We start from the raw sequence: 72,089 nt of genomic DNA, 5'->3' as shown, positions 1-72,089 counted from the left end.
TATATTTTCATTGTTATTTTGATGGTACTTTTAATGGGCTTATACTTTGTCCGCCTTAAGCCTCTCACACTGTCAAGAATGCTTTTTATGCTCTATTTTTCAGTCTAATTTTGCTGGATTTGCCTTATAACGGTTACATCCTTAACACTTTAGAAAATAAATTACTAGGGTACCTGCAACTCTTCGCTTGAAGCTAGAATAAACTCCCATTTTTACAGAGCAATGGAGAAAAATGATCTTCAATGCTAAATTAAGTTGAAATTGTATAACAAAGAAGCAAACTGAGAGCAAACTAAATTTATTGTGATAGGATGAAGGGTGGTGAATACTGCTTCTGCTCTATTGACAAGGACAAGATGTATGAAAATCATTTGCACAGTCACAGTGATGTAGAAGTTTGTGTTGAGACTATTCAGATTAAGTATGAGGACATACATACATGTTCTGAGCACCTATGATCCATGTTAAGTCTTGGTCTGAGCAAATTCGATTGAAAACAATGTAATTCAGTATTTGTTTGGTTTGGATGATAGAATGGGTGTTGCTGAGAAACAAGAGACTTTTAGAGTTAGAAGAGCAGGATCTAAAGTTTGGATGGCATGGATATTTATGTATAATAAAGTTAGAGTTAATGTAAACTTTAAAGAAGATTTTATTTGTGCCATATTGAGAATAAAGAACGGATATAAACCAAGGCTGTGCCTGAAATACTTCCATAGGTCACAGCACAAGAAGCATTTTACAGATGAGAAATAATAGGCAAAATCAAATGGTTAATGCACTAAGAATTAATGGAAAATCATCAAAGAGAATGTAAACTTAAATCAAGACAGCATCTAATGGCAGGATATAATTATCAATACTCTTCCCATTTACAGTTATCACAAAAATGTAAATGGATAAAAAGACTTATGGTTGGAGCAAAATAAAAGTCTTTGAAGTAAAATTGTATACTGATGGTGAAGACGTAATTGTTAAAATGTATAAAGTTTTGTTAAAATTTGAAATGGAGGAAGAACAAGCTAAAAACTATATAATAAAGTTGGCTTTTTGATTAGAATATAGAATGGATCAATGGGAAAATATGTGGTTAAAAATGTTGAAACTTACTTGATGTTATCATTTTAAAAATATTTTTTTAATAAAATGAAATATTGTTAATACCATGACACCAGGGAAAATCTCTAGAGAAGATACAAAGGCATTTCAAATGAATGTTGGAAATGTGAATAACATGAAGGGACATTTTATTATGCTTGGTGGAAATGTAAAAAAACTTAAAAAAATTTTCAGATATACACATAGATAGTCCTTGATTTATTACCATAATTGAGCCCAAATTTTTTGTTGGTATGTGAGACATTTGTTAAGTGAGTTTTGTCTCTTTTTACAAATTTTCTTGCCATGGTTGTTAAGTGAATTGCTGCAGTTGTTAAGTTAGTAACACAGTTGTTAAACTACTCTGGCTTCCCCATTGATTATTCTGGTCAGAAGGTTGGAAAAGGTGATCATATGACCCCAGGACACTGCAATCGTCATAAATATGAACCAGTTGCCAAGCATCTGAATTTTGATCATGTGACTCTGGAGATGTCACAATAGTCCCTAACATAATAGTCCCTGACAATAAGTGTGAAAAATTGTCATAAGTCAGTTTTTTCAGTGCTGTTGTAACTTTGAATGATCACTAAATGAACTGTTGTAAGCCAGAGTATATCTGTATGGATACAGAGGATTTTAAACTATAACATTCAAGTGAAGCCAGAAACCAGAACAGGTGATAGAAATAAGGGAATTCCGATGAAATCTTGGAGAGAGTGGTTTGATTAGAATTGTGCATATAATTGCTGAGTGGAGAGATCAGAAATGAAGTGAAACATCTTCAAACAAAAACAATCCAGAAAGTCCAGTTGCCCATCGAAAAAGTACTTTTGGGACAACCATGACTTGGATGATCAAGAATCTCCATAGACATTTGACATGACCATTTTTCACATTTGACTTATGACCATTTTTCACATTTGCATCCCCATGGTCACATGATCAAAATTTGGACAAACCAACTGATTCATATTTATGACGGCTGCAGTGTCCCAAGATCATATGATCACCATTTGCAACCTGCTGACAAGCAAAGTCAATGGGGAAGCCAGATTCACTTAACAACAGTGTTGGGTTGCAAATATTTTTACTACCGGTTTGGGTGCACTCCCACGCGTGCTCCTGTCTGCGTGCAACGCTCCTGCGCAGACCGAACCGGGAGCAACCCATCACTGCTTAACAACTCTATTACTACCTTAATAACTGTAGTGATTAACTTAACAACTGTGGCAAGAAAAGTTTTTAAATGGAGCAAAACTAACTTAACTGTCCTGCTTAACAACAGAAATTTGCGACTCAATCGAGGACTAATGGTATATTCATGTTTTCTGTTCTAGTTTTTTTCTCTTTTCTTCTGTTTCACATTTATTATACTATATCTTTCTTTGAATATATCTCTTATTTTATATGTAAAATGTTTTAATATGAGCTATTTTTTTAGTCAGTGGAATTTAAAAAAACATTTGGCTGTGTTCACACAATATGATAAACCTGGTTATTAAAACTTCACCATTTACAAAGTTGTAAATGCTGTGGCCAAACCAATAAACTGGCTTAATAAGATGGCCTGTTTTGCACATCAAGGGAAGTGGCTGGGTTTCAAGAACACTTGGAACCATTTTAATTTAGTCTGGCATGTTGTATAACATAGCCTTGTTATTGCAAAATCTCAATCCAACCCATTTATTAAGATCAAAGAAAACTAAGCCAAGGTTTTAATTATTATTTGTTAGGCAAATCACAATGGCTTTCTAAACTATAAACCATGGCTTTGCAAGTTGCAAAAGCTGTTCTTGTGTCACATCAAGCCAAAATCAAATAACTAGCCAGTTTGGTATGGTGCTTAAGGTGACTTTTGGCCAATCACCAGGAGACTTTGAATTCCAGTCCCATTTAGGTGTGCAAGTGGGCGGCTTTGGGCCTGGGTGATTTTGGGCCAATCCCCAGGAGATGGTGAATTCCAGTCCCATTTTAGGCATGAAAGCCAACTGGGTGATCTTGGGCCAGTCACTCTCTCACACACCTCACAGGATTGTTGTGGGAAAAATAGGAGGAGGAAGAAGTATTATGCATGTTCATCACCTTGAGTAATAAATGCAAGATAAGTCAAATAAACAAACAAAATTGTGGACTGCATGATCTATGATACTCTTTTAGCTTGCACAAGATTTCAAAACAATCCAACATTCCTGGTCTTCAAAAAATGGACAGGATCTCCTATGGAGCCTAAGAAATGACACAGCTTCCTATTGAGGCTGAAAAGTTTTTTAGGGAATTGATCCAGATCCTGCTGCTGAGAAAAAATGGCAGCCAGAGCCGGGAGCAGCTGTTGCCATTAAATAAATGAATGGCCATGTTGGACCTCTCCAGCCTGCTTTTTCCAAAGGGACTTTTTCAGGAGAAGTAAAACATCTTCAAAAGAAAAAAAAAAAAACAAGAAAGTCCATTTGCCTCCTGAAAAAGCACCTTTGGGACAACCATGACGTGGATGACTGAGAATATCTACAGACTTCCAGACTGCTTTGCACCTCAATCTATTCCTGCAGCTTGGAAGAGGTTGTGGAGAATGGATTTCAGAGTGCCAGAGCTTCTGCTGCTGCACCCATCCTGCCCAGAATGTGTTAACCAGAGTTAGACCAAGAATGGCATAAAAAGTGCTGCGGTGGCGCAGTGCAGTACTGCAGGCTACTTCTGTTGATCACTGACTGCCAGCAGTTTGACAGATCGAATCTCACCAGGCTCAAGGTTGACTCAGCCTTCCATCCTCCAGAGGTGGGTAAAATGAGGACCCAGATTGTTGGGGACAATAGGCTGACTCTGTAAACTGCCTAGAGAGGGCTGTAAAGCACTGTGAAGTGGTATATAAGTCTTAGTGCTATTGCTATTGCTGCTGCTATTCTTCTCTTGCATCGAGGCTTTTTGTCTCCCCTTCCTAGAGGAAGGAAGGCTGAATACAAATGAAAATACACTTAGCATACCCCACTTGCATAATTAGGGCACTGATTTGTGTATTATGCAAATCCCATTGCCAGGATGTTTATGTCTGGGTGTTGTGCAAAGGCCAGAAGGTTGGAGACAAGGGCATGGGTGGAAATGGCATTAGGGCAGGAGAGGCAGGTGTCAGAATCTGGCTGTCAGACCAGCGCACTATGGTCTTCAGGGTGTGTGCCTGTGTATACATACATAAATAAAATGGAAAAATGCATATCAGGCTTATATTAGGGGTAGTCCTCGAGTTACAACAGTTTAGTGACCGTTTGAAGTTACAACGGCACTGAAAAAGGTGTCTTACGTCCATTTTTCACAATTACAACCATTGTAGCATCTCCACAGTCACGTGACCAAAATTCAGATGCTTGACAACTGACTCATATTTATGACGGTTGCAGCATCCTGGGTTCATGTAATCCCCCTTTTTTGACCTTCTGACAAGCAAAGTCAAAACGGGGAAGACAGATTCGCCGTGTCACTAGCTTAATTACAGCAGTGATTCACTGAGGAACTGTGGCAAGAAAGGTCATAAAATGGGGCAAAATTCACTTAACAAATGTCTCGCTTAGCAACAGAAATTTGGGGCTCAATTGTGGTCGTAAGTTGAGTTGACTACAGAGGGGGTATTCAGATGGTTCGGATTGGTGTGCCCGAATCGGTAGTGGAAATCGGCTCTATGCTATCCTATTTAGGCACGTTTTCAAGCCACACGCATGCGTGCAACCCGCATGTGCGATCAAAGCACATGCGCGGAAGGCTGAGTGTACACATGGATGGGGTGCATGTAAGTGTAGTGAACACACTCACATTTGCGAACCGGTAGGGAAAGTAAGTGAATGCCACCCCTGGTTGACTACCTGTATTTGGCCATGTAGAGAAGTAGAACATTCGCATTTTACTAGACAGGAAAAGGGAGCTACTGGTTTGAGCAGACCCTGATTGTTCTTTGCTTGGCAGTCTGTTTTGAGACCCTTTCCGCATTTCTGCTGTATAAGCCAAAGCATCAGGCTAGGCTTGTTCAGTCATAAATAACAGCAATAGAGGAGAAATAAGAACTCGACACTGAGCCCTAGGGGGAAGGGGGAGGGGGACTGTCATAGGTCAGACAGAATTGGAAAAGGAACAAATCCTTTGGTGACTGCAAACAATGAAGAGGTAATTTGGATTGTTTTGTGTCCTTCCAATGGCAGCAGTGCAAGGCTGCTGGGATGTCCTCCTCATCCCCTTAAAGATATGTGGGGCGGGCTGGGGAACACACCATCAGAGAGAGGCTGGTGAAGTGGGAGGCTTGATTAGGGACTGGGAAAACTCCCCCATTCTCTCAATGGGCCTGGTTTATACTACCAAGATCCCTCCAGTGTTTACACACACTGGAAGTGTGAAGTCAACAGTGCTTGGAGCAAGGAAAGGAGCCGGATAAGTGAGGTGCTTTCACTCCATATGTTCCAGGCGGCTAATGACAGATTGTGTTTGGATTCATCCATCTGCGGTGCTTTTGCTGTTCTGGCTATTTGTATTGTGATGTGTGTGTGTGTGTGTGTGTGTGTGTGAGAGAGAGAGAGAGAGAGAGAGAGAGAGAGAGAGACAGAGAGAGAGACAGAGAGACAGAGACAGACAGAAACAGAAAGAGAGAAATAGAGAGAGGGAGAGAGAGGGAGAGAAACAGAAAGAGAGGGAGGGAGGGAGAGACAGAAAAACAGAAAGAGAGAGGGGGAGAGGGAGGGAGAGAGGGAGAGAGACAGACAGAAACACACACACACACAACACACACACAGAAATAGAGAGAGAGAAATAGAGAGAGGGAGAGAAACAGAAAGAGAGAGACAGAGGGAAGGAGGGAGGGAGAGAGAGAGGGAGAGAATTCGAGTGAATTGCTTCATATTCTAACGTGTGGTTGGAATCAGGATCTCTCCATTTTTGCTGCCACAGAAATAAGAGGGATAGATCCCTTTTTTTTCTTCCCAGAGATTGAATGGCTGTCTAGGAAGCAGCTATTGGCATTTTCTCTTCTGCTATCTCTAGTTACATCTGTTACATCCATTACATTCTCATCCCCCTGGCATAGAAGCCACGATGCCGTGCTTTAGGAAAGGAGAAAACCAGCCTGTGGGCATTAGGATTCTCAAAGAGAATGGAAAAAGAGTGATGTATAAGACTTTTCTCCCATCCACTGCCCTCCTGGTGTGTTGGATCAAGCACCGTCAACTGCTATATTGGGCAAGAATCCATTCCAGCCAATGGGTGGTTTTTGCCAGGTTCCAGAAATAGAAACCGGTTTCCGGTTAAATAAGTTGTAAGTTGCAGTCATGTGCCCATGGGATGTTGCAAGCAGTCATAAATGCAGACCAGTTGCTAAGAACCCAAAATGAACTTATAATGAACCATGGGGAGGAGTCACTGTGGTAATTTCAAATCCAGATCATAAGTATGTTTTGGGGAGGTTTGTTGTAACTTTGAATGGTCACTAAGCAATAGTCGTAAATCCAGGATTACCTGAAACTCTCTAGCCCGATCTCATTCTAAATATATGGACCTCAGGTTTCAACATTTCCTTCTCTTTGGAGCAGCCTGGGGAGCTGTCCCTTGGGTACGATCCAGATGATGAACCTAGGGAAGAAGGCTCTACAGGTAGTCCTTGACTTTAACCATTCATTTAGTGACCACTCCAAGTTACAATGGCGCTGGAAAAAAGTAACATATGACCGTTTTTCACACTTACGACCATTGCAGCATCCCCATGGTCACCTGATCAAAATTTGGATGCTTGGCAACTGGTTCGTATTTACGATGGTCCCAGTGATCATGTGGCAAAGCAAAGTCAATGGGGAAGCCAGATTCGCTTAACAGCCATGTTACTAACTTAACCACTGCTGTGATTCACTTAACAACAAATTCAGAAGGAGAGCCTTCTCTGTGGCTGCTCCGACCCTCTGGAACGAACTCCCTGTGGAGATTCGTACCCTCACCACCTTCCAGGCCTTCCGCATAGCCCTTAAAACCTGGCTGTTCTGACAGGCCTGGAGCTAAAGATTTGCTGCCCCTATCTCGAATGGTGCGATTGTTGTGCTTTTTAACTATGTATAGTTTTGTGTTCTTGTTAAACTGTTTGTATCCCCCCCTTCCCTTTTTGAGTTGTGAGCTGCCCTGAGTCCCCTTAGGGAAAAGGGCGGCATACAAATGAAATAAAACTCTAAACTCTAAACTCACTTCCCTGCGGCAGGGAAGGTCATAAAACAGGGCAAAACTCAGTCAACAACTGTCTTGCTTAGCAACTGAAATTTTGGGCTCAATTGTGGTCGCAAATCGAGGACTACTTAAAATTACTCTGTTCTTCTGACACACGGTTCTTGGGTGTGAATAGCCTTGTGGTTTGAGGAGGAAGGCATGCATGGGAAGAAGTGGCCACTAGCTAAGCTTTCTCCAGAGGCAGCTTGGTGGATTGGAGAAACTGTTGAGAGAGCTCAGCCTCTTGCTACCCCCATGTGCCATGCAGGAGCAAAATCCCCATTTGCTCACGCGGGACCAGGTTTAGTTTCAGAGGCAGGTGAGGCACTTAGGAAATAATAAGATGGAGGGATGGGAAGCTCTGTGGCAGAGAACTAGCAATTATTCTCTATGAACATGGCCTCAAAGCAGAAGTATAAGCTGTCCTGACCCAGCAGCTGACAGGCATTTCCAGATCTTTCTCTCTGCTGCTCTTTCCCTTCTTCCCACCCTGAACTCTCCTGATCTAACATCCCTCTTCCTCCTCCCCACAACTGATCCTCCTCACTTTGCCTTTGTCTCCTCAAAGGAAGGATCTCTCAGGCTGTCTAATCCGTTCTCTCCTTTCACATGGAACCTGCTGTCAAAGTTGACACTTGCTGAATATTTCAGAAGGCCCAACATGAATCTTTAAACACAACAAGTTGCTCCTCTGCTCTGATGAGACTTGTTGAGGGCCTATCCGTGCAGAGCAGGGAGCAGAGGAAGCCAAAGACTGATGGGGTTGAGACACTCCTGCTTGGAAAAGATGGAGATGCACTTATTTGCATGGGAAGAAGGTTGATCACTGCCCATTGGGCATCTTTCTCTCCTGAGTCCAAGGTAGGTCACAGGGTCTGCTGGATTGTGTGTGTGTGTGAGAACTCTCACTAACACTTCTGCTTCTAAGCGATGGCTTAATATGTTAATGAGGAGCGCTTCCTGCTCAATTTCTATCTGTTCATGGGTCTTTGAAAGCAACTGCCTTTCAAGGTCAAAGGAGAACATTGACCAATAAAGGAGAATTGACATGAGGGGTCCTTGGAGCTCCCTGAGCTTGGTTGTTTTCTTGAAGACATTTCATTACCCAAAAGTAGGTAACATCATAAGTGGGTAATGAAACGTCTGCTAGAAAACAACTAAGCTCAGAAAGTACCAAGAACATTGACTTTCTAACAAAGACCTCATCTAGAAAAAGAGCCACAAGGGATCATTTGCAGGCCTTCCATCCAGCAAAAGGTCTGAAAGGACTTGAGTGTTGGGCAGGAGGACTTAAAAATGAATCTCTCATTGCCTTTGCCCTATTTTTCCATCTGCAAAGTGAAATCCAGATCTTTAGGAGAGAGATTTTAGCGTGGGTGAAGGTTCGTTTTCCAGTCTTGTGGGTTGATTTCTGAATGTTTCATTACCAGGCTAGGTAATATCTTCAGTGGAGTTTAGGGGGCTGCCTTCTGTTTATAATGTTTCCAGTGGTCAGCATGCTTTATGATGATGTCAGGTCAGGTGAGAGTCCCATCAGGTCAGGGAGCTGTGATGGGTGAGGTATGGGTGTCTCAAGTGACGGTCTTGTGATGGGTCTTGTGATGGTTCAGGTGTGAGTCACCAGTGAGAGTCTTGTGATGGGGAGGTTATGGCAGGTGAGGATCATTGGGAGGTGAAGTGCTGGTTGGGGGGGGGGTGCTTGCATGGGTTGGTTGAGGGCCAGTGCTGTCTTTGGGTGGCTGTGCATTTGATTTGGATTCTGAGGGGTTCATAGGCTGATTGTAGGTCCATGTCTCTGGTGATGGAACTTCTTGTGGAGTGACAGGCTTCGATGAACTCACGAGCGTGGCAAGTGATAGCGTGGGTGATTATTTTTGTGTTGCTCCAATTGAACTGGTGCTGTTTGGTGTCAGTGTGGGTAGAGATTAAGAATTTGCGATCGAGGCATTTGCCTGCCAGCCAGTGTTCATGGATCCTGATTTTTAATTAATCATGATGTTTGTCCCACATAGAATTGGTTGCAATTGTTACAGTTGATTTTGTAAATTAGATTGTTTCTTTCATCCTTCTGTATCTTGTCTTTGGTTCTGGATAATTCCTGTTGGACTATGGCTGTGGGTTTGTGGGCTATTGCTAGTCCTAAAGACAGCAATCACAAGACCCACCACAAGATCCTGACCTGATGGGACCCTCACCTGATGTGGGCTCACCATCACTAGACCTACTGACCGCACAAGGCCCTTATCAACAAAAGAACACCGACACTGACATTCCCTAAACTCCACTGGAGATGTTACCTAGCCTGGTAATGAAATGTTTGGAAACCAACCCACAAGCTCAGAAAATGAACCTCAACCTATACCCGAGCATCAGATATTCACCACAATTGCAAACTTTTTACTGACTTACAGATGCAATGTAAAACCAACACCTAATGTCTTTTTTTGTGCCAGGTCATGGAATTTTTTGTTACTGAAAATATCCCCCTTGTTATTACTGTACAGTTAGTCCTCAACGTACAACCATTTGAAGTGAACACTGAAAAAGGTGACTTAACAATTGGTTTTCACATTTACACAGCAACCACATGATCAAAATTTGGGCACTTGGCTTCTGGCATGCTTTAATAACAGTTGCAGTGTCCTGGGGTCATGTGGTCACCATTTCTAACTTTCCCAACCTGCTCCTGATAAGCAAAGTCAATGGGAGAAGCGAGATTCACTTAATGACCATATGATTGACTTAACAACTGCAGTATAAAGGTCATAAAATTGGACACAATTCACTTAAAAACCATCTTGCTTAACAATGAAAATTCTGGCCAGTTGTGGTGGTAAGTTGAGGACTACTTTTATACGAAGGGGATTACAACATTTATATCACCCATTTAAGAAATAATTTGTTTAGGTTTTGAAAAATTAACGTTTAGAATCTTGTAGCCAGGTTTTATTGCTTTTTATTGCACACCATCATTTATAAAGTGCCTAAAGCCAACATATTTGAGAAGGCAGAAAGCAAATTGTTAAAATAAATAAGAATAATAATGGCACTTACAGAAAAAAAATTTTTTTGAAGGATTTAAAGAGGGCTGAGCTTTCCAAGACCTGTCCTCTGAGGTCATACACATGGCTGTGGCTGAGGCTTCATTACAGATAGTTCTCGACTTATGACCACAATTGAGCCCAACATTTCTGTTGCTAAGTGAGACAGTTAAGTGAGTTTTGCACCACTTTACAAACTTGCTTGCCACAATTATTAATCTGTCAATCACTGAGGTTGTTAAGTTAGTTAAATGAATCTGGCTTCCATATAGACTTCGCTTGTCAGAAGGTCACAAAAGGACACTGCCACCGTCATAAATATGTCAGTTGCCAGGCATCTGAATTTTGATTATTTGACCATGGGGATGCTGCAATAGTTGTAAGGGTGGAAAACAGTCATAAGTCACCTTTTTTAGTGCCATTGTAACTTTCAACTGTCACAGAATGTATTATTATAAGTTGAGGATTACATGTATTCTCCATAAATGCGTGTTTACAACTCCTAGCCATGGTAGCATGGCCTCAGCAGCTAGGATTTTTGGAAGTTGCAGTCCAGCACATCTGGAAAAAATCCAGCATGGTTGAAGGCAGGGGTTGGTTCCTACCAGTTTGGCCCAATTTGGATGAACCGGTAGTGGTTTGGCAGCCTGGAACCAGCAGCGACCCAGGCCTGCCATGTCCCTGAACTGGTTCTCTGAGTGATGCTTTAGGTGCCGCCATCTTGTTTTTATTTCTGCACATGCGCAGAACAATTTTTATTGCATGCCCATGAGCAAGCTGGCAGTAGTCACTGTCAAAACCCACCCCTGGTTGAAGAGTACTCTATAGCATTTTACCATGCCTGGCTGCATATATATAAACCATTTCTTCATCTCAACCCTTATGCCCCTCTTCTTCCTCCGGTCTCAGCATCTGATTAATCACATTTTCTGGTTGAATTGCACATTTACATTAATTTAATTTTTCATTTCTATGTAAATGAACTTTCTTCAAAGTTCCAGATTGCTGCAGTAGTGACACAGCAGCCTTCACTGTTCTCTTTTTTAAGTATTGAGAAGAGGAGGCTTATTACAGGGATATAAGAGGGTTACTCTTGAGTTACAAGAGTTCACTTAGTGGCCATTCAAAGTTACAATAGCACTGGAAAAAGTGATCTATGACCGTTTTCACTGTATGAACAGCATCCTCATGGTCATGTGATCAAAATTCATGTGATCAAAATTCATGTGATCAAAATTCATGTGATCAAAATTCATGTGATCAAAATTCAGATGCTTGGCAACTGATTTATATTTATGACAACTGCAGTATCCCATGGTCATGTGATCACCGTTTGCAACCTTCTGATAAGCAAAATCAATGGAGAAGCCAGATTCACTTACTAAACATGTAACTCATTTAACAACTGTAGTGAGTCACTTAACAACGGTGGTAAGAAAGGTTGTAAAATGAGGCAAAGCTCACTTAACCAATGTCTCACAGCAACCAAACTTTTGGGCTCAATTGTGGTTGTAAGTCAAGGACTATGTCTATTTACTTTCTTTGTTTATTGGATCCCCTTCCAATTAAGATAGCCAGCTTGTAAGTAATCCTGGCTGCTATGCCTTGAATCATTAGTGGTGATTGGGTTATTACTAATTTAAACAATTGGAAATTAAAAGCACAAAATCAGGCCCAAGTATTTGTATTTTCAATTGCTACTCTTTCTGAAATGCCACTTGGAAATTTGGGTTCCAAACCATCCTCTCGTGATTTAGCCACAAGCTCAGAACTTGTTATACTAGAAAACCTAACGATCATAAATTCTTTATTGCCTTCCTCACTTCTAATATACAAACCTGTTTATTTTTATTTGTTTTTGTTTTTGCTGTGCATTGTTATTTATGATTGCACTGATGCTTTTATCTCTGTGTGCGGCCCAGCGTGGATTGCCTAAGATGAAGTCATATAAACGGAATTGCTATATATAATTTTTTTCATTTTATCGAGGACAATAAAGAATAAAATCCTCCTTTGTAGGCCCTACTTTGATCTCTAACAGGCATATCCCTAATATGGCTCTTTTAAAACTGGTGAGCCTTTGTTCCTTAGTACAGGTAGTCCTCAAATTACAACAGTTTGTTTAGTGACCATTCAAAGTTATAATGAGACTGAAAAAAGTGATGTATGATCATTTTTTCACACTGAACAACTCTTGCACCATTCCCACAGTTGCATGATTAATATTCAGGCATTTGGCAACTTGTGTGTATTGATGACAATTGCACCTTCCTGGAATCATGTATCACCATTTGTGATTTTCCCAGTTGGTTTCTGACAAGCAAACTCAATGGAAGAAACCACTGAGATTCAGTTAATGACCCCATGATTCACTTAACAATCACAGTGATTCTCTTAATAGCTATGGCAAAAAAGTTTGTCTTGCTTAGCAACAGAAATGTTGGACTCGATTGTGGTCATAAGTTGATGATTACCTGTACCAGATGGGAAAGTCTAGTTTAACTTAACAGTATTTGACAGATGCTCATATCCTTGTACACCTGTCCATTTTGAGTTCTGTATTTTAACTTCTCTGTCATTTTGGGCAGTTTCTTTTTGCCTATAGCCTGCTTTGGGTCTCCAAAAACCAGTGGTGTATTAACCATTAACTATACTAAGCACGAGTTTAGGGCACCAGGCCCAAGGGGGCACCACAAAGTTGAGAAATGAAGTAAAACCCAATGAAGATTTGTGCAGGAGGGGTGGCACCAAGATTTGTCAGTGTTTAGGGCACCAGTGAGTCTTAATCCGCCACTGCCAAAAATTGAAGCAAATACCCAATATGAACGTCCAAACTTTGGGTGTAGAGAAAAAGGAAAAGAAAAAAACTTACTTGACAATGGCAGGTGGTGCAAACTTCAAGCAAACACATTTTTCATTTCACTCAAAGAAAGTCACAACTTTGCTGCTTTGTGCTGTAAGGCACCTGGATGAAGATGGATAACAAATTGAATTTAATCCATCTATCCTACGGTCTCCTCTGTTGCCATTTAGAGAAAAGATTCAGTGGCTTCTGTCTTGACCCCAGCCTTCCCCAGGTCCCTTGATACATTCATCTTCTTGATTTATGCTTTCTTCATTCACTCATCTTATCCTTGAGCCTTTTCCTACTTGTTAAGAAAAGCAAACAAAAGTGTGGGATTCAGAGTATCCCAGAGTTTTTATCTGCCTGTAACAAAGGGAGAAGTCAAGAGATACATTCTGGATTTTTGAGAAAGCTGTGACTTTCTCTTGTCCATAGTGTGGAGTTCTGCTTTGCAGGTTGGTAAGTTACAATTCGTGCTGCAGGTTATTTTGCCTAGTTCAGGCAAGACAGCAAGCAAGACTTAGTGTGAATCCAGGAGAAAGCAAGGAAATCAGTGAATGCGATAAAAACAGTACTAGAGCAGTAGGAACAGAAGGTAACCCCTCTCCGCCACATAACCCTAGCGGGCAAATCCCAGAATAATTTGAAGAGATCTGTAGCCCAGAATTGAATTGTAGGCTCCTTGGTGCTCTTTGAACTTGGTTGTTTTCTTGCAGATGTTTCATTACCGAACTAAATTCTATTTTTATATACTAGTACCCTATTTCCCTGAAAATAAAACCTCCCTGAATAATAAGCCCAATCGGGCTTTTGAGAGCATGCACTAAAATAAGCCCTCCCCACAAAATAAGCCCTCCCCAAAAATATTGCAACTCAGTAGCAGCCATGAGGTGACCACGCTCGCTGCCTCCTGCACCTCAAAAATAGTAAGACCTCCCTGAAAATAAAGCCAAGTGCTTATTTTGAGGGTCAAAAGAAAATAAGATCCTGTCCTATTTTCGGAGAAACACAGTAGCTTGTCCTGTCAAGGTTGGTGGGACAGTTCCCATTTGTAGCACTGAAGATGTTACCTAGTTGGGTAATGAAATGCCTTCAAGAAAACAAGCTCTCGGGTAGCTTCAAGGACCCCACAGTCTAGAATAATTTCACCATATAGATATATACATATGTCTACAAAACCATTAAATGCATTGCTAAATGTGGTGGGTTTTTTTTTTTTGCAATGTACCAGAAGGTTGGGAAGAAATTAAAGGGACTTGAGACTTGAGTCCAGTGTAGGGTATTGCTTCCAAATGGAACAAAATGGGACCAAGTTTGGTATGATAAGAGAAGCCAGCAGAAGAAAGATTGAGCTAAAATGTGTTGGATCTGGGTGATTCTAAAATAAAATGTTGATTTTGTTTTCTGAGTGAGTTCAGTCCCTGCCACCTAATCCTAGATCTTTGGGATGATCAAAGTCCTAATGAGAAAAACTTCACTCTTATCTCCCATGTAACTGGAAAAAGAATATTTGTGGGGATAAAGGCCTTTCTTTATGTTCTGCGTAGCCTAAGAAGTCTTCAACTTGGTTCCATGCAGCATGTTCACCTGGCTTGCACTAGCCATGCTATACATATATTTTGTATTTAGAAATCCCTTTGGATCATGGGAGATTAATGAAATTTACATTGCTGCCCAACTTATTCACTGCCTCTGGGCAGCTTACAGAAATAAAACCCCAAATATAAAACCCAATAAACCCCCACTCTCCTGACAATAATAATGAAACCACTTAATGGCTTCCCTATCACCCTGGGGACCATCGGCCAAACCAGACCTTTAGGACTTTTCAAAAGAGTATCAATCTTATCTCCATAGGGATTATGTTCCACAGAGAGGAAGCCACTATGGAGAAGACCATTTTTCTTGGTCCCATTAGATGGGCCTCTTTGCGAGATGGGACCGTAGCATACCCTGCCTTCCTGCTCGGGTAGGACAGGTAGATGTAACTGGGTAATTACAGTCCTTTAAATATTCTGGTCCCAGGTCATGTTGCTGATCATTCCTTTCTAGGCCCTCCCTCCTCCCACCTGGACACATGACTCCTGAGAGGGCAGACACAGCTAGCCCATGCTCACCTACACAGATGCAATGCAAGAGTATGTGTATACACTCACACACTGACAGAGTTTGTTACAAAATCAAATCCAGAAAGCACACACAGATAACTGATTCAGCAGGATTCATTTAAATAAGAAACTTCTTTATATATAAGAATATATATACAATGGCAACAGCAGAGAACAGTTTCATTTTTCAATTCAAAGTTCAACATTGCAGACAGACAAAGGTTCAGTTTCAATACCCAGCACAGCACTCAGAGCTGCAGGGCTAAACCACGCCCAGGCTCCAAGCTGTTTCAGCTCCCATTGGCTGACCTTGTTACTAAGCTCTATTGATTGGCTGACCTTGTTACCATGTCTCTGCCGGTTCATGAATATTCTGACATGCCTCCCTTCATGACTGGAAGAGACATAAATCAAATTAACTTAATATTTTTCCCATGGTGCACTCCATCCAATGGCTTGGTCATTATGTTGGCCAGATTGTATTCTGATGCACAGTGAAGCAAGCTAATTAATTTACATTTTATGGCTTCCCTGACATTACAATATTTAATGTCCACATGCTTGCTTCTATTCTTTACTCTGTCACCTGTTGCCATTTTAATGCAGTCAGCATTATCCTCCTACACCATTACAGCTTCATTTATCTTTACATTTAAATCCTGTAACAGCTGTACATACCAGGTTCAGACAAAGAGACAAAGAGATAAATTCTGCCTCCATGGTGGACAGTTGTTTGCTTCCTGGACTTCCAACGAATTAAAGCCCCTCCAAACAATACCACAATCCTAGAAGTGGACTTTCTGGTTTTTACATCATTTGCATAATCACTATCAACATAGCATTTCAATTTTAATTCTTCAAAGACCTGATTTGAAAACCCAAATTCACAGTTCCCTTCAAATACTTTTTACACCCATCCAATGCAATTGGGTTGGTGCAGCAGTAAAGAGACTCAAAACGCTTACTGCACAAGCTATATCTGGTCTTGACCACCATGACAGATATAACAGGCTCCCTATTGCTGACTGATATATCTCTTGAGCACAGGCTTCACTTTCGTCTTCACTCAAACTGTTCTGAAAATCTGTACTCATAGGTGTTGGAGCATTATTACAATCTTTCATATTATATCTCTCCAACAACAATTCTATTTTTCTTCTTTGACTGAGAACATAACTTTTGTATCTCTACACCAAGATAATTTTGTATTTCTCCCAAATCCTTTAATTCAAATTTCTTATCTAACTTATTCGCAAATTCTTTTACCTGTGTTACATCCTTTGCGATGAAACAAAGATCATCCACAAATGCTAATAGTTGATACCTTGCAACTTTCCAGTATAAATGCAACCATCAGCTTTGTAACTCTTGAACCCAAGACCCTTCAATGTCTTATCTAGGCAGATATTCTAATTCCTAGCTGACTATTTCAGCTCATAAATGGCCTTGTTCAATTTATACACCATGTTAGGCTTTTTACTTTCATACCCTGGTGCTTGAACCATGTACATTTCTTCCTCTAATTCTGCATTGAGGAATGCAGTGGTTTTGTCAAAATGCCTAATTTTATGGCCATGCACCACTGCCAACACTAGTGCTAGCCTTATGCTTTCACTCTTTACTGTTGATGTGAATACTTCATCAAGAATGCACAATGAAAAACCACTAACTTTGCTCTATATTGTACCTCATTATTGGGTAGTACTATCTTTTTCTATACTCATTTACATTCTACGGCTTTCTACCCTGTGGCAAAGTCATAGATGAGAACACGTTATGTTCATCCATGAATTTCATTTCCTTGTCCATGGCTTCTTTCCACTTTACTTATCCAATTTTTGGTAATGCCAATACTTCCTTATAGTTCCTTGGCTCATACCATATATTACACACCTTTACTTTACTAGAAGAATACCTGTCAGGTATTGTTCCATCACTCTAACTTGTGTGGCATTGACTGCTCCTGTGTTTCAACTCCCTCTTGCTTCATATCTTGTTCAGCTTCTCCTCCCTGAATGCTGACACCATCACTAAGTGGATCACAGTCACAAAGTCAGTCATTTCAAAAATTTGTATCAATTCTGTTCTGCAAAACTAGCAGACCTGGAAATCACTATTCTTTGCTCCCATCACTATAATCGCTTTGAGCCTGGCTCACAACCCATAAACCTGAGCTTTCTAGCCTTTGGTTGCCCCTTTCTTTTACTTGGTTTTGGAATATGCACCCATGCATTGCTTCCAAAAACCCTTACGTGTGCCAGAGATGGCTTTCTCCCATATAGCACTGCTTATGGAGTATCATTAATTGATGAACTCCACAGCCTATTAATTAAATAATTAGCAGTCAATATGGCTTCACCCCAATATGACCTTCTCAGAATCCTCCAATAGTGAGTCCTTCATGGTTTGTAAGACTCCATTCCGTCTCTCAGCTACACCATTCTCAACTGTTGTGGTTTCTGATTTGTGCATCTGTGTTTTATAATTAACTGTCCCAACCACTGTTGAAAACTTGCTGACATGAATTCTGAACCTCTGTCAGTTTGTATCTGGCATAGCTGTTGTTTATATATTCTTTCCACGAAGCTTACCCATTCTTAAATTTCTGTAGCACCTCTACTTTACTCTAGTAAATAGGAGAACCCAAACCTGCTGTAGTCATCTACAATGACCAGCGCATACTTAGCTCCTTCCAAACTGCCTTGTGTTGGGCCAACCAAATCTGCATGTACCAGCTCTACAGCTCTTGATATTTGCCTTGTGCTACTCTTGCTCACTGGGAATGCTTTGGACTTTGATGATTTGCATACTGCACAGTCCAAGAATGCCTTACACCCCTTTAAGTTTAAACCTTCTGTTGCATCTTTTCCAGAATTCTGAAGGTTGCATGACCAAACTTTCTGTTCAAGAGATGAACATGTGAATCATGCTGTGGCGCATTCCCAAATGTTTGTGCACATTGAACCTTTTGTCCCTGCAACATATAAAGATTATCCTCTTTTATGCCCTGTGCACATACATTCCCATTTCTCTTTATGAAACACCTTCCATTTTACAAATCCTTGCTTGTCTAAACTAGAGGCACTTAGTAAATTATGCTCCATTTCAGGTATACATAATATATCATTAAACCTCTTTTCCAGATATGGAATTTGCACACTGCCTCTTCCAATGACTTTAGCCTTCTGGCCATTTGCCAAGGCTACTGCATCTCCAGCAGCTGGATCCATCCTGTAAAACAATTTAGAATTATTAACAATTGTTTGACTTGTGCCATTAACCATTTGTCTCTGGTATTGCAATAGCTAACTTTTGCCAAGCAATTTGTCCATCAGTGGATTGTCTTTCTTGCAAATAATTTCTTCCTTGCAAATAGTTTTTTCTTTGCAAATAGTCCTTCTTTAAATGTGTTTTTTCATCACACATGAAGCACCGCCTCTGTTGGTGGGCTGCAATCTGGTCTCTTCAACTGCTACATTTCTCTTTGCAAACATCTTGTCTGCTGCTCTGGTCTCTGCAAATAGCCAGTCTTTGGAACTTTCTGTTGCTCTTCTTTCTCTGCTGTTTGGGCCCCCATTTCAGGAATTTCTCCTTGTGGCTTCTTCTAAAATGGTGCTTGTTCTCCTCAGAAATCAAACAAGTTTTCAGGGCTTCCAAATGCAATTCCCGCTCTGGTTTGCACTCAAATACCGTAGAAATAATGTCCAACATTTCATCCAGACTGTTTAACACCAACAGCACTGAATCTTGGGAATCTGCACCCCACATATTCTAACTCCACAAATAAAGTTTGCATTTGTACAAAATGCTGTTCCACAAATTCTCCTGGTTGCAAACGAGCTCTGAATATTTTTTTTGATAATTGTACAATATTGCATGCTGACACACTCACATGCACACTTCTCAACTTCAGCCAGACTTCCTTTGCAGTCTTTAAATCAGCCACATTGAGAAATTGTTCATCTTCTAAAGCTATTGCTTTATCATGCTGCCTCTGATCTGCAGCTGCTAACAGTCCCTGTAGTGGATTAACAACAATATCCCAGAGCTCCTTAGCCTTCAGGAAACATTCCATCTTTACAACCCAAACAATATAGTTCTTCTATCCCAAATAAGGCAGTTCTCCTCAAATTCAACAGCAGCCATCCTGTAAGCTTTATCTGCCTGGTCCTTTTAACACGGGCAGTCCCTCAGCTTAAATTACAATTCAGTCTTTCTGTGTGCTCTAGGCCCATAACCTGACAGAGTTTGCTACAAAATCAAATCCAGAAAGCACACACAGATGACTGATTCAGCAGGATTCATTTAAATAAGAAACTTCTTTATATATGAATATATATATACAATACCAACAGCAGAGAACAGTTTCATTTTTCAATTCAGAGTTCAGTGTTGCAGACAGACAAATTTCAGTTTCAATTCTTAGCACAGCACTCAGAGCTGCAGGGCTAAACCACACCCAAGCTCCAAGCTGTTTCAGGTCCCATTGGCTGACCTTGTTACTAAGCCCTATTCATTGGCTGACCTTGTTACCATGTCTCTACCAGTTCATGAACATTCTGACACGCATAAACACAGTTATTTTGTTACACAGAAAATACAGAAATCATTAACCTCAGAAAGTATTCAGTGTTTCACACTCTGAAGACTTTCTCTATCTCTGGTTTCCCTTTGTGATCTCTGTACGGGTACTCCTCGACTTACAACAGTTTGTTTAGTGCAGTTACAATGGCGCCGAAAAAAGTGACATGACCATTTTTCACCCTTATGACCATTGCAACATCTTCACAGTCACGTGATCTAAATTTGGAGGTTTGGCAACTGGCTTATATTTATGACTGTTGTTGTGTCTTGGGAGTCCTGTGATCCCCTTTTGCCACTTTCTGACAAGCAAAGTCAATGGGGAAGCCAGATTTACTTAATAACCATGTTACTAACATAACAACTACAACGATTCATTTAACAACTGTGGCAAGGTTGCAAAATTGGGCAAAATTCTCTTAACAATATCTCAGTTAGCATCAGAAATTTTGAGTTAAATTATGGTTGTAAGATGAGGACTAGATCAGATACTGTTTAAGTATTATTTTTTACAAAAGGCATTTAACTGTATCTTGACCCTCTACTGTGTTATTCTCAATTGTTAGTAGTTAATTTTTTTTCCTAGGACATAGTGGTTAAACCAGGTCCAGGGAGACTGTAATATTAATCCCTGTTCAACTGTGAATGGGCAACCTTTGACCAGCTACTAGCTTAGTTTATTTCACAGGACGGTTGAGAAGACACTGGGGAGATGGGGAAAGCTGCTGTACTCTATGTATCTTTCTTGGAGGAGGAAGAAGGTAGTCCTTGAATTATGACCGTAATGGAGCCTACTCATCAGGTCATGAAATCGCAATGGTCATAAATCAACTCACCAACAATCTTTTTCCAAGTGGTTATTAAGTAAATACTGTGTTTTGCCAAAATCTGGAAGTAAATGCCAGTTTTCAGCAAAACTGTAATGCAGGACACTGCAAATAGCCATAAATGCAGACTAGTTGCCAAGTGCCCAAAGTCTGGTCATGTGACTGTGTGTGTGTGTGTGTGTGTATGTGTGTGTAGGGAAACCCAGCCATCGGAATTTCTAATACAGGTTGTAAAGTAACTCCAGGGAGGCTTGTCATAATTTCAAATGGTTGTTAAGTGACCGATCATAAAGATTACCTGTAAAATAATTTATGAATGACATATTTAGAACCAGCAAAAATCCAGGGGAAGTTTCCCCATACTCATCATGTAAGCAAAGTTTCAGTCATTTAAAAAAAACATTTTCCCCTTTATTTGGAACCAGGAGATAATAATATTTAGCATTCTGCTCTAGTCTGTAGCCAGGGAATTAAAATGCTCAATGGATTAAACCCATTGAGCTTTAACTCTGGTCTTCCAAGAGAAGAGATGGTTTAATTGCCAAGATGGTTTGTAGTTATGGGTTAAATAACATACACTGTGGGATATGCCCTAGAGCCTGAATAGACAAGACCACAGTTATTGATTGAGCCATCTTAATTATGTGTTAATGGCAGTGAACAATAATGTTCTTTTAAAGATGAAATAATTTACCATGCTTTTAGTAACCAATTTCTTTAAAAAATTCTCTTTTGTTTCATATAGAACAGAAGGTACTGAACATACCGAATACTCTTTCCTCTTCCTATTTTCCCCGCAACTCCAGTGACGCAGATTGGGCTGAGAGAGTGACTGACTCAAAGTCACCCACCTGGCTTTTATGCCTAAGGCAGCACTAGAACTCACTGTCTCCTGGTTTCTAGGCCAGCATCTTCATCACTAGACCAGATTGGCTCTCAGTACTCTGCAGGAAATTAAATGGCAAAGGAAATTGTGACATAATTGAATTGGACAGAGATGCAGATAATCAGAAAGGACTTCAAGAGGCTTTTCTATTGTAATGAAGAATGGCTAGAGCTAGAGAGGTTTTTGTGCAGAATTTTATATAGAACTGACCGATGTCATGCTAACTTTATAATCTTCTTACTTCCAGGATGATTTGTTTATTGTATTCAGGGTGCACCAAAAGCCAAGCCCCACAGGCCAACAGACCAGTGTTTCTCAACCTCAGCAACTTTCAGATGTGTGGACTTCAACTCCCAGAATTCCCCAGCCGCACATCTTAAACTTGCTGAGGCTGAAAAACATTGCAACAGAGGATCTGAAGGAGAACATCACATCAAAATTTGCAAGCATCAGAAAAAAATGTTACTGTTCTTAAGAATGCTCAAGGATAATGCGTCAAACAAGAAAAATTGTTAGAGGAAAGTGGGAACCAATTCGAACATGCAATATAATTTATAAAATAAATTGTCTATGGGGTCTGACTTTTGATACACCCTGTATATTAAAAAATGGACATAGATAATCCTTAACTTATGATCAGTTGCTTAGCGACTGTTCAAAGTTATTACGGACCTCCCCAAAAGGTACTTATGACCTGGAGTTGAAATTCTGATGGCTGCCTCCCTAGTCACATGACCACATTTTGACCGCTTGGCAATTGGTCCACATTTAGGGCTATTTGCAGCATCCTGTGCTCACATGATTATGATTTGCTACTGTTTTTGCTGAAAACTGGTGTTTACGTTCAGTTTCTGGCAAAAAAAACACCCTTTGCAGACAATAGGTTTGTTTAATGATCAGAGTGTTTTCTTTACAACTGTGGCATTCACTTAACAACCATGATGTTCACTTTATGATGGTTTGCTTAACAAACACTGCAAAAAAGGTCATATATCTGGCATGGTCACATTATAACTCACTTAACAACTGGCATGACTTATGACCATAATTCTGGACTCAATTATGGCCGTAAATTGAGGACTACAAATTTAATGTACTGTAATTATGAGTTCTCGCTTCTAAGGGAAGCCAAGTCTTAGTACGCTACACTGTGTTTTTCAGAGATGAATGAGGCATGTTTAACCATAAATATGCTGTGCCAATTTCATAAAAATCAAGATCAGCATAGTTTAAACTCACTACTGAGAAAAGCTAGATGCTACATAATTAAAACATGTACTGAAGTCGCATGTTGCTTATTTTACAGGATTTAACAAAGCTTACACAGTTTTTCTGCTTGCTCTTTTGTTTTGCTTATTGTTGACACTGGAAAGGACTAAGCGGGAGGGGGAAATGGGAAAAGGGAACAAAGACTGCAGGGGAAAAAGAAAAATTGAACTATTTGTCAAATAAAGAAATGATTATTTGATACGCACACTCCAAAAACACCACACAAGTCAACATCTGAGCGGGATTAAAAAAAGCCTTTATTTCTTATGAACACCCTAAAATAGTATCGAAAACCCCGGGCCCACCCCCAATCTGGATTCTTGGGTCCCTGCCCCACCCAAGCCCTGCCCCTTCTAGTGTGGGGCACTGCCCCATGATCCCTCCCCAGCGAAACCCCTCCCGCTCAAAGAAATACCACCCACATCCCCTTAACCCGCTCCCTAAAACAGCATTTCTAAAGTTATTACTAAATTGCCCCCCCCCCTAGGAAAAGGGACCGAGAGACACGAGGAAAGAGAGAAAGAGGAGGAGGAGAGAGAGAAAAGAGAATAAAAGCACAATTGGGAGAGTGAGGCAGAAATTATGGACTTCTGGATGGGTGTCTATATGTAAGGGGCACTGTGTGTGTGTGTGTGTGTGTGTGTGTGTGTGTCTGGATTTCCACGTATGGTTGTATCTCTGTCTTAATTAAGGATTGAGATGTACATCATGGAAGTGCATTTTCTGCCGCGTTTTCAAATAGGCTACGGTTTCTCAGTTCCTACTGCAGTGTCACTGAGTTCATGGGACACAAAACGAATTGCTGGCATCCGAGCTGGTCCTCTCTGGGGTGCTATGACCATCCATCCTTGGCTGCTATAGACTAAGGGGCTACTTCACACAAGACACGGAGTCCAGACCCAGGGACGCACAACGGGAAGGAAATCTTTTGCTACATTTCACAAGTGACAGCGGGGACACACTTACCTCATGAGAGGGAAAACATCGAGAGAGCCACAGTCCTACTACAATTGCTCTCTGAGAATGCACTGTCAGCGTAGAGAGTATGCATGGGTGGTTGACAGTGACCCTGCCTTCCTGCGCTGAGGATGGAGGCGCTGTGCTTGTGACATTGACTGCAGTTCCTCTTTTTTTTTTTTTTTTTTGCTGTGCAGGCTCCTTTCAACCGCACGCTAAGTCCGTTTGGTGCAACGTGGGTTTCAGTTGCAGAGGTGGACTACTCTGTCTGCTGGCATGATCGGCGTGTGCTTGTATGCCTTTGTGCTTGACTGTGGCTGTGTAACTGGGGAGGGTGTGTGTGTGTGTGTGTGTGATATATATATATATATATATATATATATATATATATATATATATATATATATATATATATATATATATATATATATATATATATATATATATATATATATATATATATTCTTGCAATTCACTGTTTGGCAGTATGTGCACCAGTTTGGGAGTGACAGTGTATTATTGTGGCACCTGGCACTGGGCCACTCTTGCTGCTACTGTATTGGAGAACTTGGAGGGTTGGGTGGGACTCTGCAGACCCACAGACCCAACCCCAGCCCTGAGACAGGATGTCCTGTTCCTAAAGCCAGCGCCCCACCAGCTTAGCATGTTCTATGGCTGAGTAGTTTGGGGTGTGCCAGGACCAGCTGGTTTTCCCAGAAACAGTCTTACTCCCCTTACGTTCCCCTTAGGACTCTATTAATTTTCAAGAACACAAGCACCTCAAGGAAAAATGTTGGGAGCCCAGGGAACAACTGACACCACTGTGTTTTTCATTATTGGTGACAAAATGTCATGAGATCAATGCTTCCTATGAATCTCAGTGATGTTCATGAGAGGAACACATCCAGATCTCATGTCTTGGGCCTCCTTTCACCTTCCAGTTCATTAAAATCATCTTCTTTGGTGTCTCCTTCGTGGGTTCTTCTTTTCCAACACTTTAAAACAGGTGTGAGAACTGCCACCAGGTCTCTCTTTGTCCAACAACTACCTTTTATTTTTCTTGGGGCTAAGCAGCCTCAGTTCCTTCAGCATCTCGATGTATAAATTGCCTCTTCCAGACCTTTGATCATCCTTGCTGCTGCCTTCTGCATCTTTCTCAATTTGTCAAGCTCCTGTTCCTACTAAGAGGCTCAAATGAAGTGCAACGCTTCAAACAAGGCCCTGCGAACAGGCATCGCTTGGCTCCAGAACGGCACAAGGAGAGAATCTGATTACTAAGTCTGACTGATGGCCTATCTAGCCCAGGGAGTCCTGTCTGAGAGGCAGAAACTGTGTGGAAATTTGGTTCCCCTTCTGCACTGAGGCAAGTTTAAATTGGCAATCTGTTGAAGGTTCACAGATGGAAGAATCCAGTATTCGCTTGGCGGTCTTGTTGTTTCTAGTCTTCTACCCAGAAAGAGCAGGAACTCAGGCGAGTCTCGTCCTTCTTCTCCTCCAGAATCCTACTAAGCTTGGCCGACTTTGGCAAGCAGACCTCAAACCAGCATTAAGCATCAAATGAGGCCTGCCCCCTACTCCGAATGGCTACATTTGCAATCAAAGCATTACTCTGGGAAATGAGAATTTTAAATCCACCTCCCTCCCTGCAATGCTCCATTAAGAGCAATTTAGAAAATATAAAACAGTAGATTAATTGGAGCTGCTCCTCATCAAGCCCCAGAATCTGAAGTCCACCAACTTAAGGAGGATCCATTTAGTGAATTCCCACCTCCAAATCTGGAGAAACCCCTATCTTCAGACATAGCTTACTCTTTTGAACTGCCTTCTTCCAATTACATGGGCCAGAAATATTAAGAAAGTTCAGGATATCTAAATCTGGGCCTGACACCGAATACAATACTGAGCCTGCCTAGAATTGCGTACAGATATGCTCAAACACAGTGAAAGAGGAGTTGGGCAGATCCAATGCCTGTGGCTGGGGGAGGGGGGGTAGGGACAGGGGATGACAACTACTGAAATAAAGATAAAACTGACTCCCCCTCCCCCACCTCCACACAAATTTTTCCTTGGCAGAATCTCTGATTGCCCTATTTATGGAAATGGAAACCGAGAGCTTGGAATAAACCTCAAAAATGGATGTACTCATTTCATGAGCTAGGTGTTAAAAGAAGGGCCATACCAAATGACCAAAAATAGGGCTGATAAGGAAGGTAATATTAGCACAAAATGAATGCAAAGAAAGAAGATGTTGAATATTTCTTCTGCTTATGTCTGTGAATTTCCTGCCCAAACGATCTCCAAAAGCAAAAACCTTTCCTCCTAACAGATTTTTATCAGGTTATCAGGAAAAGACGGACCGCTAATAAATTACTTTGGTGACAACGATGCTTGGGCTAGAAAGGAGCTCTCCCCACTCAAAAGTTCTCCTCTGCCATTCTTTATAGTCCCTGCTTGATGTCCTTGTCTGGCCTGTTCCATTTGAGGACTTGGTGGAGGGGGAGAGATGGTTCATACCACCTTGGCAGAGTCCTTTGTCCTTATGACAGCCCAAAATGGCCAGAAAAGTTGAGGATCCTTGATTTATTTTACAGAAATCTGGCAGTGACCTGATGACACCATCCAATCTCATTTCTCCCTGAACTTGATTAGGATTCATGCTACATGCTAGAGAAAAGTTCTAAATAACACTGGAAGCAAAGAATAACATTGCTTTTTGTAGCACTTTCAATCCTCGCTGATTCCTGGATTATTGTCATTCCACACTTCCTCCTATCATACCTACTTATCATTCACACTGCAGTTTTCCAGACATTTAATTTAAATTCTCACTCCTTGAGAAAATGCAACAATGGCAGCTAATCACATCTGTTGTAGTAGGTTCCACCAATCAACGACGGCACACATTTCTCTAAAATCCTGGAGCTTTCTTAGTTGTGTCTGTTACATTTGGCACCCGAAGTCAGATTTCATGCCTGTTTATTTCCAGGAGTTCTATCAAGATCTTGGGATTTGAAGACACATTTCCATTCCTCTGAGCACTCTTAAATATAGATAGTCCTTGACTTACTGACTGTTCAAAGTTACAACAGCACTGAAAAAAAGTGACTTATGACCGGTCCTCTCACTTATGACTGTTGCAGCCTCTCCGTAGCCATTTGATTAAAACTTGCCTCCGTGTATTTTTGACCGTTGCAGCATGCTGGAGTCATATAATCGCCATTTGCGACGGCTTCTGACGAACGAAGTCAATGGGGGGGGGGAGCTGGTTTCACTTAATGACTGTATGGTTCACTTAACAACTGCTGTGATTCGCTTAGCAAAAAGATCATAAAACTGGATGCAGCTTCCTTAACAACTGCCTTGCTTAGCCACAGAAATTCTAGTCCCAATTGTGGTCCTTAATTGAGGACTACCTGCACGGTGATTTTGTGCCCCTTTCGTAGGGGAAGAAGCAAAAGAAATGTCTGCAGGAGCAGCAGCCCGCTCAGTTTCCCATACAAAGGTGCAGAACCATGCCTTGGCAAGCAAGGGACGGTGGGGTAAGTCATACAATTCCGTGCACATCTTCCGTTTCTGGGCTCCCCCGGTGTTCTCAGAGAAACCCTGCGTAATTAGCTTAAGAGAGTAGATGGAAATGACTGTATCCAGCATTTTATCTATTGCATCAGATCTTTCTTCTATTGGCTTTGTTTGGCTTTGAAGCGCTGTGCCCTCTCAGTCAATTGAAGAGCATCCTCATCCTGTTTTCTACCATTTCCTATAATCGCTCTCTTAGCTGGGAGGGAGCATCAGTGCACTGGTGGATACGTGGTTCAGGTTTGTGAAAAGAGACCCTTTCGGATATGAGTCAGTTGGGATGCACTGAAGTGCGGGGCTGCGATTGTTTCATTTACTTATTTACGTCCATCGCAGCACACAAATGGATGAGTCTGCATGTCTCTGCCTATGAGGTGGTGTTTGTTTGCCGTGGGTTGCTATCTCCCTAACGATGGGGGCCGATGGTTGCAATTTTTATATATGCGATGGAGGAAGGGAAGAAATAAAGGTAAGCACAAGAAGAGCAAAGAAAGTGAGACGGGAGAAGAGGAAAATGTGCAGGAAAAAATATCACAGTTTTCTGTTTGAACAAAGTCACAGTTTTGTCTCCTAACATCCTTTCCCACCGCAAGGTCCAAACAGTAGTGTGGAGGGGGCCCTCCACCACCCACCCCCTGCCCTGGAGCCTGATGGCACTGGCTGCTCCAGCTGCCAATCTGTGGGAGGACAGGGAGTTGACCCCACCTGCTGGGACCCTTACTCGGTGCTTGTTCAAAGAGGAGCAGCCCTGCTGTTGCAGTAGCCCATTGCCACCGACCAGAGGACCCCACCCCACTGATGTGCCACAGAGTGGCAGGAAAGCCCTTTTTCTGGATATAAAAGGTCTGTTATGGAAACGCAGGTGGGAACAGCTCCCCTGTACCCCCACCCCCCGCTGCAAATTGGCTGGTGCAAGGGATTGGGTGTTTTGTCAGGGGGGCTATTCTGGTGGCACTTGGGGTAGCAGTAGCAGAGTGTTGCCCCTCTCTCTGAGATGTTATCTCTGTTCTCCCTTCTAGGTTTTTTTTTCTTTTCTTTTAATGAGAATATTAGTGGTTCCAGTCCCCACTGTGGTTTTATCTGTGATACTCTTTTGGTTGAACAATTCCCCCCCTCTGTGGCAGGGAGATATGACACTATGTCATCTCTTCTTGGTGGCATCCTGGCAGCATGCCCTTGGTGGGTTCATTGGTGGCCCTGATCTGCATCCCCTGCTCCGTGGCCATCTTCGTGGTATTGCCTTTGTTCTTTGAGTTGGGCCACGGTGCCATCTCCACCTTCTGAGTCTCAATCACAATTCAGTCTTTTTTCCTCTTATTTCATCTTAAATGTCTTTCTCTACCCCTCCCCCACGCCCGCCCCACCTGGCGCTGGTCATACCTCGGACTCCAGACTGGAGAAATGGGCCGAACCACGCCTGGCAAAAAGCTCCCCGCTTCGACTCACCCGGCGTGGCAGCCACTCCGGAGAGAAGCCACCCTGGTGTCGATGAGAAGCCCCACAGCGCATCATGTGGCAGGAACTGAGGTCCTCCAGACTACGGGAGGTCGGGTGGAGGACTCCACCACCTGGCCCCATCTCACAAGAATGATGGTGACAGCGTCGGTGGAAGCCATGGCGATGCCGAGGAACCAGGCAGCTGTAGTGGCTACAGTGTCGATGCTCCCAGTCCAGCCGGCGTTCCAAATGCTCTTCCGAACAGCTCAAATAATGCAAGGCTTCCTTGCGGCACGGCGGAGTGGGTGGCGGGAGCATTTCTAGGCTCAGGCAGTGCTGGCAGGGACCGTGACACCCGTGGCATTTGGCCAACTTGTCGGCCGACCAGTAGTGCAGAGGCTTGTGCGTGGCGAACAGCTGCCTCTCTCGGGAGGGGTAGGTGCAGAAATAATCTGGCGACTGGTACCAGCAGCTGTGGCCATCACTATCCCTCTCACAGATGTCAGAATCAGAGTCTGAAAAGTCCACATAATGACTTTGGCTGCGCAAACTGGCACCGACGGCAAGTGGGTGGGAATGGCTGCGGCAGATGTGAGCCCGGGAGCTCCTCTCGCGGCTTGATGTGGTTGGGCATTTCGCTTCTGGCTCAGCTCTTGGCAGAGATGCCTCCTCAGCATGTCGGTAATGGGGGACCGGTGGGGAACGTTCATCCTCGTAGGACAGCCGGGTGTAGCCGTAGCGATTTCGCTCTTTCCCGAAAGACCGGGAAGTGCTCCTTTCCAACTCACAAGGGCTTTTGGTGGGATAACTGCTTGAAGGACCATCATATTTTTTCACCTCAGAAGTTCGGCCAGCTGCCTTTCCTGCTTGGAAACTTTCATACAAACCCCGGAGAGATTTGCGTTGCCAACCGGATGCCACTGGTGGCATATTTGGAGAATCTTTTTCCCTCACTATAGCAAAGTAGGATGGAGGGTTTTCCAGCCCGCGGGAAGGCTGTGGGGGGGAGAGCTGACAGGGTGCCATTTTTTTGCTACTGACATGATCTGAAAGCCCTTCGGGTTCGATGGGGCCATAGAACCGGTGGAAGCCATCCGAGAAAGGACTCTTGAGGGCGTGGCGTGGCGGTTTAGTGGTAGGGAGTTCTGCAGGTGTAGTGGGGTACAAATCCTTGTAGCAGTTGGGGCTACGGGCATGACGCCACCGTTCCACAATGCGCCGTTCACGAGGCAGGAAGCTGGAACAAGGGAGTGGAGGCCCAGGTGGACTGGGCAGAGCTGGGGGTACACCTCGTGATGGTCCGTAGGTGTGATTTAGGATGGGCAACTGCTGCTGGTCTGGTATTTTGGGGTCTTCACTGCTACAACAACTATACATGCCCTGGAAGAAATGGGAGAAATATATATAAATATATATATATATATAATAAGTTCTTCAACTATAGGTATGTTTTTTACCTGTAGCAAGCATACACTTTCTATAGTGTAGAAAATGCACTGGAAAAATTGAACAAGATAGCGCTCGCTAAAATGACACCTGGGCAGGTAGGACAATTAAATTCAGGTGTCCTCAATTTATGACTATAATTAAGATCAGAATTACATTCATAAGTCATAGTGGTTGTTAAAGCAGATCACAACCTGACAGTTCCTGATTTTATAACCATTTTTTGCAGCAGTCTTTAAGCAAACCCATTGTACCCAATTGGCATTTTTTCAGAAAATCGGAAATAAACATCAGTTTCCAGCAAAAAAACATTGTAAATTGCAGTCAGGTGACTATGAGATGTTACAAACAGTCTTAAATATTGACCAGTTGTTAATGTAATCACATGGTCATGGGGGTGGATGTCTGTCTTAACTTTGAACAGTCATTAAATAAACAATCATAAGTAACAGAATAACAAAGTTGGAAGGGACCTTGGAGATCTTCTAGTCCAACCTTCTGCTCAAGCAGGAAAGCCTATACCATTTCAGACAAACAGTTTTCCAATCTCTTCTTAAAAACTATCTATATTACCAAGAAAGTTCGAAGTTGAGTTCTCAGCATAATCTTTGAATAGGTTGGAAAAACATCTGCCTTCACAGTGATTGCCGATATCCAAGCTAGCTGAGCCGAGGATCTAACTCAAGTTAAGACACTTTTTTATTTATCTGCAATAATTCTTGACATATAACAATAATAATGACAATATAAATCACTGCTTCCCACTTTTACACAATTATCTTCTTCTAAATGCAATTTAAGAATTTCAGTGAGATACAAGTGACTCTTCTCACTGACCATATCACTTCTTCCCCATCTGTCCATTTCCTATGTCATCTCCGTCAACCAACAGCTTTACTCTGAGCACAGTAATCCAATATCAAATTCCTCAGCCAATTTATCTTTTTTGAGTCTTTATATCAAATCCCCAGTTTGACAAGCGTCATCCTAATGAACCCTTGCATAACATACCTAGTCAAGATGTATCAAGCCAGCACTATGAGTTCTAAAAGAATTGGAATTCTTTATCTGGTCAGCCCTATAAAGTAGACCAGACTAAGAAGCTGCAGGCTTCTGTAGGCCTAGTTTTATTAGAATAGCTATAGTTCTTGTACTTCCCTTTTATCTTCATATGAATTTGGAGAGAGGGATTCCGAGGCATTTTTTAAGTACCGGTAGTCCTCAACTTAACGATAGTTCATTTAGCGGCTGTTTAAAGTTACAATGGCACTGAAAAATGTGACAGTTTTTTAGTTATGATTGTTGCTTCATTCCCATGGTCATGTGATCAAAATTTGGCCACGTGATCCTGGGCTCACATGATCCCCTTTTGTGATCTTCTGATAAGCAGAGTCAATGGGAAACCAGATTCATTGAAGAACCTTGTTACTTACTTAACAACGGCAGTGATTCACTTAACAACCGTAGCAAAAAAGATCATAAAATGGGGCAAAATTCATTTAACAAATGTCTCACTCAGCAACAGAAATTTTGGGCTCAATTGTGGTCATAGGTCCAGGACTACCTGTTATCTTATTTTGTATAGATTAGTCCTTGACTTACAAACAATCACTTAGCAAAGTACCAACAAATCTCCCCAGCTCAATTCCAGAGCTACGATGACCTGTGGCCCCCACATGACCACATTTGGGATGCTTGGCAACTGGACTGCATGTTTTGGTCATTTGCCAGTGATATGAAAATGTTTTACAATGTTCTTGCTGAAAACTGGAAGGAAATATAAATTTTTGCCAAAACCAGCCCAGAGCGAAAATGTGGTTCACTCAACAACACGGTATTGCTTAATGACCAATGTAAAGCAAGGTCATTAAATCAGGTGGTCATGCTTTACCATTGTCATCACTTACAACTGTAATGGGAAAGTTCTGTTACAGTCATAAGTGAAGGACTGCCCATATGGGCTCCAACCAATTTGATTGTCAAATTGGGTCTTCCCTCTGTCTGTCAAGGGCATCCTGTATGTCAGTTTTCTTAACCTTGGCAAGTTTAAGACGGGTGGATTTTAATTCCCAGAATTCCCAAGCCAGATCTGCTAGAAATCTCTACAAGTTCCCATCTTCTCTCTTAACTCAGTTATAGGAACACCAATGTAAAACCCTTCCACCCTGAAGCTAAGAAAGATCATTTTCCCGTACAAACAGCCTTCTGCTACTGATAGAGACCATTTCCTCATGTTGTTGAAGTTGCCCTTTAGTATAGACAAATGATCGCAGAGAAAGAACGGAGAGAACGGAGATGAATGGAGAGAATGAACGGAGAGAAGCAGAGAGGAAGAATAGCAGAAAGAAGGGTAAGGTAAGGAAGAAATCCAATTAGACAGTTAAGATTACAAGAGATAAGGACAGCAAGCAGAGAAATCAAATGGGAGATCGGATTTCTGCCACGTGGATAAATGGGCTCTTTCCCACCATTTTTAAACTTAATTTCAGTACTAGACAACAGTAACTTTAATTGGTTTTATAAAGCGATTGACATATGCAAAAAAAAAAAAAAAAACTACAGATGGCCCTCGATTTACAACTACTGCTGGAAGTGGCTTGATTTTACAACCTTTTGGACTATGGGTCGTTATACGACTCCAGCTTCCCCCATTGTCTGCTTTTTGGAAGCCCCTGGGAAGACTACAAATAGTGATCACATGACCCCAGGACTCTGCAATTGTCATAAATTCATGCCAGTTGCCAAGCATCCTGCAATGGTCATAAGTGTGAAAAACAGTCAAGAGTCACTTTTTTCAATACCATTGAAACTTCGAACAGCCACTAAATGAATGGTTGTAAGTCAAGGACTACCTGTTGCTCCTCCACAACCACATCAAAGCTTGAGGCCGCCTAGGCTTCCTTTACTGGTCTTTGTAAAAGCTCAAAACTAGGTTTCAAAATCAAATTGATAGCTTCTATTCCATGGGCTGTCAGACTCTTAAACACAAGCACAATCACTCCATGCACATGTGGAAATGTATGACCAGTTTTTATTTTCTTTCTTTTTCTTTTTCTAATGACTTGCATAGGGATTATTCTTTATACTGTTTATGTTGTTTGTATTTGTTGTCATGGATTGCACCAGTGAGGCTAAAACCAATTTCACTGTATACATGATGTACAATAACAATAAAGGCTATACTATACTTTTCTCCTTGTCCCCAACTTTTTAGAAATTAATCACCAGTAATCTAGATTTCCCCTTTTTTAAAAAAAAATATAGCCATGGAGTTGTAGGATGCAGGCTAACATCACATTAACATTTGATTGATGCAATTCTTCCTCTGCTCCCCATTTCTGGGAGCAAATCTGCCTTCTCCCAGTGTGTTACTACATTTGATAGACGTACAAATCAGCACGTCGCCACCTCCAGTTCTTTAGGCAAGCCAGCCAATTTCCCCCCCCCCTCAAGTTGATTGAAAACAGATTTATTCGACAGCATGCTAATCATCCCCTTAATTTAAAAAGAAGTGCAAATTTTTTAAAATGCTGAGAAGTAGGGTTGTTTTTTCTTACGTTAAAGGTGCTAACAACTGAGTTAGGTTTGCAAGTTAATTTTTTAGCTTGCAAACACAGATGACTACAGCCAGTTTTCCTTAGAAAAGAGATGTCCTTTTGTCACCAAAACATGTTGTGTAGGCTTCAAAAGTGAGACTATTACTCAATTTATGTACATCTGTAGACATGCCTAGGTAAAGATGGGATCAAGAAAGATAGAAGAAGGAATGCATGACCTAAAAATAGCTGATTCTTATCTCAAGTAGCTAGCTTCCATGTTCTGTACAAATGATATACAACAAGCAAACCTGAGTAAGTTGATTTCCTTTGCATAATTTAGTTTTAGGTAATGTCAGACCCAACACTTGCGCTTTCAATCTTGGGGAGCTCCTTGCCCTTGTTTATGAAATTTCTTATCCCACTGTCTATATACATACACATCCTCCCAAGCCTCCAGAAACCTATGGGTTTTTTAACCCATAAAATTCTAAAACTGCTGATTTCTGTATCCATTTCTCCTTGGAATATTTGAGCAATGCAATCATAGAATTCCTGCAACTCTAGATAAAGGGAGAGAAGTAAGAGAAGCTAGGAAGAAGTCTGCAGAAGGAAGCGAACAGCTTTGGGGTATATATATGGGAATTGCATATTCTTTTAAAAACTCACCCTGCTGAAGGCGAGTAGAAAGTCCAGCCGGCCCGTGTGCCTCATGCAATGGCGCAGTTTCCAGTAGATGAGATGTTCCCAGGCAAAGACCAGCAGGCTCAGCCCCATGGCTACCAAAAGCATGTAGAAGACCCCTGCCATGTTGTCTATATCCAGTTTACTGCTCATCACCTCTATTTTGTCATTGTGGCAAATCCCTGACAGCCACAGGCGCTCCAGGAGCTCAATCTCATCTGAAACAAAGAAGGGCAGTGGTAGAAAACATTGGGTGTCATCCCTTTGAGGTGGCACAGAAGCACCAGCTGTTTTGAATACTACTTCTTCCTTTATTGTAAAGTTAGAGCAAAAGACTCAAGCCTGAAAGTATCTCTCCAATCCTATACATTTATTCTACTGAAAACTAAGGACAGTCCCTTCTGAGATACTTTTCTCCAGTCTCCTCTTTCAGATTCAGACTTTTGTTTATCAGGCTGGCTATTGTCTAGTCTGCAGCTCTTCCTCTTGTCTCCCAAAGTCACTGTCACATACCATTATAATAGACTTACGTAGATGACCTTCTCCCCTGTCCTTTCCTTCCATAAAATGCAAATCCTCTTGTTCTGGACAGAAATTGATTGCCAAGGCCTGAAATGACCAAGTAGCAGTGACTGTCTCACACAAGCCTTCCTTAAGCACGTGCCCTTTAATTGCATTATAGCAGTATAGGTAGCCCTTGACTTATGACCACAACTGAGCCCAAAATGTATGTTGTTAAGTGAGACATTAAGTGTTTTGCCCCATTTTATGACCTTTCTTGCCACAGTTTGTTTGTTTAGCAATAGCAATAGCAGTTAGACTTATATACCGCTTCATAGGGCTTTCAGCCCTCTCTAAGCGGTTCACAGAGTCAGCATATTGCCCCCAACAACAATCCAGGTCCTTATTTTACCCACCTCGGAAGGATGGAAGGCTGAGTCAACCCTGAGCCGGTGAGATTTGAACAGCCGAACTGCAGTCAGCTGAAGTAGCCTGCAGTGCTGCATTTAACCACTGTGCCACCTCGGCTCCTAAATTGTTTGTTTGTTTATGAGATTTATATTGCTGCCTATTCGCACATGGCAACTCATGGCAGCTTACAAAAATATAAAAACATCTTATCAAGGGAATAATTGCAGTTGATAAGTTAGTAACCCGGTTGTCAAGTGAATATGGTTTCCCCAAATATGAACTTGCTTGTGAGAAGTTCGCAAAAGGGGATCACACAACTTTAGGACACAGCAATGGTCATAAGTATGAACTGGCTGCCAAGCCTTTGAATTTTGATTGCATGATCATGGGGATGCTGCAAAGGTTGTAGCTGTGAAAAATAAGTCAGAAGTCATTTTTTTCAGTGCCGTTGTAACTTTGAACAGTCTGAATGAACTGTTGTAACTTGAGAACTATATAGGATGGCTAGAGAAATCTGCCAGGGGTATTCACAAACACAACTGGGAAAGCTGACTTGGGACCACAGCAATATTGGAAGGCCCTTCCACAAGATCACATTTTCACTCCTCAAACTTTCACTCACTCTTAACACTGCCCAGTAATTCTTCTCTCTGCTCTCAACCTCAGTAGCAAATAGCTTCATATGAGGGAACCCCAACGTTTGAACAGAGAAACTGGCATCCTATCAGTGTCAGGCTTCCCATCAAACTTTAAAGTTCTGCCTATTTATTTAATGATGTCTAAATAGTCAGCGTAACCATGGCAAAGACAAGCAAAGGACTTCCATGGTACTTTGGCACTGGAAGCTTGCCAGGGGTGTTAGGGAGTTGGAATGAAATGATAATTCCCACCCATGGAAAACTTGAAGCTTAGACACGGTGCAAAATTGAGGTGGCAGAGCCAGAAGTTGTTTATCTCTGTTGGTTAACAAAGTAATTGGTGTATGACCACAGAGGTTACAGGTAGTCATCAACATACAACCAAAACTGAGCCCAAAATTTCCATTGCTAAGCAAAACAGTTGTTAAGTGAATTTTGCTCTTTTTATGACTTTTCTAGCCACAGTTGTTAAACGAACCTGTACAATTGGTAAGTTAGTAGCCTGTTTAAGTGAATCTGGTTTATTGACTTTGTTTGTCAGAAGATCACAAAAGGTGATCACAAGACCTTGGGATGCTGCAACTGTTGTTAATACATGCCAGTTGCCAAGCATCTAAATTTTGATCCTGCTGCAATGGTGTGAAAAATGGTCATAAGTCACTTTTTTCAATGCCGTTATAACTTGAGGACTAATTGGATTGAATATGTGGAAATGAGACAAATGCTGAGAGTAAAAGGAGAAAGGGGCCCCTTTCCATAAACAATTATTTAGGATCTTCAAAAATAGATTTTCATCGGCTATAATGATTTTGAGTCTGCAGCACTTAAAAAAAAATGCAAGTATCATGAATGTTTGAGAAGTGAAGATAAAAACCTAGTTTTCATTTTTAAACTGGAATAAAGCTGAATTTTGCTAGCTGAAGGTGAAGCAGCCAATGCCTTATTTCTCTCTTCAGTACAAGATCATTGCATTTGCAGCTTCCTGCAGAAATATCCATTTGCTTCTATTACACTCTACTTGTAAATCAAATTGATATTACCAGTTGTATTTCATCTGAAAGAAACTAAACATGGACTTCTCAGTGCAGAAGAAAAATACAGTCTTATATTTGGCAATCTTGGTTGCAAATGTAAATGAATGATTACTGTGTGTTAAATGAAACTAATCAGTGCTAACTAAAGTTTAGAATCAATGCATGGAAAACAGAAGATGTTAACAAAAATATAAAAACAAAAGATCAAGTAGAACTGATAAAGTTTAATATTGAGAAAAAGTAAAATACTTGGAGTATTACTGGGACTGTATATTATTTCAAAATAAATAGTGTTCACGCATGGAATGAAATTAAGAAGAACATCTTAAGATGGTTAAAATTAAATTGTCATTGTTGATGGGAATTTTATAAGCAAAATCAATGTTTTGCCTAGAATGTTTTTGCTTCAGACTACACCTGTTTTGATAACTGATATGCTATTCAGGCAATGACAAAAATATATATCTAAATTTGTATGCAAGGGGGAAAAACACAATTTAAATACAAAGTGCTAACATGACACAAAGGAAAGAAGAGGATTTGGTTTCCCAGTTTTGAAATTGTATTTTGAAGCTTTTGTTTGTTTGTTTGTTTGTTTGTTTATATGAGAGAATGGGTGCTGCTGAGAAAGAAAAGATTTTTAGAGTTAGAAACACATGACCTAAGGTATGGATGGCATGTATATTTATGCTACAATAAAGTTAATGTGGATTTAAAAAATCATTTCATTTGAAAAGCCATACTGAGAATATGGAATAGATATAAACCAAGACTGTGCCCCCCCAAAAGATCTCTATGGATCTCAGCACAAAAAATAATTTATCTACTTGTCTTTACAAACAAAGACAAATAGTTAACATACTAGAAATTATGGGAGAGTCAGCAAGGGGAATTTAACATTAAATCAAGTGAGCAACTAATGAAGTAGGATATAGTTGTCAGTGGTTTTCCTTTTTACAGTTATTAGAAAGATTTAAAACAGATAGAAAGACATGGTATAAAGAAAAGGAAGACAGAATTTGAAGTGCAATTGTGTACCGACGATGAACATGTAATTGCTAAAACATGTACAATTTTCTTGAAATCTGAAATGGAAGAAAAGCAGGTTAACGAAGGCATCTTAAAGTGGGCTAATAATATACAGATGAATCCATCTATCAATATATGGTCAAAAAGGTTGAAATTTACATTGTTATGATCTTAAGGATAATTTTTATAAAAATGATGTATTATGGGTACATGACACCAGAGAAATTATCTAGAAGGTATAAAAGCATTTCAAATATATGGAAATGTGAACAACTTGAAGGCACATTTTATCATGCCTGAGAGATATGTAAAAGAACTAAAAAATGATTTCAGTATGTACAGAGGATTTTAGACATTCAACTGAAACCAGAACCTTTCCTTATGAGACTGATAAAGGATAAATGGTTTAAAAAGAGCCATGGAAGATTATTTCAATATATGATTACTATGGCAATTATCATATGTACAAAGTGGAAAGTTTCAGCATTACCCATCATGGAGAAACATCAGATGAAATTGACAGAATTTGCTGAGATGACTAAATTGGCTTCTTTGATTACAGAAAGGTCATTATTGACATTCATCAACCACTGGAAACCTATTATGGATTTTTTTTTGCGTAAAAAAGAAAATGATTTTGTGACTTATGGTTTAGATAATTAAAAAGAATAATGATTATGATGAAATCTTAGAGAGAGATTTGATTAGAATTGTATGTATTACTCTGAGAAGAAAATTGGAAGCCATTTTTAATATCTCTTTTCATGTTTTATTTTCCATTTCCTTTTTTCTTTGTCTCTTCTTTTCTTCTCTTTTCTTCCTCTTTCACATTTGCTATATCTTTTTTCTTTCAATATACTTCTTACTATATATATAAGACCTATTAATAAAAAAGTATTTAAAAAGGAATGTATGCACTGAGAAATAGCATTACACCCCATTTCTAGCTGAGGACAATAAATATTTTCTTATCACAATAATGCTGCTTAATCCAATTTGATGGCAGACAGATGATGTAGATTGCTGTCTGTCAATCTGAGAAGAGAACGTGGCCCATGCATAAGCCTTGAACTTAAAATTTTAGGAATTATTGTAAATATAGGTCATAGACATAGATACCAGATGCTCCACAGCAGAAGATATTACCAATTTAGGCTATACAGTTTGAGAAATGGCTGCATGGAGATTTGGCTCCAAAGGGCAACATATGATTTAGAGCAAGGGTGTCAAACTCAAGGCCCGTGGCCTGGATCCGGCCTGTGAGGCAGGCCTGGAAACAGCAAAGGGCTGGCCTTCAGTGCCTCTGCCAGTCAAAACAGAGCTAAGGGGAGGGCCTGTGCACACATACCCCAGCCTCCATTTTCGCTGGCAGAGGGCTAGCAAAACAAACTAAAAACAAAACAAAAGGAGAAATGTTTCCCCTTTTGCATTTGAGCATGCAAGAAGGGACAGGAAAGGGGAAAGGGAAAGACAAAGAAAAAGAAGGAAAGATGGGAAGAGAGCAAGGAAGGAAAAATAAGGAAAGAGGGGAAGGAAGAAGAAGGAAGAATGAAAAGGAAAGGAAAAAGAAAAAAAAGGAAGGAAGGAAGATTATAATAAGAATAAGGAAGGGTCTCAGGGAAGTCCTGCTTTAGCACTTGGCCACCACAGGTGTCCCCCGACATGAGTGACCTCAAGCTGGCCATGCCCACCACACCCATGCCCACCATGGCCCTCTGAGGTCAAGTACAACCCACAATGAAATCAAGTTTGACACCCCTGATTTAGAGCATGCAGGGGCCCACTTATAGCACTTCTCAGGAACACCTTAAAGTTGTTGTGCATCTTCCTGAATTTGTCAATCTTAAGAAAAAGCCTACCTTGCTTTAAGGAGCTCCTGGCATGCTACATGCAAATTTACAGGTACTCTGAATCAAATTTCTTTTTTTCTTTCTTTCTAGATCTCTTCACAGTCCAATGGGCTGTATTTAAAAAAAAGCTCCCCAGTGACACTAACTTGAGAGTATGCACCTAGAATAATGCACAATACACTTCTTTTTAGGCACTGATATATTTCAAAAAGTCCATTACAACATTTCTTTCCGCCTCGCAATTCATCATTTGCTTCTAACCCAGACTTTCCACTTCAATTCCAGTGTCCTCCGTTAGAACCTGGACCTGATCCATGAAGTCTTACCATCGCTGAGAAACTGAAGCAGGGCCAGGTCAATGGGCCGTTTCCATTTGGATCCCTTTTGCAGGGCAATGCCATAGCCTGTCGTGGCAAAGACCTTCCCACTTCCAATGGTGACAAGCTTACAACCTTCTTCCTTGCGGGCCATATAGTTGAGGACAGCTGCATCATAAATAAAAGCATCCAGTTTCCTGCAGACAGGGGGGGGGAAGGCAGACTGAGATGAGTTGAGAAGAACACTGAGAAGGTGCACCTCAGGGAAGATGGGCTATAAAGAACTGCACATTCAGTTTCTCTCTTTTGAAACCAATCTAAGTATTTGTTCCAAATAAATCGGACCCCTGTTTTTAATAGAAGATAATATTTATGGCTCAGGGTTGAACTGTGCTCCTCTTGATGCTCTCAGAGCTTGCTTATTTCCTTACAGATGTATCGTTACCCATCTAGGTAACATCATCACGGTTACTGTGTTTCCAAGCACTTGGCCTTATTTTCAGGGCTTATTATTTTTGAGGTACAGGAGACGGCGAGCGCGGTCACCTCATGACTGCTGCTGTGTTGCAATATTTTTGAAGAGGGATTATTTTGGGGAGAGGGCTTGTTTTAGTGCATGAGCTCTAAAGCCAGATTGGGCTTATTATCAAGGGAGGTCTTATTTTTGGGGAAACAGGGTAGCTTTCATGATGCACGTAGCACTGATAATGTTACATAGTTGGGTAATGAAATGTCTGCAAGAAAACAACCATGCTCAGAGAGTACCAAGAACACCACACACATTTTTGAATCTTGAAAGAATACAGTTTGTTTGGAGTCTAACTCATACAGCTTAAAAGTAGGTTGGTTTGATAGATGCATAGAAAGATGCAGAGTTGTTCTCCTTATAGGCAAATGTGGCTTGTTTGGATTAGCTAACTCGGGGAAAAGCTGGCCAGAAGGAAGAAACTAACAAATAATCTAGCATACTACTTTACTTTATCTTAATCCTCAATGTATATCAATAAGCAGCACAAAGAAATGTTATTTTATTTATTTGTATCCCATCTTTATTTTATATTTATTTGTATTCCATCTTTATTTTTACAAATAAACTCAAGGTGGCAAACATATGCAACACACTTTCCTCCTCCTATTTTTCTCACAATAACAATATGAGGTGGTTCAGCTGAGAGTGAGTGACTGGCCCAAAATTATCCAGCTGGCTTTCGTGTTTAAGGCAAAACTAGAAGTCCAGGCCTTCCACTTTCTAGCCTGGTGCCTTAACCACTAAACTGACTCTTTATGACTGATTAATATCCGTAAAACAGCTAAAAAAAAACACAGGAAGAGATTTAAAGCACTAGGCATACAATTCATAAGCCAATACGAAAAAAAAGTTATTTATTGTTAGAATAAATCCTGTCCTCCACCTTGTTCTTCATTACTCCCCCAATTTGATTTATTCATCGATGTATATATATAAATACTCCTCTATCTTTTCATCTCCTCTTAAATATTTTAGTTGTACAATATTGCCACTTCTAATTCCTTATATGCATAATATCCTGATGTTCTTATTACAATTAACTTTTTGGAGGGCCGGGCTGGGGAGATGCCTACAGTTCTGCTTCCTTCTAAAGAGACCAACCTTAGTCATTTTAAGATGTGTAGACTTCAACTCCCAGAATACCTCAACCAGAAATGAGAAGAATAGATTTATTCTAGGAACTAAAGTCCACATATCTTAAAATCGCTAAGGTTAGAAACACTGTTCTACAATATTTTTGCACATCACAGCAACATCACCATGCCTGGAACCAGCTCTGGATTTAAAGTTGGGAGTGGAGGGTAGAAATACTACTGGACTGCATACAGAATCAAAAAAAAGTCTGCAGGAATTTAAAAAGCAATACAAATAATAAAATATAACAAATTTCCTTCAAGATAAGATTCACATTTAACTAAACTAGCAAAGCTAATGTATGTGTGTGAGTTTCATAATTTTCTACAGAATCATGTCGTAACTGTTAATCTATCTTAATTAGCAGCATATATGAATGTGATCTTGGTATATAGGATTAAATAGTAAATCATATATTTATAATAACCCAGCCAGTTGGCTTTTTAAATTGATAGCAGGCTTGACAGCTGTTCCAATAGCAATGAAGACCCTACCCATATGTCTGCTCAAAGGAGGCTGACTGAGCTATAATCCCTCTTGTATTGTGGAAAATAATATTTAAGTTGCAAAATGTTCACACATGAAAAATTCAGATATAAGCCCCCCGTAGCAGTTTTACTAAAAGCATAATGCTGCACAATTCTTTTAACAATGGGTACCACACGGGGTGGGGCTCATTTTATTTAGTTTCTTTCCAAAAGAAATCAGCCAGAATTCATAGATATTCACAGAAAGTGCTGTTGTGACGAACAGTAGGAAGCCTGTTTAATAGTAGACACTGTTGGACTAACATGTATTCATGGCAAGACTCAAGAAAGTTATTTATTTCTTTAACCATAAATACAGACTTACTCCTATATACTGTATTGAGAAGATTTGTGGAGACACCTGGTTGAACTGAAAGGATTCAGAATATTTTGATTGTCCCCAAATAACCATTTACCATTGATAAAAATGGAAGGTACAGGGCAGTGGTGAGTTCCTATCGATTTGGACCAGTTTGGCTGAATCAGTAGTGGTTTGACAGCCTAGGTTGTTAGAACCGCCAATGACCCAGGCCTGCCATGCCCTCGAATTGGTTCTCCCGGTGGCGCTGTAGGCGTCACCATCTTGTTTTTTGCTTCTGTGCTTGCGCAGAACAATTTTTATTACAGTGCGCATGTGCGTGCAGCGGGCATCAAGTGTGTGTGAAGCATCCACCAGCAAACTGGCAATAGTGACTGCTGGAACCTACTCCTGGTACAGGGCTAAAAACTAGAAGATTATAAATTCTAGTCCCACTTTAGGCATGAAAGTCGACTGGGTGATTTCAGGCCAATCAACAGGAGACTATAAATTCTAATCCCGCTTTAGGCATGAAAGCCAACTAGGTTCCTTTAAAGCAGTCACTCTGTCTCAGCCCAACTCGCCACACAGTTGTGGAGAAAATAGGAGGCGGAAGGGATACTTTATATGTATATACCACCCTGAGTTACTTATAAAGCAATAAAGCCAAGATAAAAATCTAATAAATAAATAAACCAGCAGGTTTTAACATTTTTAGTTTTTAAGCAGTACAAATCCTTGAAGAGACAGTCCTCTTGCATGGGAGGAACACATCTAAGAAGTTGTTTTCTCTATCCCAATTGTGTATGTTCTGAAAATTATGTATGTATGTATGTGTGTGCATTTGTATGTGTGTGTATACACACACACACACACACACACACACCTTTAGAGCTCCTTTTTCTTAGGAGTCTTTCAACCGACTCACTGATTAATTGACCAAAACTCACGTTATTAACTTGACTAAGATTTATTTAATAAAAACTAATTAACAAACTTGTGTTACAAGGTCACAAAATAATATGGGTGTGAGAGTCAGTCATGTCACCAGCCACATCCAACAGCCACCCATGACACTTGCTTAATCAAATGTCACACTGTAATCGCCACAGCAATTAATATCCCTTTTGCAGCTGTGTGTTGCATAGGCAGGGGGAAACACGGCCCCTTTTTCAGGGTTTGAGGACTGCACTCCAAATGCAGCCAGCTAGTAGAGAGAATGTGAGAAACATCTAAAACTTGCTGGAATGTGTTTGCTGGTAAGATCTTCAGATGTTACACCTGTAGGAGAAGAACAGGCAGACTCTGGAGGAGGAGTCAAGTGAACAATTAGCCTGGAGTCCTTAAGTTCTTACAAAGTCTAAATCCAGCCCCTCTTGAATTCCATTAACTCTTATCTGGCGGCAATTTAGTACTGAATATTAGTTGACTAGATTCTTATGAATAGGCATGATCAATATGATTCTTTGTACCTGACAACACCAGCTGGAATGTGAGTGACCAAAGACCATCTACTCTAGATCACAGGAGACAGTATTAAAATTGGGGTGGCTAAATGAAGACATGGGGGGTGGGGGACAACAACAATCTTGTCTTCCTTCCCTACTCTGTTCTCCCAATGTTATACTGGTCTTTCCTGCCATTCCCCCTTTACTTACCCTGTCTGCAGATTTTGAAGTGCATCTTCCACACTGCGCTGGTTGTACTTCCCCATATATTCGTGCATTTCTCCATAGTTGTTCCGAATATTTTTTTCGGTGCTACCATTAGGAACTGTGCCAAATCTCAAAGGAGGATAATGGTGCTGGGGTCTCTGAAACTGTGGAGAGTAGACAAATGAAACAGGCATTGCCAGCCCATCCTTAGAAATGGAAACACACTCAGGAAATAAGAGACTAATCCTATCAGAGAAGATTGGAAGCTTCTGTTTTGGCTGAGTGAAATACATGATGTTTGGCTAGCCCTGGTTGCAATAGAAATCATATCCAACATTAGGATTTCTAGATATCAGGAGATTCCTGCTGTATCAAGGGTCAGGTAAATCTAGAGCTGGCTGGCTAGCAGATGGATGGTTAGGAGGACACCTCATTGCTGGACTGATTTTTTTAAAGTTCTATTAATCTTAATTGTAATATATATCTGTGTCTGTACACACACACACAACATACATATTTACATACATTTATATATGTGTATCAGTGGTGGGTTTCCAATATTTTTATTATTGGTTTGCTCAGGCATGAACATGCGTTTGCGTGCGACACTTCTGTGCATGCGCAAAAGCATCCAGGTGGGTGGGTGGAGCCTCCTGCCACCGCTACTACCGGTTCGCCCGATCCAGGCTGAACTGAGAGCAACCCAGCTCTGATGTGTGTTTGTGTGTATGTATGTATACATACATGAGGCCCCTCCTGAAGAAACCGTCCTTGGATCCAGCAGTTCTTAACAACTATCGTCCAGTCTCCAACCTCCCCTTTCTGGGGAAGGTTGTTGAGAAGGTGGTGGCCTTACAGCTTCAGCGTACCTTGGAGGAAGCTAACTACCTTGACCCCTTCCAGTCTGGCTTCAGGCCCGGTTACAGCACTGAAACCGCTTTGGTCGCATTGACCGATGATCTCTGGAGAGCCAGAGATGGAGGCTACGCGTCCATCCTGGTTCTCCTCGACCTCTCAGCGGCTTTCGATACCATCGACCATGGTATCCTTCTGCGACGACTGCGGGAGGTGGGGGTGGGCGGCACTGTTTTACAGTGGTTCTCCTCCTACCTCTCGGACAGGTCGCAGTCGGTGTTGGTGGGGAGGGAGAGATCGTCCCCGAGGCCCCTAACCTATGGGGTGCCGCAGGGCTCGGTTCTGTCCCCCCTGCTATTTAACATATACATGAAACCGCTGGGCGAGATCATTCGGAGGCACGGGATTAAGTACCATCAATATGCGGACGATACGCAGTTGTATCTGTCCGCCCCGTGCCAACTCAATGAAGCGGTGGACGTGATGAACCGGGGCCTTGAGGCTGTTAAAGACTGGATGAGAGCTAACAAACTGGTACTCAACCCGGAAAAGACCGAGTGGCTGTTGTGTTTTCCTCCCAACAATTTGGCTAACGTTCCATCAATCAGGCTGGGGGGGCAAAATTTATTCCCCTCAGATAGGGTCCGCAACTTGGGAGTCCTCCTGGATCCACAGCTGAGTTTTGACCACCACTTGTCGGCTGTGACCAGGGGGGCATTTGCCCAGGTTCGCCTGGTGCGCCAGTTGCGGCCCTACCTGAACCGGGAGGCTCTCACAACAGTCACTCGAGCCCTTGTGATCTCTAGGCTGGAATACTGCAATGTGCTCTACATGGGGCTGCCCTTGAAGAACATCCGGCGACTTCAGCTAGTCCAGAACGCGGCCGCGCGAGTGATCATGGGCGCACCACGGTTCGCCCATATAACACCAATCCTCCGTGAGCTGCGCTGGCTACCTGTTGATCGTCGGGTGCACTTCAAGGTCTTACTTACCACCTATAAAGCGCTCCATGGTAGTGGATCTGACTATTTGAGAGACCGCCTCCTGCCAATTACCTCCCTGCGTCCCATCAGATCGCACAGAGTAGGCCTCCTCCGAATTCCATCCGCCAGTCAGTGCCGACTGGCGACTACGCGGAGGAGAGCCTTCTCAGTTGCAGCTCCGACATTATGGAACAACCTCCCCGTGGAGATCCGTACCCTCACCACAGTCCAGGCCTTCCGCACAGCCCTTAAGAACTGGCTATCCCGTCAGGCCTGGGGATAGGATTACTCTCACCCCGCCCGAATGTTGAGTGAATGTTGTGTTTTTATGGTTAATTTTCTTTTAATCACGATTCTTTTCTTTTTAAGTCTTGTCTTGCACTCCCTTCCCTTCATTGTTGTAAGCCGCCCTGAGTCCCCTCAGGGAAAAGGGCGGCATATAAATTTCCAATAAAATCTAAAAATCTAAAAAAAAATATGTATGTATGTATGTATATGTGTATGTATATGTGTATGTATATGTATATACACACACACATACCTAAATATATATAATATATATACATAGGATATAGGACAAGGATATAGTCATAGAATTTCTCCTTTTAATTTTTCTGGCAATCCAGGTGAATGATGTTAGTATTTCTTGAAAGCATATCTGAGAATAAGTCTCAGGGGCTCCTCACTTGTCACATATAAGCAGGTATAACTGAGCTCCAATATCATTTTGTAATTAAAAACAGCTTTGGGAAAGAGGCTTTCAGAGTCAAGAACATGAGGCCAAATAAGCTTTTGTATCCCCTTAGCAGAAAAAAACAGCCGTATACTGTAGGTACAACTGCAAGTCACATAGTAACAGTTGGGAAGAAAGAAAGGTAAACACTGTTGATTGCATTTCGCTGCTCTAAATATTATTTTTTGAATCTACCTTGTATTTCATAATGGCTCTCCATGTCAGTTTCATGCAGCACAACTGGTTATTAACCCTACAGGTTGTAATCAATTACCATGTTTAAATTTGGGTGCTTACAAGTTAAGAACACTTATGAAAGTGGTATCTTGGAAAAGCCTAGAGAGATCCGGAATTCTGGAGGTAGTCTGAGGCTGCAAAAAAATTATGTAAAGCTTTTCGAGGCTGATTCTCTCTCTAATCTCCATACATACCTGGATATATGCATTTAAACTCAAGATACATACATATATACAATATATGCATACGTTTAAACTGAATATCAATGCATGCATAGATTTAAACTTGATACATACATGCATTTAAACTCAAGATACATGCATACATGCATAGCCTAGTCTGTGCCAAAGTTTTCAATGTTCAATTTCCAAACATTAGGGGCACTCAAAAGTTGTGACATGCCTTGGGGATTGTAAAGATATTTTGGTTACTTGAATATAATTTAGATGTTTTGGTAAGTAACTACATAAATATTGTAACTTTTTAATATTGTTCTATTTGCATATTGTACATGCATGCATACATACATATTACATACATTTAAACAAGATAACATACATACTATACATGCATAGATCTAAATTCAACCTACATATATTTAAACAAGATGCATTCTATATATTATACATACATACATTTAAACTCAACATACATGCATATATATATAAAAACTCAAGATGCATGCATACATGCATTTAAACTCAAAACACTTATATACCTATATTTAAACTCTGGGGTGAACAGTTAAGTTTGTCTTTTGTGCAAAAGGAGAGCAAATAATTTAGAAAGCCAACTGCAAGCAGGGGATGGGTCTATGGGTGGAAGCGAGGTCTCCAATGGCCTCGGAAATAGATGGGCGCCATGGAAAGATAATTCTGGATACAAAAGGATTCAGCAGTTGTCAAAAAATGATTGTTGACAGAGAGGTGCACAGAGATCAGCAATACGGAAATAGACCGGGACACATTTAGAAGGATCAAGGGCAGGGACGGCCTGTTTGTTCTCTTCTAAGAGAGGACTTCAGAAAGCCGTAGAGAAAAACATCCTTGTCACGTTTCAAGCCTCATCAAATTTGTTGCCTATAACAGACTGCTGTTCTGGGGGGGCCCTCGGACCCTTCTTCAGCATGGCACAGATAAGTAGTGGCCATTTAAAACCCATCCCTACTCAGGGACGAAAGTCAGAGCATCCGCATTCTGAAGGGATTGATTCCGCTAAATGAGGATCTGTGGAAAAAGGCTACTTGGTGACAAATGGCTGAGGAGCCATTAGAACACAGGTGGGGAACCATGGCCCTTATGGACTTCAACACCCAGAATTCCTGAATCAGCCATGCTGGCTCAGGAATTCTGGGAGTCAAAGTCCACAAGTCATAAAAGGGCCTGGTTCCTCCCCCTTGCATTAAGAGGGAGAAAGGTCCCCAGAGAAAGCTGGAAAGGAATATAGGAGACAGGCGCAGATTATCTGGAGTTTTATACAGAGCTGTGGATATAATCAAGGAACATGGGGGAGGGGAGGAATAGAGAAAGGACCAATGGAGGTGGCTATGTGTGGCAGAAGATGGCAGGATGAAGAGATGAAGAAATGTTTGTGACTTAGAAAGCGAAGAGGCTTGTGATACCTTGGAGATAAACTGGCTTGTTAGGTTTTATGAACTGCACAGCTTTGCCAGAGAAACAAAGGCAAGGTTTCTGTTTTAACAGGCAGTAATGCTGGAGAGGTTTTATCCTGCAAGAGCCACATGTGGCAGGGTCACAGACCAGCAAATAGTGGGGCTGGAGCCAAAGGGAGGGGGAAAGCAAGTATTTCCCGCTTTTCCTTGTTTTATTGCCCCAGCCACCTCTGCCTTTCACTTCTGGAGAGGAGCATGTTTCTCCTGATCACACGCTGAGCCGAAAGCTTGCTGGGGGCTTTGAAATGAGGCCAGAGGATCGAGACCTCAGGTTGCCCTGGCCAAAAAAGAACAAAATCCAAAGTCTTTCACCACAGCAAGCTCCAGAAGAGCAATGCTGCTCCTTCAAAGCTAGCATCTCTAATTTTATCTGTTTGTTTCTCGCTGCTACTGAAAGATTCTTCGCTGTAGTGTTGTAAGACATTAACAGGCCTCCGCTGTGGAATTTTACACCACTAAATCTGCAGTCCCAGATACGCCTGCCAAGGCAGAAAGCCACCAGCTCCATGTGGCTTAATTCAGAGTATGAAATCTATCCAGCAATGCCCATTTCAAGCACATTTTGCAAAACTTTCCTTTCTCTGCTTCCAATTACCAACTTTCCCTCCCTCCCCACCCAGTGTGAATTTGTTAAACGGAGCTGTTTAATATTTATCTGAGATTGCGTTTCTTGTTGGACATTAATTATGCCTATTAATTACACCCCAGCTTGTTAGCTCTTAACGAAAGGGATTCAATGGGAGCCGGGCTGCCATGCCACAGCTGGTCCGATTTGCGTGGCCCCCTCCTTCCCACAGCTGTGGTTGTTCGTCAGGGGCTAATTACCAGGCAATAATCAGCCACGTCCCGGTTTATAAATACATCCAATACATGCTGGGTACCAACAAGGCTTCCGGTGGAGGGCCCTGTGGAGCTTCTAAATGTGACAAATGAGTCCAACAGCTTGTCCATCTCCCATAACTTGGTATGCTCCAAAGGTACTGGAATTCAGTTCCCATGCTGGAAGGAAGGATGGGAGTTGAAGTCTAAAGCATTTGAAGGTATCAGGTTGAGAAATACACCTGTTTTAGGTAATTTATACTTTAATAAACAAACATGGGAAGCGAGACCCCTCGCTTCCTTCCATTCAGACTGTCAGATTTGCCATTTTTAATCTTTTATAGTAATTTCTTTGTTTATTTGAGCCAATTAGTGTCATTCCAATCAAGCTGCATACAAATTTAATACATTTTTATTGTTATATCCATGTAACCTCTCTCTGTCTGTCACACTGCAAAATATAATCTCTATGTTTGAAATTAGAAGCACTTAACAACCACTTGTTCAATGGCCATTCTAACGAATGAATGAGTGGTACTTATGATTGGTCCTAGATGTTTCAGCTCTTATAGCATCCCTACATTGATCACCTAGTTGCCACTTGAGACTCCTTTGTTAATTTCCTACAAGCAAAGTCAATGGGGAAGCTGGCAGGAGATCACAAATAGTGACCATGTGACTTCCTCACTTAATGATAGCATGGAACTTGCTTAACAACAGCAGGAGGTGTTAAAACTGCCATTGCTAAGCAAGATGCCGTAAAATGACTGCATTGTTTAGCTGGTTGTCAGCTGAGGATGCCTTTTCATGAGACAGACAGGAGGGTATAATATTTTTAAAATGCAAAACCATGTTGGGATTTTTGGCAGATGTAGCATTGGAGTTCTTCTGTTTTTCAGATAGCCATGACGTCAGGGCTTCTTCTGATTCTCCAAAGGAAAGATTACTGAATTCAAGGCAGCACATGCTGGGTAGTTCAAACTATAATATGAACACATTTGCTTTCTACAGAGGAGGCCTGAAATTCAATATCATCAAGGTCTTTACAAATAGTTCTCCAACAATCATGGACTTCATAACTTTCTGGCATTTTGCAATGGGAAACAAAAATCTATAGAGGTCCCTGCCTTCCTGTCTTATTCAAGATAACTCCATCTTCTCTTTGACTGACATTTCCTGAGCCACTCTTTAGAATACAGAGCAAGTTTTCCCTTTTCTGAGCTGCCCTGATCACAGCCAGGTACATCTTCTAAACGCTATTTAAAATAAACCTTGCAAAGTTTGAATGGCTCAATCAAAGGAAGGTTATCTTGGAAGACAAGCTGCTTTGCAAGACAATTCACAGAGCTCACATCTAAGACAATGTAAGCAGACTATGTAAAAAAAAAATCTTGGTTTCTTCAGGAAATGTTAGATGGAAATGGACAGTGAAGAAAAACAAAGATGCAACCCTACTCTTAATCTTAAACTGTACCAATAGCATACTTTCCCCTGATGTTTAAGTTAGTCAAATATCAGAGCAATGGACTAGACAAGGAGTTTTCAATCACTGGAATATTCATTTTCACCTCAATTTTAAAAATGACAGAATTTTCAGTCCATTTAACCTGACAGAAGGTCAAGTTTCGTTACTGGTATCTTGTTTTATTTTAACAAAAACAAAATAGTTTTAAGGATGAAGGAGAGGGGAAAAGCCAAGAAATGAGGTACGTGAAATGGAATCAGTGCAACTGTGTTTATAAATATGTCTGGAGATTGAAGGCCAAGCAGATGAGTAGATATTTTTCTTCACGAACCCAATCACCCATCCCTTTCTTCTCACCTTCTGGTCACTCAGCCCAGACACCGTGTCAACGTACTCCTCCTGGATCATAAAGGCAGCCAGGTTGGCTGTGTAGCTGGCAAGGAAGATGACGGCAAAGAATGCCCAGATCAGCACCATGATCTTGCTGGTAGTGCCCCTGGGGTTCTCCACAGGCACAGAATTATTAAACACCAATGCCCAAAGCAACCAGATTGATTTTCCAATGGTGAACTTGGAGCCTCCAGTGCCTAGAAAGCAGAGGAGGGAATGGGAGGAGAAAAAAACTTTCAAAAACTAACCTGATCTGGGAAAGCTTAAAAACCAATAAGATGCACTGTTTGACTTCTAGGGGGAGCCCACATTTTCACAGTCTCTCCCTGAAACCGTGGTATACTCACGTTTGCTGTTGCTGAGGCTGCGGTTGTAGCCCACTGGGCTGAAATATTCGAAGATGAAGACAGTCACTGCAACGACCGTCAGGCACATGACGAACATCATCACCCAAACAGCAGGGCTGTAAGGCTCTGTGGAAAAGGGAAACGGGGTCGGTGCCCAAATGATTTTTTTTAAAAAACTCTTTCCTTCATGAATTAAGATGCTCACATCACCTCTTCATTTTCCAGCCTCCTAGTCAGATTACTGATACCAAATTAAAGAGGGTAACAAAAAATTCAAGACACAAGCTCATTAGTTAGAACAATTAATCGGTGGAGCGACAGGTCTCCAGAAGTTGTGGATGCTCTAACATTGAACGTTTTTAAGAAGAGACTGAATGACCATTTGTCTGAAATGTCATAGAGTCTCCCGTTTGATCAGGAAGTTGGACTAGAAGACCTCCAAGGTCCCAACTTTTGTTATTCTGTTAATCAATCAATCAATCAATTAATGAATCAAACAGTCAGAATAGAGCGCGAAAGGACCTTGGAGTCTTCTAGTCCAACCCCTGTTCAAGAGGAAAACACTATACCATTTGTGATAGGTGGCTGTCCAGTCTCTTCTTAAAAACCTCCAGTGATGAAGCACCCCCAATTTCTGAAGGCAAGCTGTTCCAGTTGTCCTCACTGTTAATTCTGTTGCTTCTCTCCTTGATTAGTTCCCATCCACTGTTCTTTTTCTTGCCTTCTGGTGCTTTCCCTGAGACTGACTTAAGTCCTTGTTTCTAAAATCAGTGAATGTTACTATGGAGGAGTTTAAGGGTCTTATGTCTAATTCTAATGTAATCTTTCGGAGTAAGAGTGACCTGCAATCTCTTTGTCCATCACTCCCCCACCCAATGCTTTTTCCTTTGCTCAAACTTCGTCCTGAGCATTCACCTAGGAAGGCAGAAGGTGAAACAGTTCCATTGCTGCGGGACACCATGACACTGATGCCTGTCTCGACGAAGGGCACAGAGAAATCTATGACTTCAGCTCTTTCTGCATTGATGGTCAGGGATCCAATTGCCATGTCAGCTCGCTTGTAAAACACCTGATGGAGAAACAGACAGGATGAGAGAGTGGGTTTGTTTTTCTGAGGCAGGAGACAAATAAACATCCAGAGATTTGTGAGCCAGATGAAAAGATTAATGCTGTCTATGGCATAATAAGAAGCAGGAATATATAGTTTTAAGGGGCAGGGGCAGCTTTCCCATAAGCTGTGCTGAAGATTAGATGAGCAATCACTGTCAATGAACTGTTAAGGCAGTCCCTTTCTTTCATGAAGTATCCAGAGAGCTCTATTGATAGTCCTTGACTTATGGCCCCGATGACGATCTGAATTTCTGTTGCTAATGCAAGGCGGTTAAATGAGTCACACCCACTTTTACCATATTTTTTGCCATGCTTGTAAAGCAAATCACTGAAATTGTTAAAGTGAATTATGCGGTTGTTAAGTAAATCCAGCTTCCACCACTGAGTTTGTTTGTTGGAAGCTGGCTGAGGGGGTCGCAAATGGTGATCACGCGACCCCAGGATGTTGCAGCCACAGTAAACATGCCAGTTGCCAACGGGCCCAATTTTAATCATGTGACCATAGGAATGCTGTGATTGTTGTAAGTCCAAATAGGAATATTACTCACCTTTTCCAGTGCCATTTTAACTTTGAATGGATGCTAAACAAATGGATGTGGAGGGCTACCATATAGAAGGAGTTAAGAGTCAAGAAGAACAGAATGGCTAGTGTTCAGGAGGAGCTAAGAACAGGAATAGGAATAAACTGCATTTCTAAGATTTTGCTTGGAAATCAAAGTCCCTAGTTCTCCAATTACCTCTCCAATCATGCCGTTCCACATGCCATTGACTTTTTTCCCATGTTTGCCATTGGTGACAAGGTAGAGGTCATAGGTGAATCCCAGAGTTTTCGCCAAACGCTTCAAGATGTCGATGCAAAACCCCTTACAACATCTCTTCTTTAATTGATTGCTGTGAGCAGTGCAAGGAAAGTGAAAAAGGAACTCAGCAGGTAATTTAGGAACATCACAGAAAGTAAATAAGAACCAGTGTGGCATTATGGTTAGTGTGGAACTCAATTCCTCAGCCAGTCATAAATTTCATTGGCTGGGACTTGGGGGAAGCCACCTGAGTAACTTTAGACCAATCACCAGGACACTGTGAGTTCTAGTCCCGCCTTAGCATGAAAGCTGGTGGACGACTTTGGGCCAGTCACTCTCTATCAGTCCAATCAATCTCATAGGGTTCAAAGGTGGTATTCAGCAGGTTCTGACCAGTTCTGGAGAACTGGTAGCAGAAATTTTGAGTAGTTTGGAGAACCGGAAAATACCCCCTCTGACTGCTCCTCCCCCCATCTATTATCTGCCTCCCGAGTCTCAGCTGATTGGGAGAAAATGGGGATTTTGCAGTAACCTTCCCCTGCCATGCCCACCAAGCCATTCCCACAGAATCGGTAATAACAGTTTTTGAATCCCACCACTGATAGGGTTGTTGTTGTGAGGAATACAGGAGAAGTAGTAGTATGTTTACTGCCTAGAATTATTTATAAAAATAGTAAAGTAGGATATAAATAAAATTGACAAAAATATGGAGCTGGAAAAGAAAATAACATGTACTACTCCAGTTTCTTAGGAAAAAAGTGGAATCTAACTGAAATTATGTACATAAGCCTCATGAGGTACTCTGATATTTTTCAGGAAGAACAGGATTAAAGTCTAAGAATAATTTGCCATGCCTGTGAGAACCTTCTCAAGCAATAATAGCAACAGCAATAATAGCAATAATATTATTGCTATTGCTATTATTGCTTGAGAAGGTTCTCAAGCATATTGAAAATACCTGTCAGTGTGGTTGAGAGGGTGATGGCAGGGCACCGAGTCACGGATACAAGTTTTGGTGGCAGGATCAATATCATCCACAATTACGAAGGGCCTTTCCTCCAAAGTTGCCACCATCAAGTGCTTGTTGTCATCCACGGGTTGCAGGAACTTCCTATATCGTGACATACTCAGGATTCGTCGCTCCCACCTTCCCACCTGCCTCCCAAGGCGAAGAGAAGAGATTAGATACATCCCCAATCTTCATAGTCTTCCTGCCAAACCCCTAATGCGGTGCCAAATTCATTCAACATACAAGAATTGTTTCAATCCATCAAAACAGAAAGGCATTTATTTCGAAAGAGCTCCCAAATTCAGCTTCTAATATTAAGTTTTGAATTTCCCCATCAACTCCTTTCCCTTAAAAATCACACTCATCCTTTAACTAATGTCCTTTGGGAACACCTGACTAGGGCAGAAGTAAAAATATTGGGTAGACAAGAAACATGTCTTCTTCTGGCATCATTCAGTGATTTAGCTTGGCTCAATGTCCAGCCTCAGCAATTTCCAAAGCTGGAGTCAGGATTGTATACATTAGCCCACTACATTTTTCTATTGGCCAGAAGCCACATAGTGGTTATAAAATCTGGTTTGATTTAGCTTGTTTATGTAATTAAAAGTTATTTGGTCTCTTATCTATCAGATGTGACAGAGACAGAATGGAGACCGGAAAGCTCTCTCTCTGCTTCTAGTCAGAAGCTTCCAGAAACATGCTGCAACTCCAAATTCACATATATCCTGTTTTCCAGAAAGTCACCTTCGCTCCATATTACTTCTTTTCTAAACCTTCCTCCAGCTATCTTTCTTGCCAACCTACAGCTCATTGCCCCCTCCCTCCTTAAACTCACCTCTTCCCAAGTCCGATGTTTGCTAAGTGATATCACAGCCAAAGAAGGATTGATCAGGTAGCCATCCTCATTAAAGGAGAAGTCCTTGTCACCCCATGTGACATTCATGAAATATCTGCATGAAAAGACAGAAGAGAAGCTCTTCGGACAACCCCAATCTGTGTTTTTAATCCCCACTTTCACTCATGACCCCAAAGACCTTTATCCAATGTCTGAGAAAGAATATTTGGGAAGATGTGGACTAGGCTTTTAAAAGAAACCAAGAAGGAGGGGGGAGCCAATTTTGGGTAGAGATGGATGACATGTGGGAGGAATTCGGTTTGCAAATACGAAGTGGAATAGGTAAAATTAGAGAGTGAAAAGAAACAGACCTATTCCCTGACCTCCGCAGAAAAACTGATTTTTGCCCCCCTTCAGCTAAATATTAGCAACTTTCCCCACTAATAAAGTAGGATGTTCTCTACCCACTTTAGAAACAATATGAAATAATATTAGCATCCAACTTTCTGTGCCATTGCTAATCCCTCTTACACCTTCCTTCCATCCGTTCCACCTATTGGTCAAATGGTTTTGTCTTGATTTGTGAATGTGACACGCATTATAGACCACATAAATCATCTTCTTGTCCAGGTTTTGCATCTATTTTCCACTTTCTATTCCCTTATTATTGGCCAATGAGAAAAACATGTACTGTTCAAGCTTCTTCCTATCTTTTCTCCAGTGGTGCATTTCTTCTGCATTTGAATATCTTAAAGTAAAAATAATGTGAATTAAAGAAGGGTCCAGAGGAGCAAATCAGACCAGAGAAGAAGGAAGGTGGTCCTGACCTTATCCTGTATCTTAGCTTAAATCAGAATGGCAGTAATCAAGCAATGCTTGTAATCAAGCAACCAAAGCCACTTTGACATCCCTTATTCTGGGGACTACAAGAAGGAGGAATACCAGAGTGCTGGTTCTGAAAGTAAAAATACAGTTTTGAATACCATAACGGAAGCAGGGTTATAGTGCCAAGGAAGAAGAGAAGCATGATTATGCTCAAAGACATAACAGAGGAACAGAGTTAAGACTCCAGGTGATTAGATACAACTGTGGTCCATTTAAGTTTATGCCCTATGTAAATGTATGCATGATGCAAGACTTTTTATTGCTTGAGATGATCCTTCTCCAATTGTCTTGGATACAACACAATCTTATGCCAGCTGGGAAAGCGAAAACTGTATCCAACACATCTGGGAGGCATCAGATTGTGGAATTAAATGGGTGGAATGGGGTGCAAATCAAGAAAAGAATGGAAGCGGAGAAAAAGGCACAGGGTGGGAACAGGTCAGAGTTGTTCATGGAAGGGAACAGTAGATTCCTCTTGGTTGCACCACCCTCCCACCAAGAACCCCCCTCCCAGCCTCTTTCCCTGCTAACCGATGTAGATTCTCGTTGAATTGGGTGAGATTGGGTGCCCGGCAGTCACTGTTGAATTTTGGAATTGAGCCATAGACTTGGAAGAGGGCCTCGGCGCCTTTGGCAATGATGGCCACACCGTTTTGTACTCTGTGGTAAAGGTCATCTTTCCATCCTGCTGAAAGCACCATGAAGAGACCCTCGGGCAGTTCCTCAGGCAGGTAGGCAGTTCTACCAAAGTTGGCGCCTGCCATGAACCAAATATACCCAGGACCAGTAAGTTTGACTTCACGAGCGGCACGAAAGATGCTTTCTGCTTCTTCACGGGAACAGTAGAGAAGGCAAATACGGGCATTTATTTCTCGGAGCTGGCGCTTCAGGCGGGCTCCATCTGGGTCATCAGTGAGGTTAAGGGTCACAGTGCTGCGGCGCTCCCAACCAATGAAGCTGCTGTCGGTCAGGACCTCAATGTAATCTACAAAATCTTCATAGCCAGGAAACAGGGTAGTAATGACGGCAAATGCTGTCCAGTCATATTGTTCCAGGACCTCAAACATCACTTGCAACTGTTGTTTGGTTGAGGAACCAAGCTGCAGGAATGTTGAGCCTTTCTCCTGGATTTTAGAAAGGACAAAAGTGATCAGGCTGAAAAGCAGGAACGGTTTTATATATTTATTTATTTATTTATTTATTTATTTATAAATTTGTATTGGCTGCCCACCTTATCACAGGGAAACTCTGGGCAGCTTAAAATCTTAAAATGAGCTTTCCACTCATTTTCCACCCAGATTCAAATAAAGCATACAACTTTCCAAATGCTTTCGATTGAGGAGATAAAGGTTTCAGTTTTAAGTTCTGCTTTCAACCCAACTCTCCCCAGCAACTTGTCTTTTACAAAAATAATTCCCAAAGTCTTTATGAACAGAATTAGACCATCCTGTTAGATCTACTAAGTCCTACCTGTAACTGAAAATGAATATGTAGTATAATTCTATTATACCTTGGTTAATATTGATTTTTTCAGTTCTGCTATTATTTCTAATCTCATATCCCCTCTCCCTTGTATACACATTTCTGTACAGCTAACAGTTAAATTATCTCTTAAGGGCCCTTTTTCCGAATTGTTTGCATATTGATTAAGCAGATCTCTGTTAAGTGACCGAGCTTCCGTGTATATTCAGGTAGCAGAATAAGCCCAGGAAGTTATGTTACCTTGGGAGTAAGAACAATGGCTGATCCTCCATTGATGCCAATGATTGGAACTGAGGTCTGTGCTGAGATGAAGTCCAGGATCTGGGCGACATCCTCTGTTCTCGTATCATCCTCAAAAACGACTCCATGGATATGCAAGGAGGAGAGGACATCACAGAGCCGTACAATTAGGCTACGAGGATTGGTGTCATTCAGAACGACAGGGATGGGGTTGATCTCCATGGAGAAATTGCGAAAATCCTCAGGTGAGAACCGGGCACTTTCTGGTGTGTAGGTTGAGCCACTGAAAATAATGGGAATGTTGATGGTTCGTCGCCGTAAGTCCAGAAAAGGGCTGGCGCAGGCCAGAGCCATAACAAAGAGCATCCTAGCAGCGGGGGTGCCCAGGGGCAGGCTCATCTCGCAGGACCTCTATGTTCCCCCTGTAGTTGGTTGGAAGAAGAAAGAGACTAGAGAATGAGAAGAAAAAGATTGAAGAGGACACAAGACCAACTGTTACCTCAGAACCAGTGGTGGGTTTCAAAAATTGTTCGAACCTACTCTGTAGGTGTGGCCTCCTTTGTGGGAGTGGCTTGCCACCCATGTGACCGGATGGGAGTGGCTTGCCGCCCATGTGACCGGATATGAAGATGCCAACGACACTTGTCAGAACCACCTTAAATTACCTCACACACAGCACTGGCATGCATAAGAATATGATATAAACTTCTTTTTTAAAAGGCATCTTTGGTTTGCGTTAAAACAACTTCAACACACGAAATGTTCTGATTGCACCACAAACACTGTAGTCATCTTTACCTTTCACAGAGGCACTGAGTTTTATAAATATGAGCATAATAATGTAGAATAATCATATCCAAGGATCAGGGGTGGGTTTCAAAAAAGTTTGGAACCTCTTCTGTGGGTGTGGCCTGCTTTCCAGGTCCACTGGTGGAACCTCTTCTAACCGGTTCAATAGATTTGACGAACCGGTTCTACCGAATAGGTGCGAACTGGTAGGAACCCACCTCTGCTCAGAATTCAAATGGGAAGAATTTGGCTTGGCAACCAGAATGGTGTTTGAGATATTCTAGCCTTTTTCTCCCAAGGCATCCCTTGATGGTGTCCAGTTTCTTTATATCAGAGGTGGGTAATCATGGCCACCAATGACTGGTGGACTTAAACTCCCAGAATTCCTGAGCCAAAGTGGCCAGGAATTCTGGGAGTTGAAGTCCACAAGTCATAAAAGGGGCATTGTTCCCCACCCCTGTTTTATATCATTCTCATCCCTTGCTAAACAGATCATCTCAGGCTTGGGAAGGTGAAAAGAGAATCCACTGAACATATGAAATAAAGTAATCCTTCCTCCCAAACTTCACATTTCCCAATTTCTCTTCCCTGAAGGTCAGTCCTTCTGAATCCCAACCCTGTAGATATACAGATAGTCCTCAACTTAAGACCACAACTGAGCCCAACATTTCTGTTTCTAAACAAAATAGTTGTTATGTGAATTTTCCCCACTTTACAACCTTTCTTGTCACAGTTGTTAAGTGAATCTGGCTTTCACATTGATTTTGCTTGGCAAAAGGTCACAAAAGGGTAATGTGTAAAATAGTTGTAAGTGCCATTGCAACTTTGAATAATCACTAAACGAATAGTTGTAAGTTGAGGACTACCTATATATGATTGAAACCCCATCATTTCCAACTAAAACTGAACAGTTCACCCAAATCTATTGAACCTAATTCAGAGTCTGAATGTCAGTTGTCAATCCTTTGCTACGTTTGTACTACTAAGCCAGGGATGGGTTCCTGCCAGTTCTAACCTCTTCTATAGAAGAGGTTCCACAAATCTACAGTTCCATTTAGAACCAGTTCCAGCTCCCTCCCCCCGCCTGTCCGCACATCATCAAGATGAAGAGTGAGAGGAGGAATTCTGGGACTTGAAGTCCACAAGTCTTAAAGCTGTCAAGTTTGAACACTCCTGGCTGGTTTTTTTCTAAAGGGTTAGGGCTGCAAGGGTCTTGTAACTTGACAGTTTTAAGACTTGCACACTTCAATGCCAGAGTTCCCGAGCCAACATGTTAGCTGCTAAGCAAGAGCGTTGTTAGGTGAGTTTCACCACATTTTACAAGTTGGCCATGCCCACCCAGTCACATGGCTGCCAAGCCACTCCCACCCGGTCACATGGTTGGCAAGCCACTCCCACAAAAGCAGGCCACACCTACAGAAGAGGTTCTAAAAAATTTTGAAACCCACCACTGCACTAAGCAGTGGATAAGATTAGGCCAATTAAAGAAAATCAAGCTAACCGTAACATGAACTGAGTGTAGATCAATGGAGTTGATTAAAATGAGATAGGACTGATAGCCACTTAACTCTGGTTAAGTACAGGTAGTCCTTGACTTATCACCATAATTGGGACCAGTATTTCCATTGCTATGCAAGATGGAAGTTAAGTGAGTCATGCCCAATTTTATGGACTTTTCTTTACTATGGTTATTAAGTGAATCGTGTAGCTGCCAATTGAATCTGTTGTCTTTGCTTGGGAAGGTTGCAAATGGCCATCATATGGAATGTGGCAACCATTGTAAATATATGCCAGTCGCCAAGCATCTAAAGTTTGATTACATGACTATAGGGATGCTGTGATGGCTATCACAGTGTGAGACCATTAGGCTCTCTTTTGTCAGTCCCATTGTAACTTTGAACAATCACTAAACAAATGGTTGTAAGTCGAGGACTACCTGTATATAATCTAATCTCTTTCACTGCATAAAAATGGATGCTCAGACATTATGAAATGCTACTTCAGAATCAGAGGGCCAAACACCACAAACAAAAGCCATCTCTCTGAATTTCAAACATGCATTTGTGCCCCTATCACCATTCCTATTCAACACTCAGCCAAATTTGATCATGGATCTCATCTGGCTGATGTGCTGGATCACTCAGTTTTAACCTGTCATACTTCACAAGGTGGTTATATGGAGGGGGGGGGATGAGAAAGGACTCTAATTTTTGTCCTCAAGAGAAAAGATTTTTTTAATATATGAGACAAGAAGCATTCAAAGATGAAGTTCCCATTTATTTAGCAACACAATCCAGGAAAATTTGCAGCGTATAATCCTGATATTCACAAAGTTTATGTCTAATATATAAACTATGGAGAAATCACTTCTAATCATTGTGGTATTTTTTAATGATACTTTACCATCGAAATTCTTGAGTGGGAGCTATTGATTTACTGAGAAATGAGCCAGGAAGGTTGTATGTGGCAGAAAGGTTTTGTTGTGTGTATCTGTTTGCGTGTAACACACACACAAACACATACACACACACACACACACATAGGTGCCTACCAATCCTTAAACTCCCTAATATCCTAAGATGGGAATGAGGTTTTACCCTTCTGTTGCAAGTTTACCCTACAAATTGCAAGTGCCTAACTGAGCTTGTTTTCCTCCCAGCTAAAGGGGGGAGAAGGTCACCAGAATTCTGCAAATTAGAGGTAGAGGTTAAGCACACACAAACCCTTGACCCCCAATTCTACCCTATAAATGCTCAGTCCTTACTATCTAGGTGCTACACAGCCAGGAGAGTCCCTTGGTATGTTAGAGTACTGGCGGCTGGGCAGTTTTAAAGCTATAATTAACCACCTGTCTCTATCTCTGTGTGCACCTCAAAAGCCTCTTCTTCGCAAGAGAAATTATTATCAGAAGGTAAAATATTATAGAGAATCCTATGTTGCCTTTAATAATTTTTAGTACCATTTTCAGCTTGAAACAGACTATCTATGTGGCCATTCAACCACATAGCTCGCCACAAAGAGTCATTCTGAGATATCAGTAACCTTAAGCTGTTGCTTATTTCCTTTCCTCCTGACATTTCACCCACATTCACCAAAAGTGAATTAGATTGTACACAGGAAACACACACACACCACACAGGCAACTATCTAATTTTTTTTTAACTTTTGTAATATGGGTGTTTTTTTTTAATGTTGTACACCGCTCTGAGTTCTTGGGAGAAGGGCGGCATATAAATCCAATAAACAAACAATAAACAACAGGCACCCTCCCCCCCCAAAAAACCCATGCATCTGTAAGAACTGGACATTCTTTCTCTCTCTCCCTCTCTTTCTCTCTCCATGAGACAGAAAGGGGGGAGAGAGGGAATGAGAGCAGAGAGAGGAAGAGAGAGAGGAGAGAGAGAAGAGAGAGGAAAAGAGAGAGAGGGAGAAGAGGGAGGGAGAGCAAAGAGAGGGAGGGAGAGATAGAGAGAGGGAAAGAGAGGGAGAGGAGATGGGGGAGGGGGAGAGAGAAAGAGGGGAGAGAGAGAGAAGAGAAAGACGGAAAGAGAAAGGGAGAGGAGGAAGGGAGGTAGAGCTTAGAGGAGAGAGATAGAGAGGAGAGACAGAGAGGGGAAGAGAGGGAGGGAGAGAGGGAGAGAGAAAGAGAGGAGAGAGAGAGAAGAGAAAGAGAGGGAAAGAGAGAGGGGGAGAGTAGGGACAGAAGGAAAGGTGAGAGAGAGAGAGGAGAGACAGAGAGGGAAAGAGAGAGGGAAGATGAGGGAGGGAGAGAGGAAGAGAGAAAGAGGAGAGGAGAGAGAGGAGAGAAAGAGAGGGAAAGAGAGAGGAGGGAGAGCTGAGAGAGGAGAGAGATAGAGAGGAGAGACAGAGAGGGGAAGAGAAGAGAGGGAGAGGAGAGAGGGGGGAGGGAGGGAGAGAGGGAGACAGAGAGAGAGAGAGGGAGAGAATTTTAACAGAATGGTTTAACTTGTAGTTACTCTGAATCTTTAATTTGCCTCAAAGCAATCTGCCAAAGCCAATTGATCATTAGCACAACCACTTTATAGACTTTGGAGAAGCAACTTCCAAGTCTGCTTCATAAATTACATGAAGTATTTTTAGGATGCTCCTAAGAATACAAAAACCTCCAAAAATAACTCTCAAAATAAAACAAGGCAGTTTATTTCTCCCTCCCACCCCCCCAAAAAAAATGAAGGAAAAAAAATCAGTACTGTGAAAAACATGTATCCTGTTACATGTGGATTAAAGAGTTTATTAGAACCTATAATTTCTTTCTTGCAATGCTTTATTTTCCTTTAATGATGAAACCACTCATTTAATGTACAATTATCCCCGACTTACGGCAGTTCATTTAGTGACCATTATGAGAGGTTTTCACATTTACGACTGCTGCAGTATCCCCATGGCTCATATGATCAAAATTCCGATGCTTGGCAATTGATTCATATTTATAACTTGCAATGTTGACAAGCAAAATCAATGGGAAAGTCAGATTCACTTAACAACTATGTTACTAACTTAATAACTGCAGTGATTCACTTAACAATTGTTGGAAGAAATGTCTCATTCAACAACACAAGTTATGGGCTCAATTGTGGTTGTAAGTCGAACTATCTCTTTTTATGAATTATTCAGATATTAGGAGTCTTCTAACCACAACTAATATAAAATAGGTTACAGAAAGAGTTTTTCAAATGATCTTTTCAAAATATGGAACGTTTGCTTTTTGTATCATAAACACAAATAAATTTTCCTGACAGTGAGAACAATTAATCAATGGAACAGCTTGCCTCCAGAAATTGTGAATGCTCCAACCCTGGAAGTTTTTAAGAAGAGATTAGATAACCATTTGTCTGAAGTGGTGTAGGATTTCCTGCCTAAGCAGGGGGTTAGAAGACCTCCAAAGTCCCTTCCAACTCTGTTATTCTATTCTATTCTATTCTATTCTATTCTAAAATGCATAACAGCATCTTTTTTATCCTGATTTGGAAAGAAATCTGTTGCTACATAGATGAATCTGCATTCACAAAATTTACATTTCAACCCTACTTTGATAATAATTGGAGCAACATATTATGTGTGTGTGTATAGATGTACATTAAGTGTGTGTATGTATGTATATAAATGTGTATATGTATGTGTGTGTTTGCGCACACGCGCGCACACACACACACACATATATATTCGCTGTCCAAAATCGTCTTCATGGTCATGTGGCTGGCATGACTAAGCGCCAAAGGCACATGGAACGCTGTTACCTTCCTACCAAAGATGGTCCCTATTTTCCTACTTGCATTTTTTACATGCTTTTGAACTGCTAGGTTGGCAGAAGCTGGGACAGTTAATGGGAGCTCACTCAGTTATGCGGCGCTAGGGATTTGAACCACAGAACTGCTGACTTTTCTGATCAACAAGCTGGGACATCTTAGCCACTGAGCCTTTTACACACACACACACACACACACACACACACACACACACACACTTTACTGATATGATGCTTTATTCTTTCTTTTTGTTTTTTTGTTTTCCCAAAGGAGGTGAATGATCAAGATTGTCCATCATTTCCACATGAAATATCTGATAGAAGAAGAAGGTATCTCATCTCATGAGCAAAAGTGATTTTGGCTCCCTTGCCCATAAAGTTGCAATGAGAATTGAAGAACTGACAGATATTATAAAAATCCTTTACACATACCAAGTGCTACGGGGATTATAATGTATAATAATATGGCCACCACCTGCCACATTCAAGAAAATCCTATGCCAAGTATGTTAATTCAGGGCTGCTGTAATATGCAAATGAGCTCTGGCCCTCTGGCTCACTGTATTATTGTGATGCAGTCCGCAGTGTTGAGCGCCAGTTTCTTGCTCCTGGTCCGGTGCCACTTGGCACATTCAATTGGTAGGGAGAAAAAACCCCAAGAAGATAAAGCCCCACTGATGGCATCCATGCCAACTGATATCTCCCTGCAGTAAAATGGGCAAAATTGCATCAGACTATTGCCAAAAACTATTGATTTGGCAACGGATGGAAAAGGTTAACCATGCAGATCACACCCACAGCAGAAGATCTCAATTCACATCCGGAGGTGCCCAGCGCACACTTGACCTGTCAGTTTTCTCCTGCAATGCTAGAGGCCAGTGTTTCTCAACTTTAGAAGATGTGTGGACTTCAACTCCCAGAATTCCCCAGTCAGCACTCCATGTATCTTCAAGTTACTAAGGTTGAGAAACACTGTTATAGGCACAAGACCCCCGCCTTGGCACCTAAGCCCTCACAGCTTCGTAGCAATGTATAACAAGGTCTTTTTATTTCTTATCACCCTGGCTCTATGCAAGTGACTCCAGGGCTGGTTCTTGCTTAGGCTGCTTTCTCTTTATCGTTTGACTACCTTTACGGTTTTTCAGCTCCAGTCTGAATCTGTCAAGCCTTCCTTAATTGGTTTCTGGTTGTACCTGTTAATCCTCTTCTCAAATCAATACTCAGATCACCAGTCATGTGGAACTGGATGATCCTTCGTTAGGGATGTAACCATAACGCACATTAATCTGTTTTTAAGAGAACGTTTGAACTCGCATGCTAAATGACAGGCAGTGAAGGGAACAGCTCAGATCATTTGTGGGAATGTAATGACGACAATAACAAATTGTGTTTGGTATGGCAACTCCTTTCCAGCATGAAGAAGTGACAGCTCCAAGGATTTGGATCAGAAGACATCTGCGTTGAAAGATAAATATAATTGGGTGAAGGTACAATCTTCATCAGTCTGGGATCTTAATTCTCAGCCTCCTTCCTTGTTGCAATGGAACATTTTCTGTCATCAAATGTTGCAGTGCTTCTTGGCCCGTGGTGAATTCACCTGGACCTTCTCGTTCCAAAGACTGCGTTCTCAGAATTCAGATAGCACTTGCCCTAAAGAAGGGTGTAGCAACAACCTAATGTTGGAGACTGCTGATATGCAGACTTGAACTGAGACCAGCATGGAGTATGATTTCTTCCTTACTAATGAAGAACTCTGTTCTGGAATATCCCTTCCCCTTCAGTGCAATTATGAGACTTCATCAGTATTTCTCAACCTTGGCAACTTGAACATGTGTGGACTTCAATTCCCAGAGTTCTGGGAATTCAATTTTTTTTACTACCTGTTCTGTGGGCATGGCTTGGTGGGGGTGTCAGGGGAAGGATACTGCAAAATCTCCATTCCCACCCCACTTTGGGGCCAGCCACAGGTGGCATTTGCCAGTTCTCTGAACTACTCAAAATTTCCGCTACCGCTTCTTCAGAACCTGTCAGAACCTGCTGAATTTCACCCCTGGTTCTAGGAGTTGAAACCCACACATCTTCAAGATGCCAAGGTTAAAAAACACTGGTGCAGATCAATTCATTCCCAAAGGCAGAGCGCCTCACAAGGGTTTTTAGCTGCTGCTGAATCCAGCAGAAACGTTGAACTAATTCCTAACAGGTGTTCGCTGCCAAGTAAGTATTACACACCTCCCTGGCACAGAGTGGATTCATCGTTCTCCATTCCTTCAGGTTCGGATGTACCTGGGAAATGGTGATACCAGCAGCTAGGGACTGGACTGCTACCAGGACAGCTTGCTCAGTGATGGAGGGAATCCAGGTAGGAGGAACCCATGCCAGGACAAAGGGACAGGGAAATGGTAGTTAGAGAGAAGTCCAAACCACAGATGCCTGGTCTATAACTTTCCTCCCTTGCCAGAAAAGATCAGGCATATGGAGACACGCCTAGCATATCATGCCCATTGCTACCCAGAAACGCAAATTTGCAAACTTGCATACTCCTTGTCATCCTCCTAAATAGAGGTAATCCTCGACTTACAACAGTTCATTTAGCAACCGTTGGAAGTTATAATGGCACTGGAAAAAGTGACTTATGATAAATTTTCACACTTACAGCCATTCCAACATCCCCATGGTCACATGATCAAAATTCAGATGCTTGGCAACTGACTCCCAGGGTTATGTGATCACTTTTTGCTGAGGTAAAGCCAGATTCACTTAACAACCGTGTTGTATTTGTATTGTATTTGGTTTATTTGTATGCCGCCCTTCTCCAGGAGGGACTCAGGGCGGCGAACAACTCAGGGGGGGGGGAGGGAACATAAACAACAGTGCACATAATTAAAATACACGAAAATCGCACAGCCATACCTGTCGAGAGGGGAGGGGAACTCATCAACCCCAGGCCTGCTGGCACAGCCAGGTTTTGACGGCTTTCCGGAAGGCCTGGAGAGAGGTGAGGGTCCGGATCTCCGCGGGGAGTTCATTCCAAAGGGCCGGAGCTGCTACAGAGAAGGCCCTCCCCCGGGTAGTAGCCAGATGGCATTGGCTGGTGGACGGAACCCGGAGGAGGCCGACCCTGTGAGATCTGACGGGTCTTTGGGAGGTAATTGGCAGCAGGCGGTCTCTCAAGTACAAGTGTTACTAACTTAACAACTGCAGTGATTCAATTAACAACTGTAGCAAGGTTGTAAAATGAGACAAAACTCAATTAACAAATATCTCACTTAGTAATAGAAATTTGGGGCTCAATTATGGTTGTAAGTCGAGTACTAACTGTACTGCAGCTGGGTACAGATTTGCCTCTTCCAGCCACTCCGTCACTTTAATCCTTAAGCAAGAATTTCCTACTTGTTTTTTTCTCCTTATTGTTGTGTTTTATGTCTGCGATCCTTTTCAATGCCACTGAGCCATTCTGAGTATTATAGAAAAAGAAACACTTCCTCTCCAAGAAATGAAAGCTATCCTTTGCCCACACATACACAATGGCCTGGTGCCATTATAAATGCGTGGGCAAAAGGTAGCTTGCCTTTCTTGGAGAGAAGATAGCGAGTCCTGTAACAGTTAACCAGACATTTCTACTCCTGTATTAATATTGTTCCTTGGGAAATTTATACCTTGTCTCCGTTAAATTTATACCTTGTCATCTCCAAACAACAGCTCCAGGCCACACACCCCCACACCCCACACCCCCACAACATTTTGCAAAGTTATAAAACTCTCCCCGAGAGTAAATATTTACCCTCCGAACCAAAATAGAAACGAGAGCTTTAAAACAAACCGGAATGCAACAGATCAACTAAAGCTGAATGAGTATAAAAGCTTGGCCAAAGGGAGCAGAGGAGATTCCTTATACTAAGGTTTATTTCCTCATCTCATTCTGCCCTTTTGTGTAATCCCAACTGTGGTGGTTTAAACCGTAGCTAAATTGAGAGAGGGTTTTTTTCCCCAGAGAAATAGCATTACCAAGACAACATGAACCTCTTTTGTCCAGAAAAGATTTGGAGGAGAAGAAAGAAAAATGAATTAGAAAAAGAACGGAAGAGAAATGGAACTGGGCAGATTTGATGAGTGCTGCTGACTGCTACAAAATTCTGAAGGATTTGGTACCTGTACTAAAAGCCTGGCACTGGTTTTTCCCATTGCTCACCAGCAAGCCACAATCTGAGGCATTGGTGCTAACCTTTAAAGACCTGCACCATTTACAGTCTGAATATCAAAACAAGTCTCTTCCCTTAATGATCTACACTGTTGCAATCAGGAGACGCTCTTTTTGAAGACGCTCCTGCTATCAACAACCTTGGAAATTGCTTTTGGCCTCTGAACGCATCTCTTCTGCCAGACCTGTAATTCTTAACTGACTTCTGCGTGGTGATTGTATTAATTTTCATACAAATTAATATGTGTTTAACTTTTTTGGATCGATGCGTTTGGCTAATGGTTTAAATACGAGCCAAAGTGGAAAGGCAAGGAATGCAATTAATAAATGGATGGATGGATGGATGGATGGAAGGAAGGAAGGAAGGAAGGAAGGAAGGAAGGAAGGAAGGAAGGAAGGAAGATGATGCTGGGCCTATAAAAATATAAATTAAAAAAGAATTTGTGTGATAAAGGCCTCATACAAGGTTTACCCTAAATAAGAAATTTGGGCTTTGTTGTTAAAAATATATGTGGAATTTTATATTTAATTTATATTTACCGTATTTTTCAGAGTATAAGATGCACCTTTTTCCCTCAAAAAAGAGGGTGAAAATCTGGGTGCATCTTATACACTGAATACAGCATTTATGGCCTCCTGAAACCCTGCCCCCTTTGCAAAAATGGCTATGCATAGCCTTTAGGAGCTTCCAGAGTGCTCCTGGGGGCTGGTGAGGGCAGAAATGAGCAAAAAACGGACTGTTTTTTGCTTATTTTTGCTCCCCCCGCCCGGCTCCCAGGAGCACTCTACAAGCCTCCTAAAGGCTATGCATGCCCCTTTTTTTTGACAAAACACGGGCCTGTTTTCGTGAAAAACAGGCCGTTTTGGGGAGGTCTGCAGAGTTCGAAAACTTTTTTTTATTTGACTCTTCAAAAACTTGGTGCGTCTTATACTCTGGTGCGTCTTATACTCTGAAAAATATGGTAATTTTACATTTAATTTTAATTTTTATGGCTGCCTTGGTCCACCTGCCATTTTTGTATAAAAGTATACAATATAATCAAGAGAGTAAAATAATTGAAATGGAAATGGGCCGGTCACATAGCAAGAATAACTGATGGCAGGTGGACTGAGGCAGCCATAGAATGGATCCCACTAGATAAAAAGAATCCATGAAAGAGATCTAAAACAAGATGGAGCGACAACATCAGCAAGTATTGCCGGCCCAATTGACAAAAAAAAGCTTAAGACAGCATTGGTTGGAAATATGAGAAGAGGCCTTCATCCTGCACTGTATAGACAAGGGCTAAAATGATGGTGGTGATGATGATGATGATGAGTGGAATTTTATGGTTAATTTGTATTTGCAATTGCAAATGGGTACTCAGAAATGGTTGCCATTTTGAGGTGTGCTACATGTACAAACTACAGAGCGTTAAGGCTGACAAGGCAATGCTTCTTCATCAACAGAACTGAAATCAAAAGCAACACTGTGTATGTTATTAGTTTTAATAGTCATATCCCTAATGCTACAGATAACTTACTGTAAGGAAATCCTATAAATGAATGGCAGAAATTTTAAAAGGGGAGGAAGAGGAAGAAGAAAACAAGAAATAGTTCTTAGTACTTACAGCAGCAACTTAAACGGAAATGATTCCGAGAAGCCAGAACCCAGATTAGAGTAGCAGTTGACCCCAAATCCCTGTCATTCACCTGCTACAGCCAGGGGGAACCAAAGCTTTAAGATCAATGCTACGTGATCCAGCAATTACTAAAGCTATGCTGGGTTTTGGATTTGGTTCCAAAAAGATGCTTTGGAGTGTTTTGGAATGCAAACAGAGTTTTTGTCTCAATAAAGGAGAATATGTGGAAGTCAATGTTGAAATGAGGGGTTCCTGGTGCTCTCTGAGCTTGGTAGTTTTTTTTGCAGATGTTTCATTACCCAGACTAGTATCATCATCAGTGCTCATAAGGAGTGGGGTTTGCCTAGCATTTGTCTGCAGCTCTTTAAATCAGCAACCTTTTCCTTGCATGCAAATTATTGCTTTAAGAAATTGCATATAGTTGTTACATTTGCCCCCATAAATCAAACTCAAAGCAACGATCATTAAAGGAAGGTTGCCAGCTCTGAGAATCCAAAAATTAGGTCTGCACTTATCTCAAATCCTTGAATCTCGCTCTCCCCAAATGCCATCAATGTGCTACATAAGATAAAATTATTAAATATAGTGGTAAAATAATGTCTTTCTTTTAATTACATTATATTTAAATTTGGGGTTTTTTCCCTCTTCCCCTTTTGGTTGCCTCACTATAGGATTATAGCTTCTGAAGAAGGTTTATACATTCCCCAATTAATGATTTCTCTCTTTACAGGATTGGGAAGTGACAATGGTGCAAATCAACCAATGGTCCCCAACCTTTTGGGCACCAGTGACCAATTCTGTAGAGAGAGGTTTTTGTGTAGGCCAGAGGAGGCATGATTTTGTGTGCTGCATCTCAGGGATGGCGTTTCGCTTGTTTGTGTGACCCAGTTTCTTACATGCCCCGGCCTGGTGCCAGTCCGCAGACCGGAGGTTGGGGGGCCCTGAAATAGACTTTTAACAACAATCAAGACGCTATTCATCACTTGTGTTCTACCAAGAATGATGTAAAATAAGATGACTCTGCAGACATGAAACATTTAATTCAAGCTAAAGGAGGTCTTCTTCTCAGACATGTTTTGCCTGTCATTTAGAGCAGTGCTTTAATTATGTGTTAGTATACCCACAAACACACATACATACACACAGACAAAACCACCAGAAACCAAATTCTTAAAAAAATAGGAAGATAATACATCACAATCTGGAATGAAACATGAAAACAAATAAATATATTAATGCTTTCTAAGTAATGTAAATGGAAGATGACAATTCAAGAGAAAAATACTGATAGCTCTGGGAAACAAATTTCAACATCCTACCAGGTAACATTATAGGTGCACCCAGGTGAATTATTTTGTACACCCTCCCCTCCAGATTGTTAGCCGCCCTGAGTCTCTCGGGAATAGGGCGGCATACAAATTAAATAAAACCTTAAAACCTTAAACCTTCTGTACATTTCCATGTGCCAAGACTGAAATTCAGAATTCTATTATCAACATCACACAGTATTCAGTGAAGGCACACCACAGACAGACATATATGCCACATATAGACACAACAATGATATATCCATGACAATGTCCATGTCCACACCCACAGTACCTTGTTAGTGCAATCTGCTGGGAAATACACAGACGATTGTGTCAAGACTCTATACGTCTTTGTCAAACCCATCATTACAAGTGACTTCAGGAAAGGTTGTCTCCTCTCACCACAGGTGAAGTGTGTGTGCACTAGGGTGAGCCATCTCTCCCCTCAAATGTACTGGTTGTGCTTAGATTTTTAGAAGTAGACCGAGCTCTTCCTTCAAATTAAAAGTGTAAAAATGCACCATGGACAACATCAGCATTGGGGGGGGAATGGTCCCTGCTGTTTTAGCAGCATTGCATAAATTAAGCAGACCCCTAAATTGTCAACCT

General features: G+C 41.5%; 1 protein-coding gene across 1 annotated transcript; it reads right to left on the bottom strand.

Moving 5' to 3' along the window:
• Positions 1–28,781: 28,781 nt before the first annotated feature.
• Positions 28,782–58,694, bottom strand: GRIN2D (glutamate ionotropic receptor NMDA type subunit 2D). The gene is made up of 12 exons (XM_032237479.1): positions 58,296–58,694; positions 57,105–57,697; positions 55,689–55,803; positions 54,803–54,999; positions 53,782–53,935; positions 52,850–53,003; positions 51,935–52,060; positions 51,555–51,784; positions 44,437–44,597; positions 40,300–40,487; positions 34,496–34,728; positions 28,782–30,224 (listed from the first exon to the last, which is right to left on the bottom strand). The coding sequence occupies exons 1-12, from the start codon at positions 58,692–58,694 to the stop codon at positions 28,782–28,784; spliced, it is 3,993 nt and encodes a 1,330-aa protein (XP_032093370.1).
• Between the last annotated feature and the right edge of the window lie 13,395 nt (positions 58,695–72,089).

This window comes from Thamnophis elegans, chromosome Z (assembly GCF_009769535.1).
Source record: "Thamnophis elegans isolate rThaEle1 chromosome Z, rThaEle1.pri, whole genome shotgun sequence".
Classification (NCBI taxonomy): Eukaryota; Metazoa; Chordata; class Lepidosauria; order Squamata; family Colubridae; genus Thamnophis; species Thamnophis elegans.
This window is presented reverse-complemented; position numbering and strand designations above follow the sequence as displayed.

Coding starts and splice junctions, on each gene's coding strand:
- GRIN2D (XM_032237479.1), bottom strand. CDS start 58,694: ATGAGCCTGCCCCTGGGCACCCCCGCTGCTAGGATGCTCTTTGTTATG. Junction 53,936..54,802: donor CCTCTCAACCACACTGACAG/GTATTTTCAATA, acceptor CACTGCTCACAG/CAATCAATTAAAGAAGAGAT. Junction 34,729..40,299: donor GCTTCAGTTTCTCAGCGATG/GTAAGACTTCAT, acceptor TCTTTGTTTCAG/ATGAGATTGAGCTCCTGGAG.